This window comes from Dromiciops gliroides, chromosome 2, assembly GCF_019393635.1.
Source record: "Dromiciops gliroides isolate mDroGli1 chromosome 2, mDroGli1.pri, whole genome shotgun sequence".
NCBI classification, from domain to species: Eukaryota; Metazoa; Chordata; class Mammalia; order Microbiotheria; family Microbiotheriidae; genus Dromiciops; species Dromiciops gliroides.
The window spans coordinates 438,977,817-439,049,499 of NC_057862.1; the positions used below are offsets into that span (position 1 = coordinate 438,977,817).

Consider the following 71,683-nt stretch of genomic DNA (forward strand, 5'->3'; position numbering starts at 1 on the left):
TGCACCATCATCATGAGACTTAATGAGATGACTAATGAGTTGTTTGGGCTCCTTCCTGATGTGACCCTGGGGAGTCCCAGCATACTGTAGTGGAAAGAGCACTGGGTTTAGAGTAAAAAAGAACCAATGAACACCCCCAAGCCCCAACCTCAAACAACCAAAAAACCAAACACCTATTTGACCTTGTGCAAGCTTTTCAACTTCCCTGGACCTCAGTTTCCTCATTTGTAGAGAGTTAGTGAGCACGTGCTTAGATCATCTCCATGTGGGAGTCAGCAGGGCCCTACTTCTGGGAGAAGACATTCTGCATTTTCTTACCGAGTGGGTGGGAGCAGCTGCTTTCCTTTGCTTTCCATACAGCCAAATTGGGTTGTATCTTTACAACTGCCTTACAGGCACAGTCTCACCCTCTCTTTGCAGTGGCATGCAGGGGTAAAGATCTTGTTCACCCCAAGCACCATCATCAAACTACAAGCTGATTGTGGAGAAACACTACCTTCCCTTTCTCCTAACACCTTGGGGCCCCAAGAAATGGGTTTGAGGTTTTGATTTGCTTCATTTTCAGTTCTAGGTAGAAGCAGTAGAATCCACAGATTTAGGAGCTTGACCCATGATGACCTTGGAAACAGGATTCCAGGCTAGATGCTGCTGCCAGCCCAGCAGGGAAATTCTGAGAAGGGAGTGGGGGGGGTAAGGGGAGAACTAGAGCTAAACTAGACCAGACTGGAGCTCAGAGAGACTTTGGCCTTAGAACTTGGTGAGACTGTGCTGTATAGGGACTGAGTTCAACTGTGATCCTAATCCCACCTCAGAAATTTGAAGGGGTATAGGAGGGATTATGCCCTCCAGGTGGGGAGAGAATATTTGTATATTTGTTTTTTACTACAGGATATTTTTAAAGAAACTTCCTTTGTAAAAAAAAATCTCTTAAGAGGTTAAATGGGAACCAGGGTGCTGGGGACCCCTAAAATTTGGGAAACACAATAGGTGGTGACTTAAGTTACTGGAAGACCTCCTCAAAGATACTAGAAAACCCTGAGAGAGAGACAGAGAGAGAGAGAGAGAGAGACAGAGACAGAGACAGAGACAGAGACAGAGAGACAGAGAGACAGAGAGACAGAGAGAGAGACAGAGAGAGAGAGAGACAGAGAGACAGAGAGACAGAGAGACAGAGAGACAGGTGAAATTTAAGAAGAGGGGCCTTTAGGCAGTTCAGGTCAGAGCAGTCATTATTCCATTTTACATGAGGGGTTTAGACTAAAGGAAAGAATGCTAGATTTGGTGCCAGAGGATTTGTATTTGAATCCTAGTTCTATTATCTACTGCTGGTTTGACTGGAGGCAAATTAGCTTCTCCAAGATTCAATTTTCTCAATTATAATCTGAGAGGGGTTAAACGAGATCAGGAGACAGCAAACTATGGCCTGAAAACCAAATCCTTCCTGCCAGTTTTTTTTTTGTACAGCCCTAAAGCTAAAAAGACCTTTTATCTTTTAAAACACAATAAAACTTTATTTAAAAAATGTAAAGAAAACACCACCACCCATTCTTAGCTCACAGGCCATAACCAAAGAAGACAGTAGATCAGATTTGGCCTATAGGCTGTATTGCTGAGCCCTAGATTGGATGACACCTGAAGTCCTTAAATCCAAGGCTCTTGTTACTATTTATTAAGGAGAATGTTTAGACTCTAAGTATTGACTTGCAAGAAAGCAGTGTGTGTGTATACATGCTTTCAAACTGGGTTTTATAGCTATTATGGTTTAATGGAGGAATTTAGAGTCAGATTCAAGTGAATTATGAAGGCCCTGTGTGTCTCTTTTCTCTTTGGGATACTGAAAATTTTGCTACCTCAAACTGGGGCTGACTAGCTTGACTCTTCAGTAATTAATAAAACTGAGTCATATGTTTTCGACCAATGAGCATTTATTAAATGCTTACTATTTGCCATTTACTGTGCTAAGTGCTGAGGATACAAAGACAGAGTTGAAACAGTTTTTGTCTTTAATAAGCTTACATTTTAATGGGTGAGGTAACATACAAATTTATATGTAATATATACAAAATGAATACAAGGTAGTTTTGAGAGGGAGTGTGACTCTCACAAGTGAGAGGGAAAAGTTTCTTGTGGAAAACAGTACTTTTTTTTGTCAGTCAATCAGCAAGCATTTATTAAGCATTTACTATATACCTGGCACCAAACCAAAGGCTGTGGATAAAAAAAAAAAGGTAAAAAACCTCCAGTCTCTGACCTCAAAGGGCATACATTCCAGTGGGGGAGAAAACATGTAAATAACTAAGCACATACAAAGTACATACAAAGGAGAGTGTTGAAAGAAATCAGATATTCTAAGAGGAGGTAAGGAGAAAATGTATTCCATTCATGGTGGATGTGAAAAAGATTGTGGATGGGAGATTGAGTGCAATGTGATAGGCAGAATACTGAGTAGATCAATATGGATGGATTGAAGAGTCCTAGGAGGGAGAGATAGATATGTAAGAAGGCTAGAAAGGTAGGAAGAAGCCAGTTTAGAAATAGATTTTATTGACAAACAGAAGAATTTATATTGGATCCTAGAGGTATTATGGAATCACTGGAGTTTACTGAATGGCATATGAGGAGGGTGTGTGAGACATGATCATATCTGAGCTTTAGAAAAATCAAAGTGGTGATGTTTGGAGGATTGATGAGAGCAGGGAGAAGCAAGAGGTAAGGAGACCAAAGGGGGTCTATTGTAGAAGTCTATGTGAGAAGTAATGAGGATGGCATCTTTATGAGTGGAGAGGAGGGAACATCAATGAGAGATAGATGTGGAGATGACAATATTTAGCTGTTTGGATTGTGTCGTGAGTAAGAATGAGGAGTCAGTAACACTTAGGTTGTGAAATTAGATAACTAGATGGATGGTGGTGCTCTGGCCACATAAGAAGTTTGGTGGAGAGAAAGGTTTTGTGTCTACTGTGTGTTAGACACTAGGCTAGGCACTAGGAATACAAATGTGACTACCCTCATCCCTAATGAATTCCAGGAATGTTAAATTTCACTTTTCCTTTAGGATTCTGCAGGACTCTTAAGGGGATTTGGAGATTCTTGTCTTTGCCAATGATTCAAGCTACCACCAATTATCTGGCCCCAACCTGAGAGATCTTTGGGACCCTGGTTGCATCTAACCACTTAATAGATTGGCTTTTACAAAGGAATAATTATTTTGAAGGTATAATGAGAAGAAACAGAGCATTCCCTTAGCCCTTCTAACACCTGGAGGACATAATCCTTCAATTCCTTTGGAATCTGGGGAGGAGAGGGAGATTAGGTTCACATTTAACTCAGTCACGATATAGCATAGTCCCACCAAATTCTAAACCCAAAGCACCTCCAAGCTCTAATTTGGCACCTTGGATTCTCAGGGCTTCCATTCTTGACTGGCAGCAACATCTAGCCTGGGATCCTGGTTCCAAGTCATCATGGTTCAAGATCATGGGCCTATGCCTAGAACTGAAAAGCACAAATAAACCAAATCAAAACCTTCCATTTTTCGGGAATACAAGTATAAGGTGAAAGGGAAGGTAACCCTTCCCCCTACCCAGCTTAGTGCATGTTGCCCATACTGTAGGTGAATAAGATCTTCACCTATGGAAGCCATGGAAAGAGCGAGCAAGAGTGTGAGTCTGATAGTTTTAAAGATACAGCCCATTTTGTCTATGAAACCAATGGAAAGTAGCTGCTCCTTCCCGCAAGGTAGGGGAAAGCAGAATATCTTCTACCAGAAGCACTTCCATGCTAGGTGATTCTGCCATGTGCAGAGTTGGGTTACCCAAAGGCAAAAGTAAAATAGTCCTTACCCTTCACAGTTTCCCCCATAAATATAAACTGTTTTACACATATAAGGAAATATAGAATCATAGAATCTGATAGTTGGACAGGACCTCAGAGGCAATTTAATCCAACCCATTCACAAAAGGAACCCGCCATATAAAATACCAAACAAGTGGTCAATTAGCCTCTGCTTGAAGACCGCTAAGGAGAGGGAACTAAATACCTCTTTTAGCAAGCCATACTACTTTGGGTCAGTTCTTATTTTTAGGAAATCATTCCTGACCTCAAGTCTGTATTTACCTTTTTAAAACTTTTACCCATTGCTACCGGTTCTGTCCTCTGGGCCCAATCAAAACAAGTCTAATTTTTCTTTCACATCATAGTTCTTCCAATACCTGAACACAGCTATAGTGTTCCAAAATATTATTTTTTCTAGTTAGAAAGTATTTATTTCCTTAAACTTATCCTGATATATTATGAACTCAAGGCCCTTCATGATTCTGGTTGTCCTTGTCTGAACACTCTCTACCTTATCAAAGTCCTTTTTTAAATGATAGCACCCAGAATTGAACACAATACTCCAGATGAAATCAGACAAGGGAATAGTACATGAGATTATCATCTCCCTATTCTGGAAGTTATGTCTCTCTTAATACAGCCCAAGACTGCCTTAGTATTCTTTTTTGGTTGCCATTTCAAATTGTTGACTTATATTGAGTTTGTAATCCCCGAAAACTCTCAGATCCTTTTCAGAAAAAAGTCTCAAAACAAAATTCTCTCTTCAGGTCTCCTCCTTTTTACATTTGTAAAACGGATTTTTTTTTGTACTCAAGTGCAAGGCTTTACATCTTTCTCTTTTGAATTTCATCTTATTAGATTTAGCCAAGTGGTCCAGCCTGCCAAGACCTTTTGATCCCTAACTCTGTCATTAGTGGTGTTATGTTAGCTCTATGGTAGATATCTCTCCCATCTATGTGTCAGGTACAAATCTGATGAGCATAGCATCCATACCTTTACCCAAGCCATTAATTAAAAAATAATATACACTACAGGACAAGGCATAGATCCCTGGGGTCCTTCATCAGAGACATCCTGCCACAGTGATGCTGAACCATTAATAGCTACTCTGGGTCTTGCCATCCAACCAGTTCTGAGTCAACATCTTTCCATATTTTTTTGTTTTGTTTTGTTTTGTTTTTGTTTTGGTGGAGATTCCAGGGATCGAACCTGGAGTCACACACATTTTTCCATATTTTTACAGAGTTTAATAATCCTATCCAAAAATGAAACAAGGTTGGTCTGACATGATTTATTCTTTTTTTTTTGAGGCAATTGGGGTTAAGTGACTTGTCCAGGGTCACACAGCTAGTAAGTGTCAAGTGTCTGAGGCCGGATTTGAACTCAGGTACTCCTGAATCCAGGGCCGGTGCTCTATCCACTGCACCACCTAGCTGCCCCAATGACTTATTCTTGATACAGCTCTTTTTAATCACTACCACCATTTCTAGATATTAACTAACCATGTTCTTATCATTCTTTCTAGAATTTCCTTAGAATCAAAGTCAAGCTCATTGACCTATAGTTTACAGACCGTTGTCTTCTCTTTTTTTGGAAAATGAGGACCTCGGTCCTCCTTCAATCATATGGCACCTCTCATATTTCCCATGATATTTCAAATTTCACTAACAGTGGCTCTGTAATCAAGTTTACCATTTCTTTTAGGATCCAACGATGTAGTTCATCTGGCTCAGACCAAAAAAATGTATACCAAGTAAATATGAGATGATTTGGGGAAAGTGGAAGACAGCATTGGAGTCAGGGTAGAGAGACAGATTAGGAGAGGCTTCATGTAGGTCGTAGATGAATTTCAAAGGAAACTAGGGATTCCAAGAGGAAGAAGTAAGGAAGATGTGCATTCCAGGCATGGTGAATAGACTATCCCAGTCTGTCCAAAGGCATAGAGATGGGAGATGGAATCTCAGGTGTGAGTGACAAGTAGATGTGTTGCAGTTGCTTGGAATAAAGAGTGCATGAAGGGAATTAACACAGAATAAAGGTAGGCTGGAGCTAGATTGGGAAGGATTTGAAATGCCATAAATAAGAGTTTCTATTCAATCCTAGAGGCAATAAGAAACAGCTGATCATTTTTTATTAGGAGTGACTTGGTCAATATTTGCTTTAGGGATATGACTTTTGTAGTTGAGTGGATGATGAATTGGAGAAGGATGAGACTTGAGGGAAGGAGATGTATATGACCTATGACCCAAGCTGAGCTCTATCACAGAACAGGGGCTCTGTCTCTGAGTTTAAGATGACCTATATTCATTCTAGAGGCAACTTGGTGCCAAAGAGAGTTAGGCTTCTCTCACTCTCTCTGGATTGTTATGTTCTACCCTAGAATAGAACTACATGGAAAATCTCTATAGCAAAGCTTAAGTATGACTCATGGTTAGGGTCTACCCTAAAAGTGATTAAAGACTCTCTTCTAGAAAAGTACTTAATATACAAGCAAATATGAAAACAGCTTGAAGTACCAAGATTCAAAAGGATGTGTCCCATTGGTCAGTCAGTCAGTTGATAAACATTAAGTGCCTACTATGTGCCAGTTACTGTGCTAAGCATTGGGGATACTAAGGTAAAAGACAGTCCCTACTCTCAAGGAGCTTACATTCTAATGGGGATGTGGCATTTAAAAAGGTTGGAGAGACAAAATTTCTGGGTAATTTAAACATTTAATTAATAATGCCAGCATTTTAAGAAAAGGATGGTCATTTGACCTCTCTTTCTTAGACCAAAGACAATCATGGCTGCAGGCTCACAGTTTTTATGCCCTTTTGAAGAGTAGGTATTCCCCAGAGTGGCAATCAACTGTGATTGCTTAACAATTAATGAGAGAATGAATATTACAATGGAAGGCTGGACCTGCACTTTGATTATGTGGGCTACTTCTTAAATTAGCCCCAGCCTTGGGCAATATGTTCAAAGAATTTATCCTCATCCATGCCTGAGTGGAACACAATGGCCACTCTACTTGAGTGGGGTCTGGATGGGGGAGACTGAGGTCTTTAAATAAAGATAAAAGAAAAAGGGGGAAATTGGAATGTTCTCAAATCATTGATTATTAATAATAATTTCTTCTCAGGGAGACTGCATGCAAATAACTTTGTACAGACAAAGTACATACAGGATACTTTGGAAATGAGAGAGAGAGGGAGGGAGGGAGAGAGGGGGGAGGAAGAGAGAGAGAGAGAGGGGGGGGGGGATGGGATTAAGCCTTCTGTAGAAGGCAGCATTTTAACTGGGACTTGAACAAAGACAGGGAAGTAAGGGAACCTGGGAAGCAGAGATGAGAGAGAACATTCCAGGCATAGGGAACAGCCGGAGAAAATAACCAGTCTTATTCCAAGGATAGAAAGGAGGTTAGTGTCACTGGATCACAAAGTGCCTGTTGGGGTGTGAGGTGTAAGAAAACTGGAAAGGTAGGAAGGGACAAGGTTATGAAGAGCTTTGGCTGTCAGTAAAGCTGAAGGTTGGAAGGAACAAATGACAAAGGCAGAGGCCTTTCATGGGTAAAGGGAGGATTACAAATCGTAGAAAGAGCCCCAGTCTTGAATGTTCATCTGCTTAGACAAAGGCAAGGAAAAAAAAAAGATTGCCTCCAGGCACAAATGCCTTCCTATCTTTGTCTCAGCCAGTCATCTGCAGAAGACCCAACAGGAATCTAGGAAATATAACCGTGTGCTTATGGTGACCACATTATAGGCAAGGTGTATAGTTCTTTGATGAGGAAATCTTGATCTGAGTCTGAAGGATTGAATAGGAGAGGCTAGACCTTTCATAAATGACGTGGTCTTGGAATAAATCAGAAGAAGTTTCTCCTGTGAGAAGCGAAGCTAAAGATGACCAGATAACAAGACAGACATATTGAGGAATCAAGGGACTATTAAAATTTAGAATGACCAACTAGATATCAGGACAGACACACCTAACAAGTAAGTGGAGGTAAAACTCTATAGAAGGAAAGTCAATTAGGCATGGGTACTACCTGACTGGAGCTAGGAGACAGAGATAACCCCAAAGGTCAGGACCATCATTTAAAAAAAAATCCTCCTTGACTCTCAGAAATATGACAAGCATCCAAGCTTTCCCTACCCCACCCCAAAAGGGAGCTTTCCAGTTTTCAAGAGGACACCCCATATATCCTCTATAAAAGCTTTTGCCTTCCTTCTGTTGGAGGAGAATGTTTCTAAGCCCTCCTCCCCGGGGGTGGTCTTTGATTTCCCACTTGGTTACTTTCCCTAGTACCAAATAAAAGACCACTTTAATTCTAATTGGACTGTGTGTGAGAGTGTAATTCTTTATTGAGGAATACCTAAGGACAACCACAAAACCCCCATGTGACTAACCTCCTGCCTGGTCATTACAAAGCTCTGAGGTAGTCAAAGTAGAGATCCTTCTGCTCATAAGTATAGTAGTAAATGTTCAATAACAGACTCTCCAGGAAAAAAAAATGTATGACATACTTTCAAACTTAATTTTGATCATTAACACTTTCTCCATCACCTTTTTTTTTTTTTTGCAGGGCAATGAGGGTTAAATGACTTGCCCAGGGTCACACAGCTAGTAAGTGTCAAGTGTCTGAGGCCAGATTTGAACTCAGGTCCTCCTGGCTCCAGGGCCGGTGCTCTATCCACTGTGCCTCCTAGCTGCCCCTTCCATCACCTTCTTAAGTCTAGACAACCACCACCACCACCACCACCAAAAATCAAGCTTCTATTTGTAGCATCCACACTGAAAGGGCTAGCTCCTATATACCTCTACTTCTGCTGATCCTGGGCTAAGGATCATTGCCATTTCGGGAAAGAGCTCTATAACATGTAGCCAAGGTAAAGGCTGGAGTGTTACATCAAAGCTGTTCTTCAAAGATCAAGTACAAAGAGTCCAATTAATTGATCTGTTCAAGAGAGAGATGCTGTAGGACTGTGGAAAGCCCAGTGGCTGAGTGATCTGCCTGGTCCAGCTTAGAAAGCCTCTGATCTATGGTTAAGTGACCTATTCAGCTCAGTCTACTAACAGCTGCCCAATGGCAGAACAACCTACTCAGCCCAGCCCACCAACTTCTTTACTTGGCCTGCTGAGATGCTCTGCTTACTGAAAAGCAAGCCTATTCAAGTAACAGTCTCATTCTTCACTGTCACTGACACTTTGCCCTATACCTTCATAAAGATAGATGTGTGAGTTGCCTTGATCATACATGTATCCTACATGTAAGGCTTCACTTGTGCCTACATTATATATAATGGAGAAAAATTAGGGGTCTTTCCAATAGGATTAGGGATAAAGCAAATATCCTCATGATCGCCCTAATATTTAACATAGTCCTGGAAATGCTAGTTATAGCAGTAAGACAAGAAAGAGAAATTGAGGAATAAGCATGTGCAAAGAAGAAACAAAATTATTGATTTTTGGAGTATGATAATTTACTTTAAAAATTCTTAGTAAACTAGAAAACTATAAGTAGCCAACTAAAATTAAACGAAACAATAAATTTCACAGTTACAGGATATGAAATAAATCCATATAAATTATCAGCATTTCAGTATATTAGTAATAAAAGCAGACAGAAGACCTAGAATGAAAAATTCCACTCAAAATAATTCCAAAAGACACACAATATTTGAGAATCTATCTTCCAAGACATATTCAGAAGCTATAAAATTCCAACTTAAAAAAACTCTTTGGGGGTAGCTAGGTGGCACAGTGGATAAAGCACTGGCCCTGGATTCAGGAGGACCTGAGTTCAGATCCAGCCTCAGACACTTGATACTAGCTGTGTGACCCTTGGCAAGTCACTTAACCCCCATTGCCCCACAAAAAACCAACCAAACAAACAAACAAAAAACACAAAACAAAACAAAACCAAACCTTTTTGCAGAAATAGACAGATTTGAATTTAAGTAGAAAAATATTAATTACTTATTGATAGGTTCAGCCAATTTAGCAAAAATGACTACTGCCTAAATAAATTTACTTCTTCAGTGCTGTATCAATCCAACTTATCAGAGAATCATTTTGTAGCGATAGGAAAAAAAATGAAATTCAAATGGAGGAACAAAAAGTCAAGAATCTGAAGGGTGATAATGAAACAAAAATAGGAAGGAAGGAAGGGGGTCTATCAGTACCATACCATTAAAAATGATTGATAAGATCTAAAAAAAGACAGGCTAATAAGTGGAACAGATTAGGTATACAGCATAGAGAAGTAAATGAAGCTAGTAGCATCACATTCAATAAACTCAATGAGACAGTTACTGGTGTAATGACCTAATACTTGGCAAAAACTGCTCAGAAAACTTGAAAGTAGACCAGCCAAAATTAGGTATAGACTAACAACCAACCAACAACTGTAAACCAAGATAAACTGCAAATGGAGATTTGACAGACAAAAAGAATGACACTATATGCTAATTAGAAGAGCAAGGAAGAAATTTCCTTTCAGATTTTTGGATAAGGGAAGAATTCACAGGCAAACAAGTAATAGATAAATGAAAAATGAAAAATGTAATTATATAAAATAAAAATACTTTCATAAAACAAAATTAATACAGTTAAATTAGAAGGGAAATAGGGGGAAAAGTCTGCAGCAAGTTTCTATGATAAAAGTCTCACATCTGAGAAATGTTAAGAAACTGATCAATTTTATAAGAATAAGAGCCAATCTCCAATAGATAAGTTGCCAAAAATATTAATAGACAGTTTTATTTTTCTAATAATATTTTATTTTTTCCAATTACATGTAAAGATAGTTTTCAACATTCATTTTTGTAAGATTTTGAGTTCCAAATCTTTCTCTATCCCTTTCTTCCCTCCCCTCTCCCCAAGACAGCAAGCAATCTGATATAGGTTATATATGTACAATTATATTAAATATATTTCCATATTAATCATGTTGTGAAAGAAGAATCAGAACAAAAGGGAAAAACCACAAGAAAGAAAACAACGACAACGAATAAAGTGGAAATAGTATGCTTTGATCTGCATTCAGACTCCATGATTCCCTTTCTGGATGTGCAGAGCATTTTCCATCATGAATCTTTTGGAATTGTCTTGGATCATTGTATCGCTGAGAAGAGCTAAGTTTTCAAAGATGAAATTAAAGCTATCAGAAACCATAAGAAAAGAAGATCTAATTCACTAATAATTAGAGAAATTAAAATCAGAGCAATTCTAAACTTCCACCTCACATCTATTAGATTAAGCAAAGATGAGAAAATGGGACAATGGCAAATGTTGGAGAGTCTGTAGGAAAAACAGTAAGCCACAGTTGGTGGATCTGTGAATTGGTTCAACCATTCTAGAAAGGAATATGGAACTATGTCCCCAAAATCAATAGAGCAGCCAGGGAGAGCAGTGGATTGAACTCTGGACCTGGAGTTAGGAAGACTTAGTTTCCTGAATTACTTTCCTTAGTTTCCTTCTGAGCTAAGGGAGGGCCTGGAGATGCTCAGAGAACACAAATGGAAAGGTTTTCTAGGCTTGTAAAGGAGAGTAGATTCAGGTTAAATATGCAGTGGACTGGCCAAACTCTCTTCAATTCCCCAGGGACACTAAGGGATGAGAGAGCAAATGTGACAGGAGAAAGACACAGCAAACACTAACAAGCCTTGACAATGAGAAAGTCCTCAAACAGTCAACAGATAGGCTGCATCCAAGGGCAGCTTGGTGGTGCAGCACGAAGAGTGCTGGGCCTTGTCTTCCTGAGTTCAAATCTGGCCTCAGATGCTTACTTACAATGAACAGTTTCAAAGGAAGTTAGGGAGACTTCTCTGAAATGATGCTGAATGAAGCTTGCAAAACTAGAAGAATCCATACAATGATGACATTCTAACGAAAACCAGCTATGAAATACTTTAGAATTTTGTCAATGCAGTAGCAAGTCACAATTCCAGAGAACTGAAGATGAAATCTGATACTCACCTCCTTCCAAAGATGCATATTTGTTATGAAAGTGTCCCCTCATTTTGGGGGCAGCTAGGTAGGTCAGTGGATAAAGCACCGGCCCTGGATTCAGGAGAACCGGGGCTCAAATCTGGCCTCAGACACTTGACACTTACTAGCTGTGTGACCCTGGGCAAGTCACTCAACTCTCATTGCCCTGCCTCCCCCCCCCCCGCCCCCCACCAAAAAAAAGAAAAAGAAAGTGTCCTGTTTTTTGTTTTTTTCTTTTTGTTATTGAATTTAGGGGGCAGTGGGAGGAATAAATACTTGTAAAAATCAATCACTTTAAAAAATATATATCCAGACAGATTTTCTAGCTCACCAGGATGTAGGTTTTGATTTCTTGGTCTTTTTCAGCTGCCGCTGATGATGGTCATTTTCTCCTCTGAGAAGCAATGTGTTTGCAGGAACCACCTCCTTCTAAGGCATCTGATATTGACCCAGGTACCCAGAGATTCTTGAATTCATGAAGTAGATTGACAAAGTGGTTACTAAAGCTTGAAATGTTCACCTCTCAGGATCAATGTTCATTCACGTATTCAGGGTAAGAAATCAAAACAGAAGTGGCCAGCAGGGACTTGAGGTCCAGTCCAGTCTCAGGTTCTCCGAGACAAGTCCTAACTCTTGCTTCCCATACTCAAGTCCTAACCACCCTTGATATCAGGAGGCAGGGGTATGGAGAAAAACTCCCTTCCATCCTTGCTGAAAGTCCAAGGGAGAGATTTTCTGAGACCCAAGTGACACACTCAAAAGAAGAGCTTTTCTCCTCTATCCTTTCTATAATCCTGTAGGATGGGCAATTTTCTTGTCAGAATCATCAGTCATTTTTAATGCAACTTTAGGGTCACATGGAATGAAGGACTAACCAGGAGTCATTGCTTTACCCCCTTAGTAAGGGGTTGGGCCACATGTAGCCAGGAGTCAGAACACATATCCAGTTCTGCAGAAGGGTTCCAATTCAACCCTTCTACTGAGAAAACAATTAGGAGGCTGTTGCAATATATGACAAGGGCCTGAACTAGAACTAGAGTGGTGGCTAGGTAAATAGAAAGAAGGGGAAAGGGATAAGATTTTGTGGAAATTGAGTATCCTTAATAGGATAAGGCTTGGGGTGAGAGGGTGAGGAATCCAGAATCCCAAGGTTGGGAACCTGGTGACTGAGAGGATGGTAGTGCCTTTGACAAGAACAAAGAATTTCAGAAGAGGAATAGTTAAGGGTTAGGAGGAGAATAATGACTACTGTTTTGTGCATGGGGATTTTGAGTTAGTTTGAAATGTCTAATAGGCAACTGATGACATAGGACTAGATCTCAGGAGAGAGGCTAAGACTGGATCTAGAAATCCAGGAGTTATCTGTATAGAGTGGAATAATTTAATGCCTGGGAATTTATGAGATTACCAGAGAAAGAGTGTAGAGAGATAACAGAAGAGAATCCAGGGAGGCATACCTATAGTTAAGGACTATGATTGTGATGATGATTCAGTAAAGGAAACCGAGGAAGAGTGATCTGACAGGTAGGAGAAGAACTTAAGGACTTGGATGTAGCCAGTTGTCATTGTTCTTATTCAGTCATGTCTGACTCTTCATGACCTCATTTGGGGTTTTCTTTTTGTTTTGTTTTGTGGGGCAATGGGGTTTAAGTGACTTGCCCAGGGTCACACAGCTAGGAAGTGTTAAGTGTCTGAGGCCGGATTTGAACTCAGGTCCTCCTGAATCCAGGGCCAGTGCTTTATCCACTGTGCCACCTAGCTGCCCCTCATTTGTTTGTTGTTTTTTTTTTTGGCAAAGATACAGAGGCAAACTGAGGTACACAGGGTAAAGTAACTTGCCCAGGGTCACACAGCTAGAGGCCAGATTTGAACTCAGGAAGACAAGGCCCAGAACTCTTTGTGCTGCACTACCCAGTTGCCCCTGAATGCAGCCTGTTGGCTGTTTGAGGACTCTCATTGTCAGGGCTTGTCAGTGTTTGCTGTGTCTCTTTCCTGTCATGTTTGCTCTCTCATCCCTCAGTGTCCCTGGGGAATTGAAGAGGGTTTGGCCAGTCCACTGCATATTTAACCCAAATCCACTCTCCTTTACAGGCCTAGAAAACCTTTCCATTTGGGGAGCTTGTGTTCTCTGAGGATCTCCAGGCCCTCCTTAAGCTCACAAGGTGATAATTACACAGATGCTATTTTGCTCCTCTGAGGCAGAGAATCGAAAGCCCTATTTTTAGAGGCCGTGAAAACTCTTTCTCCCTGTTTCCTCAAGTGTCATGGTGCAGGTGAGCAGGCCTGGCTTTCAAGGGCCTGGGATCTCTGGAGTTGAGTTAGGAATGACAGTCACAGTGAGAAGCAGGAGGCTAGAATGCTGGGGTTTATGCTTCATGCCTCCCTGCCTCACCATGGCAACTGACTCTAGGCTTTCAGTGAAGTGAAGCTCTAGCTATGAGATTTTTCCTGAAGAAAGTTTTCTTGATTAGTGGGGAGGGTGCTTATGGAGGCTTTTAGCTATATTTGCCACTCAGGTGCTTGTCCATTACCACAGCTGAGATTTCCTTTTCTCTTTTTTTGTCTGGGCACCGAGCCTGCATCTACACAGGCCAATTGAAATAGAGGGTTGAGTATTATAGTTATAGAAAAGGACAAACCATAAAAATTTAGTTCTTCAAATCCACTGTTTTCTCCTGCAACCCTAAATTATTGTGGCTTTGAGGCAGCTAGGTGGTATAATGGAGAGTGCTAAACTTGGAATTTAAAATAAATTTGATTTTAAATTAAATGATTTTAAATGCTTCCTCAGATGCTACCTGTGTGACTATGGGCAAGTCACTTAACTTCAGCCTCAGATTCATCCTCTGTAATATGGGCTCAATAAAGCACTTTTCTCACAGGGTTGTTATGGGCAGCAAATGAGATAATATATGGAAAATGCTTTGTCAACCTTAAAATGATATACAAGGGGGCAGCTAGATAGCGCAGTGGTAAAGCGCCAGCCCTGGATTCAGGAGTACCTGAGTTCAAATCCGGCCTCAGACACTTGACACTTACTAGCTGTGTGACCCTGGGCAAGTCACTTAACCCTCATTGCCCTGCAAAAAAAATTATTTAAAAAATGATATACAAACATTAACTATTCTAATTTTCATAGTCCCTAATAATCCAAATATTTCCTATTTCAGTTAGATTCAGGACAGAAAGAAAATTGGAATACTTCCATTATAGGGAATTTACCTGGGCATAATTTGTTGATAACAAAACAAATGATACAGCAAAAAGTACCCATCTGTGCCATAGAAATTATGCAACCTTCTGTTCTGATTAAGCACATGCCATGGCACATGGGAAATATCCAACCAGGAATGGGCCAGCTCTGTTGGGATCACAGATTGACCCAAATGGTCATTGAACATTGGAATTTACATGGCTTTATACCCAGGAGTAAAGAAAGAGAATCAGCATCCTATAACAAGGTGTCAACCCAGGATAAACAGAAAGCTCCCAGGTAGCTTTGAATGGGCCAATCAGAAGGAAGCCAGACAAGGGTGCTCACATGAGTTGGCACAAGTCCTTTGATAGTTAGTAGTTACACCTGGGAATTGATCAGCTCCAGCTTTCTATCCTCTCCCTTCTCCCTTTGGGGCAAGGGGCCTAGTCTGAGCTATTGCATCACCCCTCATCTCTTTACTTCATTTCACATGAATAGTTATATTTCAAAACATTGGAAGAGACAGAAAAGAGGTTTTCCCCATCAACTACCCTGGCTTTTGACTGTTTGCAGATACCTAGATTTGAGGTCTAGTCATAGATCGAACACTGGACCTGGAGTCAGGAAGACCTGAATTCAAATCTGGTCTCAGACATTTACTTGCTGTGTGACCCTGGTCAAGCCACTTAACTTCTGTTTGTCTTAATCTACTGGAGAAGGAAATGGCAAACCAATCCATTATCCTTGCCAAGAAAATCCCATGGGCAGTGTTGGGGGATCAAGAAGAGTTGGACACGACTGAACAACAATATTAACAAAGAGAATGTAAGAGACAGCATGGAGTCTCAAAGTATGGTCTGCAGACCCTTGAGGATCCTTGAGACCTTTTCAGGAGGTCAAAACTATTTTTATAATAATACTAAGATATTATTTATTAATTAAAATATTTCTTCTTTTTCCAAGTACATATCTGAGGTCACATCTTCTTCATATACTTCAGCCAAAACATGTCCAAACAAATTGAATGCAAAATCAAATATAAGAATCTAAACTGTCTTCTATTAAAATATATATTAATTTACAAAAGTTTCAAACAATGCCACTCTTCTCACAAATTTTTTGTTCTATACAATGTAGTTATTTTTTAATGATTTCATATAATATATGAGGTTTATTCTTGTTATTTAAATGAATAAATCCATATTTTAAAAATTTATCAGTTTTTTAATGTGGTAAATAAAGATAATATAGCATAAATCTAACCCTCAATGTCTGTCTCAAAAGGCCTTTGGGGCTCTTAATAATTGTTAAAACTATAAGAGGGTCCTGAGATTTAAAAAAAATGAGAACCACTGGTGTAACACATAGAGAATCGACTTTGGAGTCAGGAAGACGTAGTTTCAAGTCTCATCTTGGCTGCATCCTGGCAGTGTGACCTTGGGCAAGTCATTTAACCTCCTACTGCTCAAGACTGTAAGTTTTAGTGACACTACCTTAATGCATTGCTAGAAGGAGCTCAGCTGAGGAAGCTTCCTTAACCAACCCCCTTGCATCCCCCCAAACCAAAAACAACAGGTCTAGTTAAAAAAGAGGAAGGAAATATAACAACAACTAGCATTTTACAGCATGTTATCTCATTTGATTTGCATTAGAACAGCAGTCTGTGATATATAACAAACTTCATTTTCCCTTGGAAGTCACTAAGTTCAGTCCTGTGTCAGACCGTGCTCTGGAGAGACAAAGAGGGGGTCAGATGCATTTCCAGTCTGTGAGGAGTTTGCGATCCAATTGGAGAGACAAGGCTTCACAGAGATACGTGGTGGGTGGGTGGGTAAGTGCTCTGTAGGCGAGAAAGAACTGCAGGGATTAGCAATCAGCTAGATCACCTATAATAAATTGATATATTTTAAGACATTTCCCAGACAGTAAATGATCCCACAGGCCTCCAGGGACTTGGAAATGTCCTTATCTGTGGGTTGATGTGCGAAGTGTGGAGAGGTCATCTTCCCAAAGATCTACTGAAGCTCTGTTGTCCTCCATGGCTTATCTGGGGCTTCCTCAGAACTCTCTCTGAATCCAGGCTCTGATATCTGTCTCAATCATCTTCAGCCCCTGGCAGCAGGTGAGTGACTGCCTTTGGGCCCCAGCTCCTCATCCTTTATCTTTAACTATCAGGTCAAGCAGCAGCTCCTGGGATAACCTGTCCCAGGTCACTGATAAGGAATGGGAGGCACAGGCTGATGGAAAGGTTGACAGTAATGCATTTTCTGGTTCTTACCAATACAGAGATGACATCACTGGCAACCAATGGGAGGCTGTGTTTATTTCCAGGCTTGGCAGATATTGCTTGATTACATTTAATTTTAGTTGGATCTTCCTACAGACCCAAGAACACCAGCCCAGATGAAGAAGGGAACTGTCTGAGCTTTTGTTTCTTCCCTCTGAGAAGCAAAGGTTGAGGTTCTAATTCTCCACAGCTGCCTGGGTTTAGGGAAAGAACATCTGGGAATCAAAGAACTCTCCTGTTTGCCAACCTAGGCTCCCAATGATTTGATGTGTCTGGAATGAGTCTGGCCAATAGAGCAGTGGGGCCTGGATAATACTGTAAATGGTAGGAAACTGAGATACTACCTGATTAATTCCTGGGGTCCGTCTAAAAAAAAATGGCTTCATTCATTCATTCATTCATTCATTCATTCATTCATTCATCCAGCAAACATTTATTAAGCAAATGCAAAGCCTTGTGCTAGGCATTAAGGGATAGAGAGATACCTCAATTTCATCTGTAAAATGAAAGGATTAGATTAGTCTGCCTCTCAGTTCCCTTTTAGTTCTAGTTCTATGATCTCAAGGGTGAGATAAGGAGAGATCCAGGCAAAGTGCTCTGGGAAAATTTTCGGAGGTAGAGACCAAGGAAGGCTTCTTGGAAGAGGTAGTTCCTGAACTAGTCCTGGAAGGAAGAGAAGGATTTCAATGGGTGCACGTAAAAAGGAAGTACATTACAAATCAGTGTGAATGTACAATATGATCAGGAAATAGCTGGCAATACAGTTTGGCTGGAATATAGCATACAAAAAGGCCAATTGAGTGAAACAAGGCTAGAAAGATAGATTGGGGTCTGATCATATGAGGTCTTGAATGCTAGGCTGTCTGTCCTTTAGGCAATAGGGAGTTACTGAAGATATGGTGGGGGGGGGGGTGGGGGGGCGTGGGGGAAGGGGAATAACATTCAGTTCAATTCAACAAGCATTTATAAAGTACCTACTATGTGTTAGGAATTGTGTTAATTGCTGGGGTACAAAGACCAATACTAAATATTTCCTGATCCCAAGGAGCTTACATTTTATTTAGGGGTAGGGAAGAGGAACAGCATGTAACAATATAATAAATATTGTACCATGTAAATACAGGGCAGTTAGGTGGCACAGTAAATAGAATGCTGGGGCTAGAGTCAGGAAGCCTCATCTTCCTCAGTTCAAATCCAGCCTCAGACTCTTACTAGCTTTGTGATCCTGGGCAAGTCTCTTAACCCTGTTTGTCTCAGTTTCTCCATCTATAAAATGAGCTGGAGAAGAAAAGAGCAAACCACTCCAGCACCTCTACCAAGAGAACCACAAATAGGGTCACAAAGAGTGAGAAAACTGAAAAATGACTGAACTTGAAGTAAGTACAAGTAATCTGGGCAGAGGTGGAGGGGAAGAAGACTAATAATTAGGGGATAAGGAAAGGCTTTCTGTCTGTAGCAAGTGGCATTTGAAGGGATATTTGAATGAAACTAGGGATTCCAAGAGGCAGAGGTGATGAAGGAAAGCTGTCTAGGTATGGTAGGTATGTCACTTCTGTAAAGTCAGAATACAGCGTGCAAAGGGCAGAGCCAGAGATGGACTATTGGGTACAGTGAATATTAAGGGGGCTAGTGGGAGAAGGGAGGGAATAAGCATTTATGAAGAGCTTACTACATGTCAGCCACTTCATAAATATTATCTCATTTTATCCTCACAACTATCTTGGGAGGCAGGCACTATTATTACTTTCATTTTACAGATGGGGAAAGTGGGACAGACAGAGGTTAAGTGACTTGCCCAGGGTCACACAGCTATTATGTGTCAGGATTTGAACTCAGGTCTTCCTGGCTCCAGGCCTAGCACTCTATCCATTGTGCCACTTAGCAACCAGTTTGACTAGAATATATGTGTAGAATATGGGGTGTGTGTGTGTGTGTGTGTGTGTGTGTGTGTGTATGTGTGTATATGAAATCAGTCTAGAAACCCAGGTTAGTGTCAGATTGTCAAGGACTTCACATGTAAAGCAGAGGAATTTGTATTTTTCCTAGAGGAAAAAAGGAACCACTGGTATTTCTTGAGCAGGAAAATGACAGACCTGAAAATACCTGAAAGATGACTTAGGTAGTCTTATGAAAAATTGATTGGGTTGGGGTAGGGGTAGTAGGGGTAGGAAAACTACAGAGAGTGAGACTAGGTAGAAGGCTTTTTACAGTGATTCATACAAAAGGTGATAAAGACTTTCACTGGCTGGAGCAGAGAGAAGAAGGCAGATGGGAGAAATGCTGTTGAGGTAGACTTGGCAAACACATGGATGTGGGGGAGGAGTGAATGAGAATCAAGAGTCAGCCAGGGAGGTTGGGAGGATGACAGTTCCCATCAGTAGAAATGAGAACATTGGGAAGTGGGGCAGGTTTCAGTTATTTGCTTTGAATTGCCCGCAGGAAGGAATGTCAGGGATGTCCAGGGAAGGTTCACGGTGCAATCAGAATGCTATACATCTGCCTACAGATTATGTCCATAAGAGCACTGGACAGGTCACCTGCTGCCAAGTAGACTTCCCATTGGCCAGTCAGGGTGCCCTGAAATTCTACCAACAGCGATGGACTCTTTCTTAAAGCTGTATCCCTACAGAATACGAATCTACCTGGAAGAAGTGAACTATTTAACCCTTAGTGTGCTGCAATGGATCAGATCTAGTTTTTTGGTCACAGCTGGCTGCTGGATTAGATGTTTTGACTAGGGGAGAACAAGGCTTTGTCTGAGGAGTCAAGCCTAGCTAGGTGGGAGGGAGGCTTTTGGACAAAGAGGAGAATGGAATGAGTTCCCTGGGTGCTCAGGGAGGAGATTAGAAGTCAGTTAGGAAAGGGGGGTCGAAGGGCACTTGGACAAAACGAGCTGATTTATTGTGCACAGAGCCAGCCCTGCCCAAATCTCTTCTGTCCCAGCCCGTTTCCAGTAACAGCTTCCATAGCTCTATGAAAATCCAGCCTAATTGTAAGGGGAGTAGGGATATTAAATTTCAAGCTCAGCCAGCTGCCTGGTGGGGAATTTTTTGGAAGTTGTTTTCACACAAGGCATTTATTTTTAATCCCTGGCTGCAGTGTGATCCTATCAACAGTGCTCTGTGATTTCAGCTACCCCCTGTCTTCCCTTGGTACCGCCTTCTTTCTCCAGTGATTATTTTCATCCCTTAGCTGGTATACTAGCTTTGAAGATCTGATTTTAGGTGTTCAAATCAGGGAGATTATAGGACTCTCAGATGCTATGGAGGAGGCCACTGAACTTGACAGCATAGAGGGAGATGCAGGGGACTTGGGGGTTCCACAGAGCACACTATCCTTGGGCTGTACTCATCTCCACAGAAACTTCCTTGCCACCCACTATCCATCAGAGAAGGCCTTTGCTACAGAAGGCTTTACCCTTCAGCCTATACTAGAGCAATGCCCTCAGTGTGCACCCTTCCCTTCACCTTGCAAACAGCCTGGAGGAGCTGCTTGGCAGTAGCTATATCCATAATCTCTCCCTGAGATGCTCAATCCTCTGATCTCTCTAGAATATAGCCAAGGGCTAGATCAGTGTTAACTAGTAAACAAAGTCCTTTGGGCTGGGGGCATCTAGTGGAAAGATTGTGGTGCATGAAATTAAGAAACCTAAATTCAAATCTTGCCTCTGATATGCTCTTGTACTTCACTTTTCTAAGTCTCGGTTTTATTTTCTGTAAAATGGGGATAATGTTAGTAATGGAATTTTATAGGTAAAAGGGACCTACCTTAGAGAGCATCTACTTGATTCTATTCATTTTACAGATGGAGAAAGTGAAATGACTTGCTCAGGATGATAATGGAAAATGAGATAGTTGGGATTTGAACTCAGGTCCTTTGACTACAAATCTAGTGTGTTACAACCACCCTCTAGAGAAGATAGAAGTATTATTGCGGTGAAGTGGGAAAATACACTTTACCACAATAGTACTTCTATCTTCTCTAGAGGGTGGTTGTAATAGCCAAATTAAAATGTGTGTGAAGCACTGTATAAATGTCAGCAATTATTTATTTCTAGTTCCTTGAATATGGTCAGTGCTGAATAAATCCTTGTTAAATTGATTTGGAGGCTGCTGCCCACTCCCTTTTTTTGTCTTCCTTGAAGCTTTTTCTCTGGAGTTATCCCTAAAATGTATCTCATAGGAAAAGGGTCTTGAAACACATACAGAGCAGTTTTACCAAAGGAGTCTAAAGGGATCTTGATATATGGGGTAGCTGTGTCTTTGGGCAAGTCACTTAACTACTCGGTTCTTCACTTTCCTTATCTTTAAAATGAGGGGCTGAATTCAATGACTTCCCACATCTCTTGAAGCTTGAAATCTCTAATTTTATGAATCCTCCTGCTTTGGATGACTCTAAATAAGTTTTCACCTTATTTTACCTTGAACCACATCTCCAAGCCATTTTCCAACCATCTCCACATCACACCGTTGAACTGGTATCATCTGCCCCCTTTTCTTGCTCTCCTTTATACATTGTTTCTCCCATTAGAATGTAAGCTCCTTGAGGGCAGGAACTGCCTTTTTGTTCTTAGTACAGTGCTTGACTCATAGGAGTAACTTAATAAATGCTGTATGTATGACTGTATCTGTCGATCTCTCTCTGTCTCTGTCTCTGTCTCTCTCTCTCACAGATGCTATAATTCCTGACTGTTTCTATATCTGCCTCTGCTTTTTCTTTCTGACAGTATTTGTCTCCATATTGCCTACTCATGCATATCCTCTTCTTCAGTTTTAATGGTCCTTGCAAACATTACCTTGACAAGAATGTGTGGGGCTTGGCATTGTTTTCATATTGCAGCCTAAGACCAGTGTGTCAATGTACAAGTATGTGAAAACCAGGGCAAACATCACAAAACATGCCTTTCAGTGGTCAGCTGAGTACATGACATCGGGGAAATAGTGTTAGAATTGGTGTCAGAAGACGTGGGTTCAAATTCTTATCCTGCTACTTGGTACCTATGTGACTATGAGAAATTCCCTGCTTTCATCTGGAAAATGGACAGATTGAACTAGATACTTTCTGAGATTCCTTCCAGCTTGAACATACTGTGATTAATCGGTTTGTATCATGTGTTGGCAGAGTGGGGAAGGGAAAGCCGATGAATACAGTAGAAGGATAAGGGAAAGATTCTGAGGACAAGGGTGGAGATTTGAAGCTCAATCTTGAGCTTTGGGTAGCTCTGGAGAGTCATCTTGTCTTCTGCGCCTCCTTCCAACATGCCCATACACCTAAACACACTGGCCCTGGGCAGGTGAGGCATGTCTCTCACAACATCAAATTGTCTTAAGTGAAGGCATTCATTCTCATACATAGCCCAGGAAGGGAGGTCATTAAAGGGCTGCTTTCTTTTCTTTTCCCTCATCAATTGGGGTGTCAGTCAGTTAATTAATATTCATCATGTTCACTATGTGTCAGGCACTGTGCTAAGCACTGGAGATAAAAAAAGAGACAAAAAACAGTCCTCAAGGAGCTTACAATCTAATGGGGGAGACTAGCAAACAAGTATATACAAACAAGCTATCTCCAGGATGAGTGCAAATAGAGAATATACAAATATAGGACAAATATACCACATAAGTTGGAAAAAGAGAGGGAAGACACTAGAGTTAAGAGAGGTTGGTGGGGCAGCTAGGTGGCACAGTAGATAAAGCCCCGGCCCTGGAGTCAGGAGGACCTGAGTTCAAATCTGGCCTCAGACACTTGACACTTACTAGCTGTGTGATCCTGGGCAAGTCACTTAACTTATTGCCGAGAGATCCTGTAGAAGATGGGGTTTCAGTTGGGACTTAAAGGTAGCTAGGAGGCAGAAACAAGGAGGGAGAGGATTCCAGGCATGAGACACAGCTAGAAAAAATGTCCAGAGTAGAGAGAGCGGGAGTATTTTGTTGATGGAACAGCTAGGAAGACAGTGTCACCAGATCAAAGAGTATGTGGTGGAGAGTAAGGGATAAGAAAACTGGGAAGGTAGGAGGGGGGTGAGGTTATGAAGGGCTTTGAATACCAAGCAGAGGATTTTGTATTTGACCCCGGAGGCAATAGGAAGCCATGGGTAGACCACAGGGTGTCTGGCAAGTCAGCAAGGCCAAAGACTTGACTTATGGAATTTTCATTCCTGAGATCATAGGAGCATGTTCGAGCTCACATATGTGTGGGGTCATCTGAAACCTTCATGATCTCTGACTCCATGAAGTTCTGAGGAAGTTAATGACAGCAAGCAAAGGAATTCTATCAGAGGAAGGTGATCTGTACAGCTCAATTTGGAAGAGCAGAATGATTTGGGGCTCCCAAAGAGGGTGGGGCTTAAGAGAAGCATCAATTACACCCTGAGATGAAACTGCCTGGCTCCCCCACGCTCCACCAGGATGGAACACTTGGAGAACAACGATGTCCCAGCTGTCCTGCATGAACGATGGGGCAGGACAGGATACAGAATCATTCCAAACATCCGTGGTGTTTTTCAAGCCAGGATACTGAAGCTGGAGGAGAAGTGCAGGGAAGCCTGGCAGGAGCTGTGTGGTTCTCTTGTGTTGAGGTCTAGTGGGACAAGCTCTGGCTGCCTCTGATGCTCCCTGGTCACATGTATGACTTTGGATAAATTACTTAACTTCCTGAGGCCTCAATTTCCTCATCTGTAAAAGGAGGGAGTTATACTAGATGGCTTCTGGGATTCATTTTTCCAGCACTAAATCTACAATAATTACTCCCTCTCTTAAATAAAGTTATCTGCTCTTGATGGAGATAATCTGGAGGGACGAAGGGCCTATGATAATAGCTAGTATTTATATAGCACTTTATGATGTGCAAAGTGCTTTGCATGGATCATCTCATCTTATTATTATCTCAACTTTATAGATGAGAAAGCTGAGGCAGACAGGAAATGACTTGCCCAGGGTCACACAGCTAGTAAGTGTCTGAGGCAGGATTATGAACTCGGGCCTTCCTTAGAAGTTTCAGTGCTCATCTAGTGGCCTCCCCCTCCCCAAACCTTTGTCCCATTTTCCCCCTCCAGTATTCAAAATCTCAGAGCCTTCCATTAGCTCAGAAGACTGCCATGGCTGTAATGCAGCTGTCTTCTTTCTCAGGTATACCCTCAGATGCAGTTTGGCTGGACTTGGAGTCAAGAAGATTCTCTCATTTGACATTTACTAGCTGGATAAACATGGGCAAGTCACCTTACCTCTCTGAGTATCAGTTTTGTCATCTGTAAAATGGGGACATTCAGTATCTATTTCACAGGGTTGTTGTGAGCCTCCTATCAGATAATGTAAGTAAAGCAATTTGCCAGGCTTGAATATCCTGTGAGATGTGACTGGATTAATGCCTTCAAGTTGGGGTTGGGGGTTTTGAGAGGTTTTGGGGAAGTTCTCCCTTAGAGGCTTGGGTGACTGAAGAGGACCAGATCTGGCTCAGGAACACCAGCTTTCCATTAGCCTAATTTTAGGGTCCCAACCTCTAATGTGTTTTTGAATGAAGCTTCATTTCTTTTGAGAGACAGAGAATGGTGTTCCAAGGATTTTAACTCTCCTCTGACCTTATGAATACAAATGAGACAATGGTAACAGCTCACATTTACATGGAGCCTTAAGATGTGAAAAGCATTTTATATCTCTTATCTCATTTGATCTTCACAACACCTCCGGAAAGTTTGCAGGGTAGTCATTATTATTGCCATTTGATAGATGGGGAAACGGAGTCTCAAGTCTTAGATTGTCATAAAGCAGCATGTTTTAGGGCTAGAACTTGTCGCTACAGGATAACAGGATTTTGAAGTTATAGGTGACCTTGTTGTTGGTCAGTTGTTTCAGTGTCTAGCCCCATTTAGGTTTTCTTGGCAAAGATACTGGAGTGGTTTGCCAATTCTTTCTTCAGCTCATTTTACAGATGAGGAAACTGAGGCAAACAGGGTTAAATAACTTGCCTAGGACCACATAGCCAGTAAGTGTCTGAGGCCTGATTTGAACATACTTTTTCCCCAATTCCAGGCCTGACACTGTATCCACTGCACTATCTAACTGCTCACAAATGACCACAGAGATGATCTAATTCTTATTTTACTGGAAAGGAAACTAAGGCAGAGGGAAGGGAAGTGACTTACCCAATGTGAGACAGGGAGTAAGTGACAAAGACAGAATTTGAACCTAGGTCTCTCAATTTCAAATTCATCACTCTTTTCACCATGCCATGTCACGTTCAGAAGAAGATGATTTAGTAACTAATGTGGGGAACCAGTGAGCATGGTCCACCATTTTGAATCATTTATTTTTCTTGGAATGGCTATCGAAATGATTATTGAACTTAAGAGTCCGGAGACTTGCCTTTGGATCCTACTTTGGCTCTTTATTAGTTAGGTAAATCATTTAGTCTCTCTCTCAGAGCCTGTTTCTCATTTGCAAAATGAGAGTAATACCTACCTATAGGGCTGTGATGAGAAAATCACTTTGCAAATTGTAAGCTACAAAAATGTGAATAAAGCAAATGCTACTGCGCCTCCTTCCCACCCTATCAGGCCATTTATGGCAATCACTTTGTTTATTAAGTGATGCTGAGCCCAGAGGAGCCCAGAGCCCAGCCCATAGGGCTCATCACCTAGAGCCCAATACATTCTCCAATTGTCTTTCTCAACTCTGAGCCAAGTTCCCAGAAAAATAGTCTGACTCAGAACAACTTCCAGAAGCTAAGAGTCTAGAGCAGCCCAGCTCTGTCCTAAGTCCAGGGCCTTTTGTCCAGAGACCAGACTGCAGCCTGATTCAGAGCCCTGACCCCTGAGTCCAAAGCCCAGCCCCTAGACAAAAAACTCCAAAAGATCCTGGACTGAATCCAGCCTCCTACAACCCAGAGCCCAATCAAGCCTGGAACCTGAAGCTTAGCTCCAGCTCTCCCTTTGCATTCTAGAATTTGCCTTCCTTCTACACAGTTAAACTTGTCACAGGGTAATTCTCTTTTGGCCCAGCAATGGCTGCTGACTGTACAGACCAAAATGAGTTTAACCTGCTCTCATTTCTCTTGCCAGAGAATGCACTTATAAAGGAGCCAGTGGGCCTTCACTATTGCTGATGTTAGCTGGGTGCTATCCATCTCATCCAACTCCAGAGATAGCATGTTCCTCATTTAGCCTGACTGACTGCATTTGTGAGGAGTGTTTTAGATTGCCAACACCCAGCTTCAGTGTGTTGCCTGAAGGAAGCAGTGGACTCAGGGGTCCCCATCCTGTTCATTAAATTGTCCCATTTTAGTGCCAGAAGGAAGACTTTCCCTGAGATTTTCAAGGTCTCTCCAAGGGTCTGAAGAGAAGCTTCAGCCACGATAAAGTTCCTTTGAAGGCTCTGATGCCAAAGATGGTTAGTGCTTCATTTCTAACTTTTGTTTTGGAGCCAAGCCACTTTAATTAAATCCCACATCCTTTGCTTCCTCTCTGAGCCTTACCTCCCATTGTGGTGACATAGCATGTCATAGAGAACCAGACTCTATAAGAGGTGAAGTCACCCTTCTGTTAGATGGAAGCTGGCCAGCCATTAAAACCCCACTCCCCCCACAAAACAACAATTGGGCAGTCTGATCTCAAACTAAATGGTTCTTGGATGGGAGGCATTAAAATACCAATTATTCCAATAGTAATGGTTCCTATTTTGCTTATTTGAAGAATAATAGAAAATTTTCCTCACCATATTCCTGAGGATATGACACAATCAATCAGCAATAACTTATTAAGTACCACCTGTGTGCCAAATACTGTGCCAGGCACTGAGTATCTGAACATAATGAACTGAACCCTACTCACAAGGAGTACTATTACCTTCACTTACAGGTTAAAAAACTGGGATTAAGAGAAGTGAAGAGACATATTGGTTTATAGGGTTTGAAATTGGAATGGAACTCACAGATCAGACTGTCTAATCCCTTCATTTACAAATGAGGGTACTGAGGACCAGAGAGCACCAGTGGTTTGGTTGTATTCGATATAGCTATTTAGCAGAGTCAAGATTCAAAACCCAGCGAGTGTTCTGATACCATACCTATTGCTGTTGCTATGTTGGTCCATGGCTGCACAGGTATTATATATGTGGTAGGTGCCTAGATCTGACCTTTGGCTTCTTGACTCCAAGGACCAGACTCTTCCCATCATGCTTCCTTGGCTCTAGTGACCTGGGTTATAATAGTTTCCCTTTTTTGGATTTTCTGATCTCAGAGCTCTGGAAGGGCCCTTGAGAAGACATTTGGTCCATCCTACTTCCCTTGGATATGATTTTTTTCCCAATCATCACAGAAACACAGCTGATACTCCTTTACCTAAAAGTCATCATATACAAGGTCTCCCAGAATGGAGAATAAACTGAGAGGCTGCACATGCACATTCTTTGACCTGTTGAACTCTTGTTAAATACAATTCCTTCCTGTACATTGTAAAGTTTTTTTTCCTGCAGTATTTTTCACTTATGTATTGTTGGGGCCAAATTTGATATAGGGAGAGTTGAGTGGCTCGCCGTAGTATTGGGGTCCTCTAGGCTCAAAGGTCCCTCCCCTCTGAACTGCCTTTTTAGATATTTCTCCCAGGCCAATAAGAAAGGAGCCTAACAGCCTCTTTCCCACAAACAAATCAGGTTTTATTAATGGGAATAAAATAAACAGAAAAGGTGAAATTAATAAAATCAAAGACAAGGGAATAGGGAAAAAGAAAAATGGATAATCCCCCTAACTCTAACCTAAGTCTATACAATCCCCAAACTCGCTTCCAGTTCAGTTAATTCAAAAGAGCAGGGATCATATGTTAACTCACCACCTGGGGTCCATAGCTTCAATAGGAAACAGCTTTGCAGTCAGGGCCCAAAGGACAAACTGCCAGGAAAAAACCTCTTTCTGCCCACTCCTGCAGCTCACACCACCAGAAAGAGACTGAGCTCCTCTCAGTGAGCATTTACTCTCCCTCCCCCAAAAGGGGAGGTCCTTCAAACTGCCTGTGGAGAGCGGTTTCTCCTGCTGATATCAGCAGCATATGGCACTCAGGACAGGCCAGGTGTGGCCCATCCCAATCAATCTGCCAAATTCCATTATTTACTACATTATGTTCCTTATCTTTCCAGCAAGAGTATGAGCTCTTTGAGCTCAGGGACTAGGTCTTATTCATGTTAGATATGCATCTTATCCATTAGCGTACACATAGTAGGTATCCAATAAAGACTGGTTTAAAAAAATGAACAAATGAAGGGCCTGAGTGCTGAAGTGGATAAAGCCTTAAACATAGTACTATTCTTCATGGCTAGAAGGCTTCAGGATTATAAATTCTGGTATTTGAACAAAAATGTATTAATGGGGGCAGCTGGGTGATGATGCAGTGGATAGAGCACTGGCCTTGGAGTCAGGAGTTCAAATCTGGCCTCAGAAACTTACTAGCTGAGTGACCCTGTGTAAGTCATTTAACCCTGCAAAATGCCTCCCCTGGTAAAATGTATTAATACTTGCAAATGCAAGTTGTAACAGAAAAACCATTGAATTTGGAGTCAGAGAACCTGGGTTCAAATCCCAACTTCGTAACCTACTACCTGTGTGTATTGGTCAAGCTGCTTCACCAATCTAGACCTTAATTTCCTTATCTATACAACAAGAGGGGTAGACTAGGTCATCTGTGATGTTCTTTTCACTTCTTAATCTAGGGTCCTATTCTGCTTTTAAAGCAACACTCATTGATTTGCCTCTTCAAACATACCTTTTTTCCTCTCCTCCTTTTCTATATATGATAAATGTGCTGGTACGTTTTTGGGGATGTACATTCAACTCTCAAGAAATGGAAGTAATAGAGGGGTCTCTAATGTGGATAACCCAAAGATCATTTCCCCCTGTCTTTAGAAACCATCCTTTTTTTTTCCTGTCAGCATTAGCAGGCTTTCTTTTCTTCATTATACTTTACTGGGGCTTATAATGTAAGGAGTCTGCCTTCTTTGAGCTCACATTGACTGATGGGGGGAAGCAGGCATAAGTTGTTGCTATGTTGGAGGGCAGAAGAAGGCAGACTGGGATAAAAATGCAGCCTCAGAGAACCACCAAGTGGCCTGAGGATGTTCACACAGACAATACCAAGTTAACTGAGTTCACAAGATGGAACCTCACTCAAGGCCTTGCACAAAGTAGGGGCTCAGTAAATATTTATTAAATGAGTGAATGAAGGATTCCAGTAGGGGAATCTTTCCCTGCAGCAGCGATCGACACCCATGGAACACCTTGGCCCCATCCCTGAAGGCTGGCTTTACTCAACCTCAATTCTAAGGCTTGGAATATTGTACGTTAAGTCGGCCCGGTCCGCAGTTCGTCAGCCTGAATCTCCCTTGGGCTCTCTTTCTGCCCTTGTTTGGGTTTCTTCCTTTCCCTTCATCAATATCCTCCTCCTGTGCCTCACTGTCTTCTAGCCTAGCATTGTGTCATCATCCTTGTCCTCAGGGTCCTTTTGGCCTCTTTCTTTAACTTGTCAATTCCGCCCCCCCACCCCCAGTCCTCCCCTGCATCTTCTCTCGCCTCCTCTCCTCCTTGCTTCCTCTTCTCTACTAACCTTCTGCTGTCTCTGTCTCTATCTGTCTCTAACTGTCCCTGTCTCTGTCGTTTTAAGGGAGTTTAATTTCATTTTCTCCATCATCTCTGTTTTCCTGTCTCTGTTTCTCTCGGGCCCTCTCCTTGTTTTTCTTTCTGCTTTCTCGGTTTCTCTCTGTCCTTCCATTCCTGTCTTTCTGTCTCTCCATCCAGCCTGTATCTCCTCCCTCCTTCTTCACCCCCCACCCCCCGCCCCCGGCCGCCGCCTCCGCCTCCTCCTCCTCCTCCTCCTCCTCCTCCTCCTATCTCTCCAGCCCTGTACCGCATTGCTGTAGTACAGGGGGTCACTGCATTGCGCCGTCACCGTCAATAGGTGGACCCCCTCCTAGGGAGATAAAACCGCCAGAGCCGGCGCCGCCAGTCCCTCTGGCTGAGACCTCAGCTCCGGGTAAGATGGCTTGCGCCCCCTTCCCTTCCCCTCGGGAGGCCTCCTCGTAATGAGGGCAGCCCCTCTGCTCTGCTCCAGGTCCCCGGGGACTGGGAGGGGCAGGAGCCCAGGATGGGAGAAAGCGGGGATGGAACAGAGAGAAGGCGAAGGCGCAGAAGTAGATTATTTTGGGAATGGGGGGTGCTAGGGTTCCCCACATCTAGTGCCCTGTCCCAGTGATTGCGGAGAGGGGAGAGGGCTGTGGGCGTTGGGAAAGGACACCTGCAAGATGTGAGAGCTCGGGGCAGCAGCCGCAGCTCGGGATGGGTCGTGCTGCGTCGTAGCTTGTTTATCTCGTTCTTAAAGCGAGGTGCGTCTTTGCGGGGTCTCCGGGGAGCCGGAACCCGGGCGAGCGCAGAGAACACAAGCAGAGGCAGTCTTGACCTTGCGGCTCTCAGAGCGTGGTCCCTTTGGCTTCCCCGAGGAGGGGTCTGGGACCAGGGCCTCCCCAGGGTCATCTCTGCTTTCCCGGTAAGACAATTGCTTGTCAGCCGCGGGGGATTCTCAGAATGGCAGGCTGACGAGATCGAGAGTGGGGTGAGGAGGTGGCGGAGATGGGTGGTGGGTGAGGGAATGGGAATGGGTCAGGCTGACCTGATCTGGGAACTTAAAAATACCCCTCCCAATCTCCCCTTCACCAATCTTTCAGGGTGCCTACTCTCTCCCCAACGAATATCTTAGGCTTCTCTGAGTCCTAGATATCTGAGATGTGTGCGTTCGTTTGTCTGAATTTTTATGCGTAGGTCTCTCTGTGTCTCTGTCTCGGTGTCTGTCTCTCTGTTTCTGTCTAGGTGTCTCAGTCTCTGTCTGTCTGTCTCTGTCTCTCCCCTCCTCCCCACCCCAGCTAGAGTGCGGGAATCTGAAAAGATGGATATCTCTACCATTAGAAAAGTGTCTGTGGGGGAGACAAGTGGGAGGAGGTTTTGACAGGACCCTAGGGAACTGTCATCCTTTGGCGTCTTGGATTTGGGAACAAACTCTGTCTTCCCAGATCCTTGGCACCATTTGGATCTCAGTAAACCTCAACTCTGCATGGCTAGGATAGGAGCTGACCCTAATTCCTGCCAAGAGGTCACTGTGGAGCATACCTAGACTTCCTCTCTTCCCAACCAGGAGCTGCTAGGGCCAAGCAGGCTTGTGTGGTTGGATTTTTTGGCTCCTCTGGCTAGCCCTGACCCTTCAGCTCAGACCCAAGGAGAAAGGGCCAGAGCTGAAGCTATTTTGAGTTGTGTCCTTATCTGGACAACATATTGTCACTCAGGTCATGAGCTCCCAATATTGCTTTGGGGAGGGGGAGTGTTGGAGAAGAAAAAAAAATGGCTCCCTTTCCAGTGTGTGTGTGTGTGTGTGTGTGTGTTTAGGTTTGGTGGGAAGAGAGGACAGCAACCCTGAATATCTCATCAGGGAAAATGTGTGCATATCAGAAGGAGGTAAAGTCTATTTTAGCTGTATAGGAGGAAGGCAGAACTTAATCCTGTTCTGAGCCCCATCTCTCCTGATCCATGTGGTGTATGTGTGTGGGGAGTGGGGGTGGGGGACAGATGGAAGGTTGTAGGGCAGGTAAAGGTTCCTGGAGCTGGAGTCCAGGGGTATCAGTTGTTACCATGATGAGACAGGAAAGCTGCCCTCATTCCCAGAAATGACTTGGCCCAGGAAGACTGAGAGGCTCACTCTTGGGGTGGGGATGGGGGGTTTGTAACTCTCATTTTTTTTCCAAGTGGGTTTAAGCACAGTCACAATGAGGTCAGGTCTCAATGGGCCCCATTGCCCAATATTCTTGGACCCCAGTTAAGTGAGTCAATTAGGACTGATTAGAGGTGGCTGATTTCCTGGTTTGGGTTCCTAAATTATTCACCTGGATAATTTTGAACAGGAATAACTCAATTGCCCACAGGGCTCTATAACACTCCCTTGCTGCCTTGAGGGGGCGGAGGGGGGGGAAGAGGAGAGAGACACAGGAGAGAGACATAGAGAGTGGAGAGAGACAGACAGAGAGACAGACAGAGACACAGGAGAGACAAGACATACAGAGAGACAGAGACAGACAAAGAGAGACAGAGATTGAGAGAGGGAGACAGAGAAAGGGGTGGAGGAGAGACAAAGAGAAGAGGTAGATACACAGAGGAGCAGCAAAGAGAAATAGAGACAGAGATAAAGGGAGATAGAGCAGAGATACAGAGAGACAAGATGGGGGAGGGGAAAAGAGGGAGGGAGGGAAGAAGGGAGAGAGAGAGAGAGAGAGAGAGAGAGAGAGAGAGAGACAGAGAGACAGAGAGACAGAGAGACAGAGACAGAGAGAGAATGAGAATATTCCTAGGCTGTGCCAGCACTAGAACTGCTGGCAAGGTCTTCCTGCCCTGGCTGGAGCTTTTGTTGGGGACTCTTTTGAGCCTCTTTGTTGCCTATTTTCTCTTCCAGCCTACACAGAAACTCGGCTTAGTTTCCACTGTCTGAAGAGCCTCTGCCCCACCCAGTATCCTAACCTTTTAGGTTAAGTTGGCCCCCTACCCTGCCCCCAACACACACCCTTCAAGATGGGTAAGGAGAAGACCCACATCAACATTGTCGTAATTGGCCATGTAGATTCAGGCAAGTCCACTACCACGGGGCACCTCATATACAAGTGTGGGGGCATTGACAAGAGGACCATTGAAAAATTTGAGAAGGAGGCTGCAGAGGTAAGCAAAACTACAGTGATTGGTTGACTGCCTCTATTACCTATCCTCTCTTCTTCTCCTTTCTCTCTTATCCCCATGCCCTTCTCTTCTCTTTTCCTTCTATCTCCTTCCCCTTCTCCCTCTTTACCCCATCCCCTTCTAGTCACCACTCTTCTTCCTTTCCCTCTTCTTATCTCTATTCCCTTCCTTCTCTTTCCCTTGTTCTCTTTCCTTTCCACCTCCCCAGTTCTATATTTTTCTCTTTCTTCCCGTCTTTCTCTCCCTTCCCATTCTCTTCTCTCCTCTTTCCCTCTACCCACACCTATACCCTCTCTTCTTTCTTCCCTTTCCCTCCCCTTTCCTTTTTCTTTTTCATGTCTTCTCTCCTTCCCACTCCTACATTTTTCTCCCCTGCTCTCCCTATTATCTTCCCTTATTTCCTCTCTTCTCTCCTCTTTTCCTTTCCTACTCCTATACATTCTCTTTCTTTTCTCTTTCCCTCCTCCCTTTAACTTGTCTTTTCCATGTCCTCTCCCCTCTCCCTTTCCCTTCCCCCATTCCTCTACTTTCTTCTCTCTTCTTCCCTTTTCCTTGCTCTCCTTCCATCCCCTCCCTCCTTTTCCTCTACCCACTTCTATATTCTTTTCTTCTGCCTCTCCTTCCCTTCATTTTACCTCCTCTCCTCTCCTTTCCTCTCCTCGTCCCTCCCCCTTTCTTTTTCTTCTCACCTTCCCATTTCCCCTCTCCTCTCCTTTTCGCTTCCTTTCCTTATCCTCTCCTCCTCCCTCCCCTGCCCTCACAGGACTGGTTTTCTCATAGACAGAGCAGATCAGTGGGCTTGACCCCACTCCATTCTAGGGCTCATTTTACCTCTTTTGAAGGTAGGACAAATGTGTGGCTTTGTATGTTAAGTACACAATGCATGAAACCTGGCATCTATGAGTCTATGATATCTCCTGAGTTCTGGCTGGAGGAAAAATGCAGCAGTAGGAGAGCAGGGCCCCAAAGCTCTGAGTCCCCAACCTGCACCAAGGGACAAGGTTTAAGATTAGGGAACTCACTGCCCTACTGTGCCCCTAGGAGCCAGACCTGGCTGTTTATCACTTTGCAGCTGAGTTTTTCAGGCTGTAAGTGGAGCTGGGAGCCTTCGGCCATCAATGCTATTGGGTTTGCTCTGCAGAGGAACCCAAATAGCCTTCCACAATAATTACATCTGACTTGATTGCTAATTGACTCAGTAAACAGAATGGTTAGTGGTGTTCAGAAGGAGCCTTGTAAGCCATAGGTACTTGATAAATATTTGTTGATTTTATTCAATTCAGATCAGAATCATCTTTATCATGCTGGTAAAAACAAAATCCCTGAGGTTTCCTCCATCTTCCCTAGACAACCATTCCTATCTGGCAAATGAAGGCAGAGGCTGATGTACCCAAAATGCTGATGGGTTGGGCAGTTCCTCACCTCTCCCAGGGACCAGGCAGAATATGCAGGACTCAGAGTTACTATTAATAGCTGATTGACTGAGTTTCCTGACTCCATTTTCTGATGCTGAGCTGGGAAAGGTTTTTCTTTCACAAGGTTGCATTACTAGGAAATGGAGGCCCAAGTGCATCTAAAAAGCCAGACTGCAACTTTGCCCTTTGCCAAGACTGGGGAAGCTGCCCGGATGAGGGAGCCCTGAAGCAGCTGCTGGGTAGGGGTGGGGTGATGGAGGAAGACTGGGAGTTTGTCAAAAGTGGTGGCTCTGAGTCTTGCTGCCCACAGCTCACCTTAGCTAAGCTGAAAAGCCCTGTGTCCTTCTGGGCAGAAGACAGTGGTATCCTTGTATGCAACAGTCCAGGAGTGGATTAGTTTAAGACTGTTTGAGAACTTGGAACCTGGCTTAAGTTTGGCATGGCTAACTTCAGAGTGCTCAGATGGAGGGGGCTCCTTTCTTGAGCAGAGATGGGGACTCACTGGGTCATGGAGGTGAGGCCAGGGGGTCTGTAAGTGTCGCCAGGGGTCTCTGTGGCTAGCAATGGGTGTGGCAGAGTTGGTCAGATGGACCCAAGGGAAGAACTTTTCGAGGTGCCAGGTTGCGTTTAATAACATAGTTGGGTCTCTCAGGACCTGTGTGCTGAGGGAGATGATGGTCACATGCTTGTAACAAACTGCCTCATAAGCTTTTTGGTCAATTCCCTATGGAAAACCTGGCACCCAGATGTTCTCAGCTGTTTGTCAGTAACTAGAGCATTAGAAGTGGCACTATCTCTTCCTTTGAAGCTACTGCTTTAGGAAAACTCAATGGCATTTGCACTGGTCTTTTGGCTGAAGGCCTCAAAACTGCCTAATCTTGGGTTATAAACCCTTTAATCCTGCCATGTCATCCGAACTGTGTAGTTCCCCTTTCCCCTCCCTATGTTTCCTGCATATGCCGAAGAAGGAAGAAAGTCACAGCATGCATGAGAAGGCATGTAGCTCACTCCAAAAGCTGAGCCTTGCTTCTTTGGAAGGAAGGCTTTGCACTCTGAGGAGAGCAAATCCCATCTTGGGGCCCTAACCCCAACCACCTGTGCCCTGAAGCATATGCTCACTCAGCTCAGCTCTGGCCCGTAGCAGCTACCGGATGCTCTAGAAAAGTTGATTATGGACTGCTGATCCCTCTCTCCATCCATTTGAGGCTCCGCCTTCCTCTGGTACTCCAGGATTCATTGCTAACCTGATGCTGGGTTCTACTCAGAAAGGGGAAGCATCTCACCCCACCCCTACTCCCACCCCCCTTGGTTCTGCTTTTGGGCCGAGCAGCTGAGGCTAGTGAAGGAATCATGATTACTACTTTGTGAAACAGACTGGACCTGGAAAAGGGACAGAAAAAGGAAGCCACAGATCTAAGTGAAGATCTTTGTCAGGAGAGTGGTGGCAGCAGATTGTAGTGGAACGAGTGATGGACCTGCTGGCATCAGGAGAATTGGGGTCACGTACTGATTTTGCCGGTCACTGTGTGATCTTGGGCAAGTTATTTTTCCTCTCTGGCCCTCAGTTTCCTCCTCTTCAAGTGCCTGGGGTTGGATCTTTAAGAATTCTTCAAGATATAGCATACTAGGACTTTAGAAGAAACTGGAAAATTGGTCAATGTTGCATTAATTTATAAGATTTTAACAGATGTTTAATAGGTGGAAATACCTAGATACATTATCATTCTTGGATTGATGCAGTATAACCCCTGACCTCTGAAGAAAGCAGGCTGCCTGGTAACATCCATGAATTTGTTTATCTATCTTTGTTTTAATTCTTGTGTGCTCCAGTTTGCTCCCCCTACTGGGGTATTTTTGAATGAGCTCTAGTTTCAGAAATGCTTCTGACTTGGCAGTTGTATGAGGGAGGGGAAGGAGGAGGGGGAGGAGGAGGGGGAGGAGGAGGAGGAGGAGGAGAACACTATATTTCATGTTTTTCTAGATCTGGAGCTAAAAGGCACCTCAGAGGCCATGGTCTAAGACCCTCCATTTACATATGAAGAAACTGAGGCCCAAGCTAGGTTTAGTGATATGTTCCTTGCCTTGCCTAAGGCCATGAAGGGAGGAAGCCTCAGACCATGGGATTTGAACCTAAAACCTCCGACTCCAGAGCCATTCTCTCCAAGTTGCCTTCGTAGAGGAAGGGAGTCGAGCCTTAAATATCATGTAGTACAGTCCCCTCACTTGACAAAGGAGAGAGGTCAAGAGAAGGAAAGCAAATTGCACAAAATCACACAGCTAATTCCATAACTGAGACTAGAATTTAGGTTTCCTGACTTGTAGTCTAGTGTTTTTTTTTTCCTTGAAAACAAACTGCTTTCATTTCCCAAGATGCAATTTTTTTGTCGTTAGCATTTATTATCAATCACATGAGAGACCATGCAGGATCCAGTGCCTCCTAATGTACCATGTTGTTGTTTCTTTCCAAGGCTAACTTATCTCTATTATTTCTTCCTGTCTTGACCAATGTTTAGATGGGCAAAGGCTCCTTTAAGTATGCCTGGGTCCTGGACAAGCTCAAAGCTGAGCGTGAACGGGGGATCACCATTGATATTTCTCTCTGGAAGTTTGAGACGACCAAATACTACATCACTATCATTGATGCTCCAGGACACAGAGATTTTATCAAGAACATGATCACAGGAACTTCCCAGGTGGGCAGTTACTCTGGCAGGTGAGGGGCAGGTGGGGAAAATTAGAGGGGGAACTTGAGGAGCAGGGAATGGACTGGAGAAAGTAGATGCTGGAACCTTTTGCTGTAATGGTGCAAGCTCCATGAATAGTGATAATCATAATAAGTAATAATGATGATAATAAGTGGCATTTATATGTTACCTACTGTATACCAGGAACTATGCCAAGAACTTTATAAATATTATCACATTTAATCCTCCTAACAACCCTGTGAGGTAGATTATTATTTCCATTTTACAGATGAGAAAACTGAGACAAAGGTTAATTGACTTGTCCAAGGTCATAGAGTGAGTCTGTGTCTGGATTTGGATCCAGGTCTTCCTGACTCTAGGTCCAACACTCTATCCACTGTATTACCTAGGTGGCCTTAAAAGTTAAGGAAATGAATCCATGAGAGCTTTGGGTATCACACTCTTCAGTTTTTGAGGGGTTATTCCTGCCATGAGTGAGCAGTCTTCTTCTCCTCTTCCTTCTTCTTCTGATATGGGGTCTCACATTGTTTGACAGTGAGAGCCTGTGCTTATCACTGCCACTAGCACCACCATCTTTTAAAGGAACACATAGTGCTAGTAGTGAGCAAATCTAGAGCACTTCAGATCCTATGATTCAGGGGTTTATAATCAAAGACAAGTTAACACTGACACACACAGAGAAGGATTAAAACACTGGTGAGGATGTTTCCACATACATTATCTCTCTGTGAGAGAGGCAGGGTAATGCTTAGCAGCTCTATCTAATAGATGAGGAAACTGAGATTCATAGAGGCAGCATGGTGCCATAAAGAAGATACTGTACTTGGGATCAGAGGACCTGGGTTTGAATCCTTGCTTGGCCACTTAATGTGTGTGTGGTGCTGGGCCTAGAGCCAGGAAGACCTGAGTTCAAGTTTGACCTCAGACATTTTCTGTGTGACCTTGGGCAAGTCACTTAACCCTGCTTGCCTCAGTTTCCTCATCTGTCAAATGACCTGGAGAAGGTACACTGAAGTGTCTTTGCAAAGAAAACCCCAAATGAGGTCATGAAGAGTTGGAAGTGACTGAAATGACTGAACAACAATATAATGGAGGTGAGTGGACTAGAGGGGTGCTGAAGCCCCTTCCAGGTCTAAATCAATGATCCTTTGACCCTTGCAACCACCCCAAAGAATGGCCTGAGTTAGCCACAAACCTAATTAGTGGATAAGCTAAGTCTAGGGCGTGGTTCTTCAGTACCTCAGGATACCACTGTCTGCATTATGTCACCCTACTTCCCAGTCCCAGATGGATGCTAATAAATTCATTTTGTTGGGGTAGAGGGTCAGGACATTTGGGAGTGAGAACTAGCTGTGGGACTTCTGTGTCTAGGTAGGGAGGATCTAAGGTGAGCTGTCCCTTCTTTTCTGACTATTCCAGATGAGCTTTTTGGAGGATGTGAGAATTTGGGAACTATTTGAAAGGAGGGGAGCTTCCTGCTCAGAAGGAAGCACAGAAATGGGAAAAGAGGTTGACTCTGAGGTATCATGCAGGCTTTCAATGTGGATCTTGGCTGAGCCAATAGTATTTTTTGGGGGGCCTTTGGACAGTTTCCCAACTCTGTCTGGCCAGTCCCCCTTTGCACTAACCGTCGATGAGCGTGGGAACTTTGGTTAGGCCCCAGGGACACCTACCCAGGGTTGAGTTACAAGGTGGCCAATGAGAGGCCTGCAGGCACTTCAGCACACATACACCACTGTGTTTCAGTCTAGAGCTGCTGTTGAGAAGTCATCTGCTCAGAGAAAGTGCTGATGTTCCAGGTCGTTTCGAGACAGTGGCAGAGCAGGTGCTGAATTGCTCTCAGGGAAGGCGGCTGCTGAGACCAATTGGAGAAAAATTTTTGTTTGCTGCCTCTCCTGTTTTTCAGTGAGGGGTCTTTGGAAATGGGTACTAGTCGATTAGGGAAGTCTGGTGGGTGCCTGGCCCAGCCATGGCCCCTTCAATGAGCAGCACAAGGGAGAAGGATCATGAATGGGAGGTCATGCCCATTTGTTGGTCTTTTAATAGCTCTAAATCTGTTGCCCACAGACTTCAGATGGCTCCCTCAGACTCCTTGCCCCTCCCTTCCCATGATCCTCTCCTGTCTCCAGGTGCAAAGTCTACAAACCTATCCCTATTCAACTCTCTCTCCACCTTGTCTTCTGCAGTAGTAAAAAACTTGAGGTAGTCTCTGGCTGAACATCTGGCTTCCCCATGAAGAAGTGAGAGCAGATGTGACAGGAAGGGCATTAGATTGGAGCTAGTGGGGCAGTGACCTTGAGCTTCCCTATAGTGACCTGACTATCAATTCTGGTCTCGGTCATCAGTAGGGCAGTGTAAATTAGCTTTCTCCTTTTCTGAATAGGGGATACACAAGAGAAGTATCCTTTGGTAGTCTTGATCTAAAGATAAGAAGAAAAAATGGGGTATTTTGGAGGGCAGGGTAGGAAGGAAGAGGATAATTGTGAGGAAGAAGGGTAGTATAAGGTACAATGGATACAGCACTGCTTCCAGAGAAGCCCCAAGTTCCAATCCAATCCAGTGGGGATTAAGTGACTTGGCTATTGAACTCATGCCTTTTTTTGTGTGAGGTGATTGGGGTTAAGTGACTTGCCTAGGGTCACACAGCTAGTAATTGTTAAGTGTCTGAGGCCGGATTTGAATTTAGGTCCTCCTGACTCCAGGGCCAGTGCTCTATCCACTGCGCTACGTAGCTGCTCCACTCATGTCTTTTTGACACCACATCTGGTGTTCTATCTACTTTGCCATCTCTCTGTGCCTCAGTTTACTTCTTTGTCAAATGAAAGGGTTGGATAAGATGGCCTCTGAGGTTTTTTCAGTTTTAAATCTGTTATCCTATGAATGAGAGTGAGATCAAATCAATTTATTTCTGCCTTCTACAGGTGGCTAAGTGGTGCAGTATATAGAACACTGGGTCTTGAGTCAGGAAGACTTGAGTTCTTATTTATCTGTATGACCTTGGGCAAGTTACTCACCTTCAGTTTCCTCAACAGTAAATGCCTATGATAATGATAGCATTGCCCTCCCAGGGTTGATGTGAAGATCAAATCCAATAATACTTGTAAAGTGCCTGGCACATCGTGGGAGCTTAATCAATGCTTGTTTTCTCCCTTTGTTTTCCTCCTTGCCTCTCTCTGCTAGGCTGATTGTGCGGTGCTGATTGTAGCTGCTGGTGTGGGAGAGTTTGAAGCCGGCATCTCCAAAAATGGGCAGACCCGAGAGCATGCCTTGCTGGCTTACACTCTGGGTGTGAAACAGCTCATTGTAGGCATCAACAAGATGGACTCCACAGAGCCCCCCTACAGTGAAAAGCGCTATGATGAAATCGTCAAGGAGGTCAGCGCCTACATCAAGAAGATTGGCTACAACCCTGCCACGGTCCCTTTTGTGCCCATCTCAGGCTGGCACGGTGACAACATGTTGGAACCATCCCCAAATGTAAGTGGCTTCCCCAGGAACCCTCCAGGTGGCTTAGGGGGCTTTTCTTGACTTGGATGGTTGGGCTTCTGAAGCCTGTGTGGGAAAGGAGAAATGTTTACAACCAGAGGTGACCCTGAAGCTGGGATAGGGCTCATACCCCACAGTGAGGAAGGACCATGCTGATTTCAGAGCAGATAGAGCGGTCCCTGACCAGGGCTTGGTCTGCTCTGTCTACCATGAGCTAGCTTGAGAGTATGTGAGACTTAGCCAGAGAAGCCTTGGTCCAGAGGCATGCAGATGAGAAGCCAGTCCATTAGGGAGCACATGGGCTAGAGGGGACAAGTCATGATATGGACCAGAGATCCTCAACCTCTTTGATCTATCCATGAGGTCTTAGTGGTACACAGTGGCTAAGAAGGGTAGAGAGAAGAGAGTAAGTCAGGGGTCCTGTGAATCTGGGGACAAGTCTCTCTGTCTACTGGCTGGATATCACCCTGAGGGAGTCATGGATAGAGACCCCAGAATGGGCTGTGTGATTTCTGTGATTTCATTGGTGTGGATGCTTCCTCCATCAACTCACATTGTGAATCCCCCATGCCATTCATGGGTGGACCTTCTGTGATTTTCTGTGGCCAAAAATATTCATCAGCTGCTGGCCTACCTTCTGGTATGAGTCTTTCTGAGCTTAGCTAGACTGGGCCTCAGATACATCACTGGGACTGTGCTTGAAGCTTTTCCAGCTAGACAGGACCCTCTAGAGCTTGTTAACTGAGGTCTTAAGATGGTAGGTAGATCTGGGAGAAAGCTTAGAGGCCAACCAGACCACCCTCTTTGTTTTACAGATATGGGAGCTGGGGCTCAGAGAAAGTAGGCAACTTGTACCAGGTCATACAGGTAGTAAAGCATGGGGGGGAGGGATTTCATTTGAATTGAGGTCCTCTGGCTCTGATGATCTCTTCACTCTTCATTCTCTCTCTTGGATTCTATCAACAAAGCCACTGAAAACCCAGGGTCACCTCCCCTTCACCTTCCCCACCCCAGTAACTGTAACAAGGAGAATCATGCCTTGTATTTATGCCGCATTAGCCATTTTTCAAAGCACTTTCATATCTCTTCTTTATTTAATCTTCAAAGCGGTCCTGTGAGGAAGCCGATTTTACAGATGAAGAAACTGGGACAAGTTAAATGAGCCGTCTAAGGCTAGATAGCATAGTTCTGGCTTGGAACTCAGGGCTTCCAGTTCCTTCCTGTTAATGCAGAGCTCTGTCCATTGTACCCTACTGCCTTGGACTACTTGGGCCACTTTTTCATCTTATGCTTCCCTTGCCCTCTGCTTGACTGGGTCTGGGCAGTAATGGTATAGGTTGCTTATTCCTTTCCCTCTGCCACTGACTGGTCTTTGTCTATTCAGCCTCTTGCATTACACCAGGGTGTGAGTACCTCCCCAGAGCAGCCCGTGCTTTGGTGCTTGGTATACAGGGACTCAGGGCTCTGCTGTTCAGTTTCTTCTAGGAGGTTGGATTAGATGGTTGCTTATCTGCCTCTGTGCTCCTTCCTCCCCAGGAAAGGGCCAACAGGGCAGGATCCCTCCCAGGACACATGCCCCATGTCCTGAGGTAGCAGCAGCAGCAGTAGCAGCTCCTCCCTCTGCTTTGCTCCAGGAAGGTGGCCTGCCAAAGGTCTCTGGTTGCTGGACTGGAAGATGATCCTGAACATTCCTTCCGAGAATAGCTCATGGGTGGAAACAATACCTGAGCCTGGGGACTGATTTGAATTTTGTTCTCCAGGAAGGCCCTGGCCAGGGGTCTGGGACTTTTATTCCTTTTCCTTTCCATTTCATAGGATTATATATAGATCTAGGGATGGAAGGGACATCTCATCCAAATGCATCATTTTACAGATGAAGAAACTGAGGCCCAGAGGGGTTTAGGTGACATGCCCAAAGCCATAAAGGCAGTAAGTGGCAGATCCAAGGTCTGACCTCAGCACCCCTGACTCTAAACCCACTGGCAGGTAGGAGGAGGGTTCCTTAAAGCAGGTTCATTACTCCTTTCCACCGGTGTAGGTACTGAAGATAATAAGATTACGAATTAGAAATGAGGGGTCATTCTCTATTGTGGGTGTCTAGGGAAGTTAAGTAATGCAGTAGATAGAGCGCTGGGCCTGAACTCAGGAAAACTCATCTTCCTGAGTTCAAATCCAGCTTCAGACTCTTTCTAGCTGTGTGACCCTGGGCAAGTCACTTTACCTTGTTTGCCTCAGTTTCCCCATTTGTAAAATGAGTTGGAGAAGGAAATGGCAAACCACCCCAGTATCTTTTCCAAGAAAACCCCAAATGGGATCACAAAGAGTTGAATGACAGAAACAATTAAACCATAACAAAATCTAGGGAAAGCAAGTGGACTTGCGATTCCATTAATATAGGGAATTCTAGGCTGAGGAAACTCCATCTGTTAATTCAGGTCGGGACTTTACAACTTATAGTTTTAGAACACTTCCTGCAAGATAAGTGACTTGCCAAAGGTCACATAACCAATGTGTATCAGAGTAAGAACTTGAAGCCAAGTCTTCCTGGATGTGAGGTTGTGTATCTACTATATCACACTGTCTTATCAGCACTAATATACAGACACATATGTATATTTAACAATACATACATGTACATATGCATACATACATGAGTATGGGCATGCATACACACATGCCCCTAATCTCAACAGGGCAGGATCCTTCTCTGTCCTCTCCTTTCTCCTTGTTGGAACCCAAATTCAGGTCATTACTAGCCATCTCTTCCTTTTGTCCTGTCTCCCTAAGACTAGGCTCCTTAGATAATGTTGGTGCTGAGCCTTGCTTCTCTCTTCCTTGTGCTGGGAGCCTTCTCTGGGCATCTGGGGGCGCTGCTCAGCTTGTCCTCTTTCAGAATCCAGGACAGGACAGTAGAAGAATCCAGCAAAGGGAGCCTGCTTTGTTGGAGTGGCTATAGCTCTTGCTGGTCACCAGGCTAAGGGTCTTACAATGAGAAGCAGCTTTGGAATCTGTCATTTCCTCGTGACTAGCAGCTGGGAAGGCCAGCCTTCAGTGTCTCTTGGTTAGACAATGAGAGAGGAAGCATGAAAGGCAGTTTTTAGGAAAGCAGGGAGGCATGTGGTTTTTCCAGCCTCTTGGATCTAGGACAAGTATAGGGCTATAGATGAGGGGCTGTAATTCCATTTCTGAATGTAAGAGGCCTTCACAGGGGTAGTGGAGGCCCATGAGAGCACAGTGTGGACTAGATAGTGGGGTGCTATTGAGGTCTGGTCCTTTGGCCAAACCCATCTTCTGGGATAGAATTGGGTATGCTTTGATTTAGAAATCCTGCCTGAATACCTGATGAATAATTTGATTGGATGCATTACATAATATGGTAGCATCTTTTTTTTTTTTTTAGTGAGGCAGTTGGGGTTAAGTGACTTGCCCAGGGTCACACAGCTAGTAAGTGTTAAGTGTCTGAGACCGGATTTGAACTCAGGTACTCCTGATTCCAGGGCTGGTGCAGCCCCCTAATGCCTTCATTTTAAAAACAAGGAAACTAAAGGTGAAGTAATAATTTGGGTCAAAAGGTTCCAGAATAGGGGGCAGGTAGGTGGTGCAGTGGATAAAACACTGGCCCTGGATTCAGAAAGACCTGGTCTAGTCTCAGACACTTGACACTTACTAGCTGTGTGACCTTGGGCAAGTCACTTAACCCTCATTGCCCCGCCCCCCCCCCAAAAAAAAGAAAAGGTACCAGAATAGTTTTCACGTGAAGGGCTTCTTGGAGACAAAATGATGGTTGGTGCTTAGCCTCCTGTGCCCCTCCTGCCTGATACCCAGTTTATTTATTTATTTTTTACCATACTCCCCATATTGAAGTTCTTTTGCCTGTGTCTTCTCTCAAGATGTAGACTAATGGGAGAGGCTCCCAGATATCATGTAGTGTGTTACAATAGAAAGAGAAATGACTTGAAAGTCAGGTAACCTGGGTTTAAACCCTGCCTTTATCATGCACAATTTGTATGACCTTGGGCAAATCACAACTTGCCTACCCCTCACTTTCCTCACCTGTAAAATGAGGGAGTTGGAATAGATGGCCCCTAAAGCATCTTCTAGCTGTAAACTTATGATTCCATGATGTGCACATTTTGTTCAGCTGGGGCCTTTGGGAGACAAGGCACCTGACTGTTGTCTGACTTCTAAGGATTTCAGGTCAGGAATCAAAGGAGTATTGATGTCAAGTCATTTCAGGTCAATGGGGGAGATATTCAAGGTAGTTCAGGGCTTTTTACTTGTTCTCCAAATCACATCACTTAGCCTCCAACCTGGGGCACGTAGAGGGACATTATTTAATTCATTAATTCACCCATTTGACCCAAGGAAGTCAAATTGCTCCTGGGTTCTCCCTCAGCCTCATGTTTTCACCCTGTTCTCTTGCTAGAACTCTTTGGGGGAGTTCTGGGCTTCTAAACCTCTAATTCAGTGGAGATGCATATTTGTTTCTTCTGCCCCTTCATTGCCAGACCTGATTCCTTTGGAAGGAGGCTTCCCTTTTAGCCTATCATCTTGTAGATGGGTAGATGGGGTCAATGGGTAGGAGGTGCTGCCACTACCTGTCACTTAAGTATACTTAATTTATCATTCTCCCTCCTCCAAGCTGGCCTTCACCAATGTCCTCTTCTCACTTGGAGGAGGCCTGAACTACATCTCTTCTCAGAGAAGCCTGATGGGACCTTTCATTTTAGCCATTCTGAGCCATCCCTCTGGCTTTTTACTGCAGTGCATCCTGGGGGTGGGGGAAAGTGTTTCTGAATAGATAGCTGGAGGGAGCTGAGAGGCCAAATCCAGATCACATCCTGCAAGTAAAATTGGCTCAGCAACTCCTGCCAATCAATAAGAATTCCAGAAGCACAGACTTCTGAGGCCATCTAATCAAATTTGTACCTGAGAAAGCACCCCTTTTATGCCACATTTGACAAGTAGCCATCTAGCCACAAATTGAAGACCTGAAAGGCAAAATCTATTCCTGAAGGAGCCTGTTCCACTTTTGGACAGTGCTGATATTTAAAAAGTTCTTCCTTCACACTAAACCCAAATTTGCTTCTGTGTGATCACCAGTAATTGATTCTGGTTCTCCTTCTCTGGCTGAACAGACCAAGTTTAATCCCCCCCTTTTTTGGGGGGGTGGGGCAATGGGGGTTAAGTGACTTGCCCAGGGTCACACAGCTAGTAAGCATCAAGTGTCTGAGGCTGGATTTGAACTCAGGTACTCCTGAATCCAGGGCCGGTGCTTTAGCCACTGTGCCACCTAGCTGCCCCTTAATCCCTTTTTCAATGACAGCCCTTCAGCCATTTTCAGACAGAAATCGTGTCTGTCTGGGTTTGCTGGAAAATGATCAGCTCACGTGGGAGTAGGAGAGGGTAGAGCTGGAGTCAGAAAAATCTGGAAGAGTCTTGAAATTTCCTCATGCTTTACACTAGAATCCTCAGGATGCTGTGGACCTAACAGTGAATTTAAGATTCTTCTTCTCCTTCTCCTTCTCTTTCTTCTCCTTCCCCTTCCCCTTCTTCTCCTTCCCCTCTTCCTCCTCCTCCTTCTCCTTTACCTCCTTTTCCTCCTCTTCTTTCCCCTCCTCCATCTTCTTCTCTTTCTCCTCCTCCCCTTCTACTTTTGTTGATATTTTTGGTTTTGCTGCAACCATATTTCCCAATGTATCTCTCTTCCCTTCCCCTCCCAGTGAGCCATTCCTCATATCAAAGAATTTTAAAAAGGAAAAAAAAAACTTCAGCAAAACTAAGCAACACATTGAAAGACTGGGATGTTATCTGTAGGGTTCCACCCCTGTAGTCCCCTACTTCTGTCAAGAAGAGAGAGATACCTTCTTATATCTCTTCTGGGATCTTATGGAATTGTGTAGGTCCTGTCCTAGCCTTAGCCTTTCCTTTTAGTGATTCTTCTCTCTGTCCTTCCATATGGCCTCCGCTGAGCATCTCTCTGCTCATGGGGCTGGAGGCCTTTTCCTGGAGGAGTCTTTACCGTCCCACTCAGAGCCTCAGAACAGTGCTCAGGCTGTCTGTCAGCAAAGGAGCAGCTCTTCCTCATCAAGGTTTCAATTTAGGTTTTGGGAAGCTTTCTTTCCCTCCCTTTGGGAACACACTTCTGATTTCCTAATGGAAGGCCGTGGGTCTCACTTTACAGAAAATCATTTTAGCTGGCTTTGTTGGAACTGGTCCATACTGTGAAACCAGGGATCCTTGTGAATCAGGTTCTGCTTGCTTGGGTATTACTTTGTATGTATCCATTAATCCTCATCCCGTGTCTGTGCTGCCTCTTCCTTCAGATAAGGGGCTCCCCAAGGGCCAGGGCCATATCCCCTCCTTCTCCTGTACCTGGCTGTCCTTGCTGTGTTCTGAGCTGTGACCCCCAGGCCATGGAGGGATGGACTCCCAGCTCCCACTACTGGCCTTCCATCCACCCAGGGGAAGGGAATCATTTCAGTGGGGGCCCTTCCTGCCCCAAGTGCCTATGATTAGCTGTTGAAGGAAGGGAGATGTGACTCTGAGTCATCCTGAGGGAGAGAAAGAGGACACCTCCTTCATGGTGCAGTTTGATTTATCTTGGGAAGAAGTGACGTTGGAGGCATTTTGGGAACATTTTCCTCATCCGACTCTCCACCCTTCCTCATCTGTGTTGCAATTCCATTCTCTAACACAGTTCTGATGGGGAGGGAAAGCAAATGAACCTGGAATTAAAGACAATCTGGATCCAAGGAACCCAGAGAGGTCATCTCATTTACATCTTCATGACCCCTTTATTTCCAACCCCCCTTCTCCCCACTAGATGAGGAATGATCCAGCTTTTGTGGTGATTACAGAGAGCTTTCTTTTCCTGCTTTTTGTGAGCCAGGCAGCCTCTCCATCCCTGTTCTGCCCCCTGCCCAACTGAGCCATCTGTCCTTAGGAGGGGGAGGCTTTCCATAGGAGAGGGAAGACATAGGGCAGTCAAGGTGAAGGGCATCTCAGGGATCTACTCCAGCTCATCCCTGGCTGAGATCCCAGGAGCAGCCCGAAGAACACTAGGATAGGGGAGGAGACATCTGAGCCATGGCTTGGGGGTGGGAGGAGGAGAGCCTGGCAGAAGTCCAGCTCACTGCAGTGAGAAGGGCATGTGAAGTGAATGTGAGGAGCTCCTGAGTACAGCTGCTGCCCAGGGCCCTGGAAACTGCTGGACTCATCAGGAGAGACAGGCAGAGGAATCACTGTGGTGTATATATATGTCTGTATGGGAGTATATGTATATGCATGTGTGTGTGTGTGTGTGTGTGTGTGTGTGTGTGTGTGGGAAGGATTTGTTCCCAAGATCACAAGAACATGCACCTGTACCTACATGGCTGCTTCTAGGTCAGGTCTTGCCTTTTCCATCAGAGCCTCACTTTTTCAAGGTTTTCAGAGACATTCAGAGAATGTATCTTGGGGCTAATGTTGAAAGGATGGATGAATGATAACCAGAATGAAGGAATGTTAGAGATAGGAGAGACAAAACTTAGAGATCATATGCTCCAGCCTCCTCAATTTGTGAAGGAAACAAAGGCCAGAGAAGTTAACTTGTCCATGTTACCCAGAAAATTTTATACACACACACATACATACATATATACATACACATAAACACACATATGTATATATAAATATATATATTTCTTCTCTCTTCTTCCTCTCTCCCTCCTTCCCTCTTTTACTCTTTCCCTCCTTCCCTTCCTCTCCCTCATTCCCTTTCTTCCTTTCTCTCCCTTCCTCTCTCACTTCCTGTCTCTCCTTCCCTTTCTCCTCCCTTCCTTTCTCTTTTTCTCTCTCCCTCCATTCTTCCCTCCCTTTCTTTCCCTTCATCTCTCACTCCTCCTCTCCCTCTCACCTCTTCTCTCTTTGTGTCTCTCTCCTTTTTTTCCTCCCTCCCTCTCTCTTTCTCTCCTCCCTACCCTCCTTCCTCCTTTTTAAAAATTTTAAAAAAAATTTTTTGGTGGGGCAGTGAGGGTTAAGTGACTTGCCCAGGGTCACACAGCTAGAAAGTGTCAAGGGTCTGAGGCTGGATTTGAACTCGGGTCCTCCTCCATCCAGGACCGGTGCTTTATCCACTGTGCCATCCAGCTGCCCCCCCTTCTTCCTTTTTTGTCTCTGCCCCTCTCCTCCTCTCTTCCCCCCTCTCTCTCTTCCTTCCTTCCTCTTTCTTCTTCCCTCTCTTCCTCCTTCCCTTTCTTCCTTTCTCTTTTCTTCTTTCTCCCTCCTTCCTTCTCCCTCTGTTCTTTCCTTTTATCTTGTCTTCTCTCTCTTTCTCTCCTCCTCACTCCCACCCCATTTCTCTTTTTCTTTGTCTCTCTGCTTCTCTTTCTGTTTCCTTTTTCTCATCAAATCTCATCTATCTCTAAACTGTGATGTGACTCCCAAGGTAAGATACTGGAATTAGCCCTGATGGGACTTGCAGGTGATGTTTATTTTCCTTTTCTTGTGCAAAGAGCACTGTACCAAAGGGATTTTTTAAAAGAGAAATTTCAAGAGAATGGAAATATAATAATATCAATAATATTAATATTACACAGTAATGTGTTATATTAGTAGAGTATTAAAATACGTTAGCAGATGTAACATAACCATACTATAATAATAAAAATAATAATATCTGCCATTTATATAGCACCTGCTATATACCAGGCACTGTAGTAAGGGATTTACAAATATTATCTCATTTGATCTCTACAACAACTCTGCAAGATAGTTGCTACTATTATCCTTACTTTGCAGGTAAGGAAACTGAAGCAAACAAGAGACTTGTCCAATGTCACACAGTCAGTATCTGAGGGACAGTTAAGGAAGGGGAGGACACATTGAGGATTCGGTCATTTTTAGATCAGCTCTTTAGGTGATGACTTGTCCTTTCTTTCCTGGCCCTAGTTTAAAGGGTTTGTATTCGTCAGTTGGGCCTAGTAGGAACCTGGGATGAGCGGGGAGGGGTCGGGGCTCAGTGTGGCTCTGGGCATGGATGATTCTGTACCTGGCTCCCAGGTTGTATTGTGAACCTGCACAGTGAGTTTCTTGGAATGGGGCTGAATCTGCAGATAGTCATGTAGCAAAGGATGTGAGAGTAACATAATAGATGTTAGGAGAGAAGGGGAAAGAAGGGAGAGAAAGAAACAAGGAAGGTGAAAGAGAGGGATAGGAAGAAAAGAGAAGATTAGTAGATAATAGGCCTAGAGGGATGGGGAAGAGGGAAGAGAGAATGATGAACAGAGAAAGGAGAGAGGGAAAGGAAGGAAGGAAGGATGAGAGAGAAGAGAGGGCAATTAGACCAGAAGAAGGACGGGAGAAGGGGACAGGGTGGTTAAGGCTGCCACAATAAATCATATTTAAATGATGCAAAATTTTTGAGCATTCCATGTCTTCAAGAAATGGAAATGAAGCAGATTAAAACAAGTATTTCAGCAATTAGCCCTCTGCCTTTGGGCCCGGCCTAAGAGGAAAGAAAAGAGATGAAGGAGAAAAAGGTGGAAAAGCAGGAAGTCGAGGGTCCGATGATCACTGGTGTTTGCTGGCTTCTGAGTGTGGAGGGCCTAGGATGTTCAGGCTGAATTTCTCACTCTAGTCACTTTCTTGGTCTAGACTTCTCATTTCTTTTGCCTCACGTACTCTTCTTTCTGTGAGCACATTATACATATGGAAAGAGTGCTGGATGTGGTCAGATGGTCAGGGTTCAAATGCCAACCAAGTATGGGAAGCAATGGATGAATGAGTGTGTGACCATGGAGAAGTTACTTCACATCTCTGGGGCCTCAGTTTCTTCATCTGAAAAATATGGTGATATGGACTCATTCACTTCTTCTTTTTTGTTTGTTTTGTGGGGCAATGAGGGTTAAGTGACTTGCCCACGGTCACACAGCTACTAAGTGTCAAGTGTCTGAAGCCAGATTTGAATTCAGGTCCCCTTGAGTCCAGGGTTGGTGCTTTATCTACTGCGCCACCTAGCTGCCCCTGATTCATTCACTTCTAAGGTCCCTTTCAACTCTAAGCTATGATGAGCCTATGATTTTTGCTTCTATTCTGTCTCGGCTGTATTTGAGTTCTAACTTTTCTGTTTTCTAGTAATGAAGTAGTCTTGGGCAAATTACTTCACCTTTAGTTTCCTTGTTTTTAAAATGAAGGCATTAGGGGGCAGCTAGGTGGCGCAGTGGATACAGCATCAGCCCTGGAGTCAGGAGTACCTGAGTTCAAATCCGGCCTCAGACACTTAACACTTACTAGCTGTGTGACCCTGGGCAAGTCACTTAACCCCAATTGCCTCACTAAAAAAAAAAAAAATGAAGGCATTGGACTAGCTGGTCTCTAAGTTCCTTCAGGATCTAAAGCTTATAAAATGTGTATCTATATGTCTCCTTTAGTGGGAGGCCAGAGCTAGAATGTCTCTTGAGATTAGAGAACTCTCTATTTTTGAGGAGTAAGAAGAGCTGTCTGGTGAAGGAACCATTAGGAGCTCTCCATGACATCCTTGACTCAAGAGTAGACTTTCCCAGGGCAGCTAGATGGCACAGTGGATAGAGCACCAGCCCTGGAGTCAGGAGGACCTGAGTTCAAATCCGGCCTCAGACACTTAACACTTACTGGCTTTGTGACCCTGGGCAAGTCACTTAACCCCAATTGCCTCACCAAAAAAAAAAAAAAAAAAGAGTAGACTTTCCCAAGGATCCCTAGTGAACATATTCTGGCTGATTGGTCCACCCTGTACTTAGCAATTACTAGCTCAGCTTTTTTCTTGTTTTAGCTCAATTGGGCTCTTGCCCTGGCTCTCACTGCTGTCTTTTCTGTTTTCCAGATGCCTTGGTTTAAGGGTTGGAAGGTAGAGCGGAAGGAAGGAAATGCCAGTGGTGTATCCCTGCTGGAAGCCTTGGATACCATCCTGCCCCCCACCCGTCCAACAGACAAACCCTTGCGCCTCCCACTTCAGGATGTCTACAAGATTGGAGGTGAGAATTCCAATCTCTTCTTTGCTGTTCTTTGTCTCTGCTTAAACCTCATAGAGTACATTGTAAACTACATGAGACAGGGAATGGGTTTGTTCAACATGCTCTCCCCCTCAGTGTACCTACCATAGGAGTCTTATACACAATAGGCACTCATTAAAATCATTGACTAATGAATGGATGACATAGACCTAAGGAAAGCCTAGAAAGGGCTAGAAGTGTATGGATGAAAGAGCTCTGGACTTGGAGTTCTAGTCTTATCTTGGCCACAATGAATGTATGAATCTCAGTCTGTCTGTTTCCATCTGCCTGGTTATTTATTTTTCTCTTTCTTGCTCAGTTTCTGCTTTCTTTTGCTACTTCTTTTTATATTGTAGCCATTTCAGTTCATTATCACCACCAGCAGCATCATATAATGTATGGGGTATTGGACTTGGAATTAGGAAGATCTGAGTTTAAATACTGCCTCAGACACTTCTTAGATGTATGATCCTGGGCAAATCACTTAATTTTTCTGTGCTTCAGTTTCCTCATCTGAAAAATGAGAGGGTTGGACTTGACCTTTAAGGTCCCTTCCTACTCTAAATCTATGATCCTATGATTCAGAAGCCCTGTGAGGAAAGGAGCAAAAAAATGAAACTCAAATGAATTCTTTGGCAATTTTGATAAGAAGTTTGGCAGAGGAGGTGGGAGCTTTTGGTTGAAATGAATCTTTGGATTATTGATGGAATTCAATTATCCATGCCCCCACTTTTGTCTTTGACCCTGGGATCTCCCTTCATAATCATCAGGATTTTCAGGAGCCTCTCTTTTTCTAGATTATTTGTGTCTCTTTGATTTTCCCCACCTTCACCGTTTACTGTCTCCTTTCAGGTATTGGAACAGTGCCTGTGGGCCGAGTGGAGACAGGGATCCTTCGGCCAGGAATGGTGGTGACCTTTGCTCCTGTAAACATCACTACTGAGGTGAAGTCAGTGGAGATGCACCATGAGGCCCTGAGTGAGGCCCTTCCTGGAGACAATGTAGGATTCAACGTGAAGAATGTGTCTGTCAAGGACATCCGCCGTGGCAATGTCTGTGGTGACAGCAAGTCAGACCCTCCCCAGGAGGCTGCTCAATTCACCTCCCAGGTAAGTACAGCATCCTGCTCTGCCTTATGGTAAGAGGAGAATAAGGGTTAGGTGGGAGAAGAAAGGAGGGTGATAGAACATGTTGATGAGAGATGAAGAGGGCAATTGGTGGGAGGAATGGAATGTAGAGGACTTGACTTAGGCCCTGTGGAAATGCAGGATGGTGGCCTCTCACCAATGACAAATTGATTTCCTGTTCCCCTTTCCTCATTGAGAGAATTTGTGACATACCTTGGCCTTAGTGATTTCCCACTGAAGTCTAACTTACTGGTTTGGTTGATGTTTCATTAATGAAGTGACCCAGCTTGGGAGTAAGGGTGGGATACTGGAGAGTGGGGTGTAGACTGATGACTCAAGAAGGAGAGGTAAACTAGTCTTCTGGTAGAACTATGGACCAGGAAGCTGGAGACCTGGAACCCTTTCCCCTTTATGACTGTTGCCTCTGTTTTACTGCATGAGCTTCTTAAAGTCATGTTTCAGATCTAGAGGAAGAAGGGCTGCCAGAAGTCATCCAGGTCTTTTCATTTTTACTAGAGGCATGAACTTGTAATAGCATTTTTTTTGGGAGAAGGGTATTCTCCAACCAGTCAAGGTAATGAATGATATTACAGCTCTTCTGGGTGCACCCATGGGCCATTCTCCTACACAAATTATCTGAGTGACTGGGCAAATAATTCTCTCTCCCTTGCCTTGCTTTTATCTATCTCTCTGCGTCTCTTTCATTTTTTTCATCTGTTTCTGTAAAATGAGGAAGTTGGACCAGATAACCTCTAAAGATCCTTTCTGGGCCCCAGTTTTCTCATTTCTGTTTTTGTTTGTTTGTTTTTTGGTGAGGCAATTGAGGTTAAGCGCCTTGCCCAGGGTCACACAGCTAGTAAGTGTTAAGTGTCTTTGAACTCAGGTCCTCCCGAATCCAGGGCCGGTGCTCTATCCACTGAACCACCTAGCTGCCCCAGGTTTCTCATTTCTAAAATGAGGATATTGGATTCGATGATTTCTGAGGTCCCTAGTAGTTTTAACATTCTCTGATTCTCAAGTTAATTTAACTCAACAAATATTTATTAAGCAACTACTATGTACAATGCGTAGTACCTGATGCTGGAGATACACAAATATAAAATAACACAGTCCTTACCCTCTGGGAACTTACATTCTCTTAGGGGATATATGGTGTATATCCAGATAAGTAGGGTGTGGTCCCATGAAGAAAGCTCTTCTCAGTGCTCCTGGTAAAATTCAAAGCAGGAGAACACTTTTAGTTAGAGAGATCAAGGAAGTGTAAAGAATTAATGGCTTCACAGAGGAAGTGCCTCTTGAGCTGAGCCTTGGCAGAAGGCAAGGATTCTGAAAGGTAAAAATGAGGAGGGAATGCACTCCAGGCACTAGGGATCACACAACTTAATTCACAGAGGCAGGAGATGGCATATGGAAATCAGATAGAGACAGTCGTCCAGCTTGACTGTTGCCCAGAGTATATAAAGGAGTGTAATGTGAACAAGTCTGGGAAGGTAGGTTGGCATCAGTTTATGGAGAGCTTTAAATACCAGACCGAGGAATTTATATTTTATATTGCTGAGGCAATAGGGAGCCACTAATTGTAGATGATAGATAGATAGATAGATAGATGGATTCATAGATGGGTGGATAGATAGACAATAGAACGTTTAAGCCTTTACTATATGTGAGACACTGTGATATATGCTGGGGATACAAATATAAAGAAGCAAGATAGTCTTTGCCTTCAAGGAGCTTACATTCTAACTGGGGAAGAGAACACAATGAAGAGCTGAGGAGCTGTAAAGGGGAGGGGGTAGGGAAGTGTGGTGAAGGCTCATAATAAGCAAGAAAAGGTAGAAACTGGCCTATCAATCCTGGGGTTCCTCTAGGGTGAGGGTTCCATTCTCAGATGGGAAGGGAGTAGAGATGATGGACCAAGCAGAAGGCAAACAGAATGAATGGCTGAAAGGGAAGAGGGGCAGGGGATAAGCACTACTATCATGCCTACTGTGTGTCAGGCATTGTGCTAAGCACTTTTTACAAAAATTGTCTTGTTTGATCCTTACAACAACTTTCTGAGGCAGTTGCTATTATTATCCTCATTTTACAGTTGGGGAAATTGAGGCAAACAGAGGTTTTTATGACTAGTCTAGGGTCCCAGAGATGAGTGGAAGATGAGATGTCTTGCAAGTGAGACAGAGACCTGGAATTGTGCAAGGTAAGGCCAAAGCTGGCCTATGGAGGTTCTTGAATAAGTTGTTTCTTTAGGTAAAGTTTTAGCGCTGACCCAGAGGAGACCTCAGGAACATCTTGGGGTCACAGAAGAGGAACATTCAGTCAGCACTCTATACCCCCTTCAAAATAACCAATACCAAGGCTATGTATTTGTGGTGCCAAGGCCTGTTTTCCTTTGTAGAAGCAGATACACGACAATCACTAGGCTACATACAATTGTAAATTGTCTCTTTAAATTTCCCGAGGGGAATTTGAATGATCACAATAACTTAATGTGCCACTCATTGTGTCTAACTTAGAGACAGGCAGGGCTTCCATGTTCCTGTAGACTATCCCTGTGGCTCATAGTGGGACTCACTCATGAGTGGCTTGGCCAATCATTCTTGGATGCAGGCCCCTGACCCTTGCTCTTCTCCTCTTCCCTCTTGCTTAGTTAGTCAGAGGCCTCTTTCTCCAAACATTCAAGTCATCTGGGGCCTCATGCGGTCTGGCAATGGAGGGAGACAGCTGCTGCTGGCTCTACCTGGGGAGGGGACTAGATGTAGTTGGTTTAAGAAATGAAAGGTCAAAGCACCCTGAGTTTGCCCACCTGGTTGTCTTGTCAGTGGTGGAGTCCTTGTTGTGAATGAGATCAAGTGATGGTGTGGTCCCTTCCTCAAGCCTAACAGGAGTGTGTGTGAAGTAGGGTTGTGATCAGTACAGAAACTGGTGATGTTGTGAGGAAATGTATGTCCTCTTAGAGATGAATACAGCCAAGTTCTTCCAGAAGGCAATTGAGAAGCATGCTTGGGGGCTGGGACTTTGCTATCATACACAAGACTCTTTGAGGGCAGGTCTAGGTCTCCCTCATGAGATTTAGGGCTTCCTGAGGATTGGATTATGTTTCCCCTTAGACCAGGGATTCTCTGATATTGGTGCTATGTTATCAACATTTCAATTAATCAATCTACAAACATTTGTTAAGTACCTCTGATATGCTAGGTACTTGGGATACAAGTGAAACAATTTCTAATTAATGGAGACATATCACTACAAATCACATCACATTTGGGGCAGCACAGTAGATAGAGTGCTGGACCTGGAGTCAGGAAGACAAGGTCAAATTCAGTTTCAGATGTTTACTAGCTCTGTGACCCTGGTCAAATCTATTAATCTTTGTCTGCTTCAGTTTTCCTACTTTAAAAATGTGGATAGTGGGGGCAGCTAGGTGGCGCAGTGGATAAAGCACCAGCCCTGGATTTAGGAGTACCTGAGTTCAAATCTGGCCTCAGACACTTGACACATACTAGTTGTGTGACCCTGGGCAAGTCACTTAACCCCCATTGCCCCGCAAAAAAAAAAAATGTGAATAGCACCTATATCCCAGGGATATTGCAAGGATCAAATGAGATAATGTGTATAGAGCAATTTGCAAGCTTTAAAGCACTATATACAATTATTCTAATGGAGGAGACGACAAGTACATAAGTACATACAGAAAAAATTTAAAGACAACAAATACGAAACAGTTAAATCCAAGGTAACTTGAGAAAAAGGGGCACTAGCAACTGGGGGGCGCAGGAAACACTTCCTGTAGAATGTGGTACTTGATGTATGTGCCTGTTGAAGGAAGAGAGGGCCCCTATGAGGTAGACTTGGGGGATACTTGGTCAGAGGCTGACCTCAACCACCTCTTGTGTTCCCTAGGTTATCATCCTGAACCACCCAGGGCAGATCAGTGCTGGTTACTCGCCTGTCATTGACTGCCACACTGCCCACATTGCCTGCAAGTTTGCTGAGCTGAAAGAGAAGATTGATCGTCGCTCCGGCAAGAAGCTGGAAGATAATCCCAAATCCCTGAAATCTGGAGATGCTGCTATTGTGGAAATGATCCCTGGGAAACCCATGTGTGTGGAGAGTTTCTCCCAGTATCCTCCCCTTGGTGAGAGACTGCTTGGCTTCTCTCTTCCATCCAGCAAACATCATACAGACATCTTACCAGGAGTGACAGAAACAGGGAGACTGCTTTTATAAACCACCAGTGAGAGAACAGTGTTATAGATAATTGTAAACAACAGATCAATCCAAACAACAGATTCCCCCAAAGTCAATTATAGTGGTTCAGGAGCAAGCTGCAAGCTTTTCTTGTGGTATATTGGTTTTTTCTAACTAGGTTGGGCTCAAAGTGCTGTTAGGTTCAGTAGCTCTTCTCTTAGAGCACATCAAATGGAATGTAGGGGCCTGAAAGGACCTGGGGCATACTAGATGCTTAGGGAAATTGACCAAAAAGTAAAAATTTGCTGTGGCTAGGCCACAAAGTCACCAATTCATACACTGAGAAATGCCTATAATTGGTGAGAGCCTTCCTTTGCCCATAGTCGACCCAGACCATTTAAATGGTAATCAGGACAAAGGATGTCTCTGTGTGATGGGGGTCAGTACTCCAAGGAGTTTCAAATTGTGTACACCGAGTTCTCTGATCTACCAGTTGAAAGCATTTTAGAATACCCTTGGGCTTGAGAATGGAGGGCCTATCCCTTGGGGGTGAATGGAGTTCTTTTAGAAATCACATTCCTTCCTGAATTCATGGCCTCTTGGCTGGACCCAAGAGTCTAACAATGACTTTGGGAAGGGAGGAAGATCAGTGGCCAAAGTGAGCAGAAATGAGGCTAGTTTCCACACAGAAAAGGTGGTTCTTTAGCCCAATTTGTCCTTCTCTTGACCCCTGGTTCCTAGCTCTCTAGCCATTTTAAAACTACTAACAGAGTCAGACCTATCCCTGCTGCAGACCTATAGATGATTGGGGGTTGAAAAGGAGTCATGTCCAACTCAAGGGTAGGCCTCCCTGAAAAGGCAACAAGACATATTCTTTAGGGAAATAAACCTGGGGTGGAACCTGAAGGAGATTCTGGCCTGGAGGCCCATGATATTCATTGAACAGAGAGGCAGCTTGGCTTAGTGGATAGAGGGCTGCTTTTAGAGGTAGGAAAACTCAGGGTTGAGCCTTGCCTTTGTCACATGCTGTGGCCATATGCAAATCACTTAACCTCTCTGCTCCAGGGAGCTCTGGGAGACTATAAATTAACAGATGAGTTGTCAATCTGTGTTAGTGAGTTTCCACAAGAGGTATCCTGTACACTGTTGAAATAACAGGTGGGAAAAAAAAAAACCTTTTTTGAGGAAAACAAATATTTATGAAGCACCAACTATGTACAAGGTACTGGGTTCAGTGCTGGGTGTCCAATGTCCTTTCCTAAAACGAAAAAGATGAAACAAAATAATCTTTTACTTCAAGAAGCTTATATTCTACCAGGGGAATACAATGTGTATGGTAGAGCATACTGAGCTTATATTGGTCTGATCAGCCACAGTTAGACACACTATACTTGACTCCAATAGTGATGTCATTTTGGTCCTCTTGGAGAATGGAAGACATCAACCAGAAGTTATTAAAACCACAACATGTATATGGGGAAAAATAAGGGAGCAATAGGGCTAGATAGAGATCAGCCAAATCTCTCTATCAAACTTGAGATGGGAGAGCATCTTGACAACAAGGGGATCAGGAAAAGATGACAGAGGAGATAGCATCTGAGCTGAGCCCTGAAGGTCTAAAGGGAGGCAGCATGGTACAGTGGAAGGGGCACTGATCCTAGAGTCAAGAGGACCTGGGTTCAAATTCCATCTTTGATGTTTATAACCTGGATGACTTTAGGCAGGTCTCTTATCCTTCTTGGGCCTCAGTTTTCTCATCTGTAAAATGAAGGGTTGGGCTAGCTGACTTTAGCTCTAAATCTATAATCTAAATAAACTTTAAGGCTCCTTTCAGCTCTAGATCAATGATCCTATGATAAGATTCTGAGAGGTGGAGGTGAGGGAAGAGTACATTCTAGACAAGGGGGTGACTAGTGCAACCTTATGGAGGTAGGACATGGCATGTCAAGCTTGAGAAACAGCTAATGGACCTGCTTGGCTGGAATGTTCAGTGCTTAAAATATACTAATTTGAAATCAGCCAGGAAACTTAGAGATTGTGAAAGGCCTTCAGTGCCCATCTGAGGACTCTATAAAGGAAACAGGAATCCACTAATTTTTTTTAAAACAAAGAAGTGGCATAATCAGATCTGTGCCTTAAGAAGTTTTTTTTTAAGCAGCTACATGGATTGGAAAGTGCAGAGACTGGAAACAGGGAGGCCACTTAGGAGAATGTTACGTAAAGAGATAGGAACTGGACCTGTGATTTTATTGATATAGGGGAATTTCCAGATGAGGAAATTGCCTCTCCCAGTGCAGGTCAATGCCTTGCAACTTAGTCTTAGAGAATCACCTAGAGCATGGAGAAAATAGATGACTTGCCCAAGGTCACACAGCCAGCAAGTGGTAGAATTGAGACTTGAACCCAGGTCTTCCTGCTTTCAAGATCAGTTCTCTATTTCCACACTGCCCCTCAGGAGGCAATTACCATCTATAAAATCGGCTCTGTAACAGTTAGGGCAAGAAGTAGGAGATGAAAGCAGGAGATTGGCCTCTTATGGATCGGCCTGTGGCTGCTCTGTGGAAGTAGGTGAGTGTGAGGCCTGTTCTGCACTCTTTTTCTCTCTCTCTCTCTCTCTCACTCTCCTCCTCTCCCCCTGCTGCTTAGGTCGCTTTGCTGTGCGGGATATGAGGCAGACTGTGGCTGTAGGTGTCATCAAGAATGTTGAGAAGAAGAGCGGAGGGGCAGGCAAGGTGACCAAGTCTGCACAGAAAGCCCAGAAAGCTGGGAAATGAATCGTGGGCTCCCTGTGCATGGTGCAGAAGCCCTCCCCAGCTCCCAGACGCTGCCACCTTCTCCCCCCTGAGGCGCATGTGTGCACATCCGCTTGTAAGAGTTTATATGTCAACGACTGGATGCTCATTATCAAGGTCCAGTGGAAATTCTTTAAAAGGAAAAGCACATCCCAGCGTTCGCAAAGCTTTACTGTCCCAGCGTTTGTGAAGCTTAATGTTCATTTTACCAATAAATTGGTCTGACATCCACAAAAGGTGGCAGGCATGAGTGTGTGTATGTGTGTATAGATGCATTCGTGTTTGTCTGTGGTGGTCTGGGAGTAAGGGTGGAGATAACCCCACTGACTCAGTGCTGGGCTACAGGCATTGGGAAGGGGGTGAGGATGACTCTCTTTCCAGTTAGTACAACCTATCGATAGAGGCCAAGTCTTGGCATTTTTCTTTCTCCCAGGTTCTTCCCTGGTACCTTCTAGGGATGGAGAATTCTACCCTAGTTGTGAGGTTAAATTACAAAATAGAACTCATTTGTAGTTCTATTGCAAAACTGAAAAGCTGAGAGTGGCATAGTGGATAGCGGGATGGTCTGGGAGTCAACAAGACCAGGGTTCATATCCTGCCCCTGGCACATACCAGCTGTATAACTTTACCTCTCAGTGCCTAAGCAGCTCTCTAGGAGGTACAGAAGTTACTGATCTGTGCCAATGGAGGAATTTTCCATACTGGGAGATCCATACATCTACAAAACCATAAGTTCATACCAATACCCATCCCCCTCCCCATACCTCTAGAGAAGTCAATACTTCCTTGGTGTGAAAGCAAGTCCAATAAGATAGTTTATATTCCTGAAGTCACCCCTACTAGGAGTGTGGAGTCAGCTCACAACTTCATTGTTCACACCCAAGGTGGAACTCCAAGGGTGGGAACAAGGACTAATAATAACATCACACATTTACCCAAACCTTTTTACTTTTCCAAAGCATTTTCTCATCCATTTTCTCAGCAGTTCCTTATAGCATCTCATTGAAGTAGGCTCAGTAGGGTTTTTTTGTCCCTATTTTGAAGATGAGGAAATCAGAATCAAGACAAGTAAACTGTGTAACATCATGTAGCCAGGCAGGGGCAGATCTAGGTTTGGATTCAAGAGTCCCATCTTCTAGCCTAGTTACCCTATAAACAGCCCTGTGTCAACTCTTCCTTTTACATGGTCAGAATTTCAGAGATGTGCTGGGCAGTCATGTCTATTATGTTCACAGAAATCTAGTTCCCCAGATGTCTTACCTGGATGTGATCTACCTTCCAAAAGTTGTAAAGATTTTTATCTTGAAGGAATGGGAAGTTCTTGTTGCCAATATCTGGACATCTAGAGTTTTTCTTGGGCCTACAGACAGAGAATACACATGTTCCATTCTCAGGGCTGAGGCTAAGAGATTAATTATCCCAGGAGGAACATCTGAGTTTCAATAGGGCACCAAAAATCATTGGGCTAATAGGAAACTCCACCATTCAGAGAGGAACTGGATCATAGCAATGATATACCTGGAGTATGTGGGGATGGGTCAGAAGCCTAGAGCTAGCTATTCTACCTCTAGCTTTCCATTCAACTTGTTCCTCTTCACATTATAGGTCCCATGTCTACCAACATCTAGGTATGTGGTTTTTAGTAATGAGGATGTCTCTGACCTTCTGGGTTATCTTCAACATCAGGGAAAGGGGGCTGTCATGTTGACTTCCAAACCATTATTCCTGTTGGATTCAGAATCCAGGATTGGAGGGACTCTGGAGATGACCTTGGCCTCTCCTCAAGGAAGTCTCTGCATTTATGACAATGGATCTCATTTGACAATATGGCCCCTTTCTTTAAGCTGTATGCCCCAATTGCATATAGGTGTTTATGTTCACTGCAAAAACTCAGGATCAAGAGCCTTAATGGGACCTGTTGGGGTCAGTATTCTCTGTGGTCCTGTGGTCCAGTCCAAGGACTGTGGTCCTGACTAGCTGAATCCTTTCAGGGCTGGGAAAATGATCAGCTCATATTAATGGAACTTGTCCAAAGCAGCTGGTTGACTCAGAAATGTACTTAATTATCTTGGAGCAGGATTCAGCTTAAAGAGGATAGGTGAGCTGGAAGAGAGCAGGGCAGGACCAGGGAGTTCCACAGCTCAGTGGCTATGGAATAAGTGAGGGAAGAAGGGTTGGGGGTGGGTCAGAGTTGGAGGAGGAAATGTGCTGGGGCAAAGGGAGTTTTCACAGGGGAGCTGGGTGTAGAATCAGCTAACCATGAAACAGCCCTATTCTTTTAGTCCAAATAGTCACCTGTTGAACTCCCACCTTCCACTGCCACCTTTCCCACTGCGGTTTCTTCTCTGGAAGCTATTTCTAGGATCAGCTTTTTCTAACTTCTCTTGTAGAGTATAGCTATGGAGAAAGTGCTAAATTAAGAATAAGCACACTTGGGATTTTTTATTTGTTTCTAGTTTAGTCCCACTGAAAGGATTCAGCTAAAGTGACTGGTCATCCTTTTAATTTTTCCATCTTTGAAATGGGTGACCTGGTGATGTTGTAGCAAGGTGGTAGCAAAATGAGACTTAAAGGAGCTGATTGAGATTTCCCATAAATATACCAGGAAAGCTCTAAAAATGCCCCAGAAGGAACAAAAATAAAGAAAACCGACAAGAAATGTCTCTAAGCTCCTCTGTGCAGTTCAGAACTATACCAGAAAGTTTCTAGAAACCTGTAGAAGCTGAGTGAAGACACACCAGGGTAGGTGGAAGACACAGCTCACAAGCAGACATGAGCCATAGTAGGAGACAGAGGTAGACCGGCTCCCAAGCACTGTAAGGCCCAGATAGTCCACACCCAAGCCACAATAGAAAACAGGGGCAGTCCTGTGCTGGGTAGCCTAGCAGTCAGTCAGCCTGCGTCTCAGCCACAGCAGGAGTCAGGAAAAGATAAGCATGCAGGCAGCCCACACCTGAGCTATAGAAAGAGAAAGATCCAGGGCAGCATCTGGGAAGCAAGGCACCTGAGGTCTTGCAGAAAGCCCATTGACAGCACAATGAACAAATTTTGGTTGGGGTCTGTCAGGATCACATCAAGGGATGGAGTCAATTCTGGGTCTAAGATTGTACAAAATGGACATAGAGAAAAGACTGAGCACAAAATCTAGGTTGAGCCACCAGGAGACTAAGCTAAACCAGGAAATCCTGCAGAGGGTGGAGTCTATTTTCAGTCACCACATCCATGACTAATCATGGTTTTCCCAAACCGTTTAAGAATATAAGAGGGAGGGGGGCGGCTAGGTGGCGCACTGGATAAAGCACCGGCTCTGGATTCAGGAGTACCTGAGTTCAAATCTGACCTCAGACACTTGACACTTACTAGCTGTGTGACCCTGGGCAAGTCACTTAACCCCCATTGCCCCACCAAAAAAAAAAAAAAAAAGGAAGAATATAAGAGGGAGCAGAATCTTTCCAAACCACATAGTCCCAATGCAGAAACTGAGGCTTGAGATATAAGCAAACAGAAGAAAACACAAGTAAGAAATATTATGAACTGAGAGAAACTCAAGAGTCAAACACAGAAGGGAGTAATTCCATAACAAGTCCAAATAGACCCTCAGGAGAAAGAATGGCTTGGGTACAGATCACAAGAGTACTTGGATAAAACAAAGCAAGAGATACATAATAAAATTTTAAGTGAAATGAGAGCTATGGAAAGAAGAATGAGGAGAATCAATAGCTCAGAAGAGGTGATAAATTCATACAAGAAAAGGACTCCCTGAAAATTAGAATGTGCCAAACAGAAAGTAATAATTCAAAGAGACAAGAAGAAGTATTAAAACAAAATCACAAGGTTGTGAAAAAACTGAAATAGATGTTTTAATACTTGTCCCTTGATAAAGAGGATATGAAGACCAATGAGAAAACCAAATCCTTGGTCAGTCTTGAAGTTTTGTAAGGCACATACTGATTACTTATAGAGTCTGCTGCAAGGTTTGAATTAAAATTCTTAGTAGCAACAGGATGTTGAATTTCTTAGCTCCTCTGGACCTGCTTTTGGGGCTACAGATTGTAAGAAGTTGGGGTCAGCCATCTTTTTCACAAAGACACAAGAAATTAACCCTTGGAAAGCAAAGTATGACTCAGCATAGTATAGCACTGATCGGAGCAAGAGGACCTGGGTTCAAATCCTGATTCTACCTCTCACTCCTTTTGTGATCTTGGGCAAGTCTCTGTATCCCTTTAGACTTAGGTTTCCTCAATCAACACATGATGGGGTCTAAGTACATGACCTCTAAGGTCTCTTCTGTCTCTAAATCTATGAGTCTAGAATAGTCATTGACATTTCTTAGACCCTACTTTTCAGATGATAGATCAGGAATTCTTAACCCTTTTGTGACCTTCATCTTCTGGGTAAGCCTATATATCCCCTCTTAGAATCATGTTTTTAAATACATAAGACAAAATACATAATAAGATTACAATATTGAAATTTTTGTTGTTTAGTTGTTGTGTCTGACCCTTTGTGATCCCATTTGGAGTTTTCTTGGTAAAGATATTGGAGTAGTTTGCCATTTCCTCCTCCAGCTCATTTTACAGATGAGAAAACTGAGGCAAATAGTATTAAGTGACTTGCCCAGGGTCACACAAGCACTAAGTATTTGAGGACAGATTTGAACTTGGGAAGATCAGTTTCCCTGACTCTAGGCCTGGCACTCTATCCACTGTGTCACCCAGCTAACCCATAAAGATGCCTAGAATCAGGAGATAAAGTATTCATGTGGGAGGAACCACAAGGAGGGAGATTTCATTAGATCACAAGGGTGGTATGATATGTGGGGTAAATATAAGAAGACTGGAAATATGGGGAGGTCAGGTTATGAAGAGCTTTGAATGCCAAACTGAGGATTTTATATTTGACCCTTGTTGTTCAGTCATTCCAGTTGTGTCCAACTTTTCGTGATCCCATTTGGGGTTTTCTGGCAAAGACATTGGCGTGCTTTGCCATTTCCTTCTCCAACTCATTTTATGGATGAAGAACTTAAATACAGTTGAAATAAAGCTATAAAAATCTATTGAAAAAAAATTCATGGACTCCAGGTTAAGAACCCCTGCTTTAGGTGGTAATAATAGTCACTAGTCTTTCCACAAAGATACAGGGAAAAAGCTTTCAGAATGCCAAATTCAACTCAACATGGTACAATGGAAAAACACTAGATTTTGAGTCAGAGGGTTGGGGTTCAAATCCTTTAGTCCAAGGTTTCATTCTCAGACCTATTCTTTTGTTGAGTCACTTCATATCTCTGGGCCTTGGTTTTATAATCTATATGAGAGACTTAGACTAAATGATCTCTAAAGTCCTTTCTGGACATAAGTTTATGATCTTACCACCTGTAGGCCCTGGACCTTGTGTCTGACCTTGGTAAATTAATGTCCTTGCTTTTACTGAGGATTGCTATGGAACTGGCTCTATTTGAAACAAAATCTGTTTATCTGATTTATTTTAGCCTTCTGAAATTTGAGAACAGTCATTCTGCTCCATGAAAGCAGAATTCTCCTTGCTGAACAAACATGTTGGATAGAGTGGAAATCCAGAGAATTGTGTAAATTCCAGTTCCTAAAGTGACTTCTCCAAGAGTCCACTAGGGGGTAGCAGATCCCCAAGGACCATCTTGGTGGCTAGGTTGTTGCTAAACAAAACCAAAATATGTGTTCCATCAACTCCTGAATTCACCATCATGATAAATGAAATAGCCTCCTCAAAATGATTGTTCAGGCTGTGTGGCCTCTTGTGCAGGGAGTGTGACCTCATTCCCTAAAGAGGTGATGCAGTTTAAAAAAAATCCAAGCAAGTTCCTATTTTAAGCCAAACATAAGAGAGAAGACACCTTTTCTTTCTTTTTTTTTGGTGGGGGGGAGGTGGGGCTTGGAGAAGAGGAGTCACCTTGAAGACTCCTTGCCTCAGACAGTATACACTAGAGACATCATCTCTCTTCTCTCTTCCTTTCCCCCCACCATTTTCATCTGCAGCTCTAGCTCAGCTGGTGCTTGTTCATTAGTCTGAATCAGGTTGAGGAAAAGCTAGCTTTCTCTTTTCTCCAGCTATGTCAAGGCAGCTTCATAGTTTACAAAGTTTCTTGGAATAGAGAGACATTTATGGGAACTTTAGGTCAAACATACAATCACATGTATATTGAAGCTTTTCATGTTCCCCTTTAAAGAGATATTTAGCAGATAATTTCCTTAATAGGGATGAGGGAGATGGGTGGATGGGGCTAGGACAGAACTTTATAACTAAAGGGCTCCATTCACACCTCCAAGTTCCACCAGAAACATTGGTGAAGCATCTCACAAGTGATCATGTGTTACCAGGGAAAATATGACATGACATGAAATGATATATGATACGATATGATACAATAGAATCAAATAGAATATAAATAATAGAAAATAAATAGAAAATAGACTTAAATATACACTCAACAGTTTGGGGAAGCATCTGGAGAGTCAGCAAATCACTGCTCTTTATCAGTTAGAGCCAGCAGTGGGAAGGGTTGGCTGGGCTTCTCTCCTGGATGTGGCAGCCAAATATAGTAAAAAAAAAAACATAACATGATGTATTCTGAAGCTACATCACACAATGGGGAGAGTATCCCCCTAAGCCCACTTCATTCTGATAACTGAGAATTGGTGATAATAACATTGAAACTTTTCAACTAATCAGATTGAATGCCAATCAGATCAAAGGCCATGAAAGAAATGAAAGCAAATTGAATGCCTTTTACTTTCTTTTCTAAAAAAAGTTAATTTTTAATTTTTTAAAAATTAATTTTTAATTTTATTTTTTTATTTAATGCCTTTTAAAAGGCAAGAAAGGAGTCCATTGGACTGCCAGGTTGTCTTGAAGAGCAGTTCAGTGAAAACAACAGACAATCAGGAAGCCTGAACCCTAGAAGGGTTTTACCACTAGTTCTCCCACTAGCTGGCTGTGTGACAATAGGTAAGTCACTCTCATTCTCTGAGATTTAGTTTCCTCCCTAGTAAAGTTAGGAGTTTAGACCAGCTGGTCTCTATGGTCTTTTCCAGTTCTAAGATGTGAATTCTAGAAGCCAAGGAAACTATGTTATATTTAGTTGGATGGTTGGATGTCCTGTCCACTTGCACTGGGATACTTAGGATATTTGTATGAGTTACAAACCTGTCAGGCTCTCATTTCCTGTAAGTGGTTTGAAGGCTGCCACCTTGTGGAATTGATAAGGTGCTGCTGCTGGTTGGCAAATCTAGTTGATAAATCCCAGCATTGGCTAGATTGAACTTGCTGGAAAGGTAGCTGCAGCTTTTCCTCTCATTTTGTGGCTATCCTTGGCCACTCTTATGCTCATGCCACAATTTTTGAAGCCTTAGGGTGAGGTAGGGTCTCCTAGGGCTCTGACCCTGCAATGAAAAAGAGGCTGGGAAACCTAGGGATTGCTGCAACCTGGAGTGACATGGCTAACTCTTTATGTAGGGGCAATAGTTAATGTCATACAAAGTGAAATGGGCAGGGCTTCATGTCCCCCAAGTAACCTCTGGCACCTGCCTGGCATTTGAAATGCCAACATTCTCTTTCATTCCTTTGGGTCTTGAAAGCTTTACTGGTCCTGAAAGTAATTTTGAATTCATTAGAATGTAAATTCTTCTTTGAGGGGTAAGGCCATTGTAAGTTACAAATAACCTTTAGTTACCAGCTATTTGAGAGCAAAGACAAGCAGAAGAGAGTTGGGAGTGTGGTGGGTCATTGGGGAAGAGTAATTAGGTCTTCATTTCCTTTGTCCTCTTCCACAGGGCTTTCTAAAGCCAATTTTTATCAAGTAGAAAATCCTCCACACCCAACTTATTAATATCTAAGCAAGTAGGGCTTGGCTATATGTTATGCACATAGAGTGATTACCTGAACCACCATGACAAATTCCACTTTTCATGGTTACACTTTTATTACCTTGGTAAGTCTCTCTTTAGGTTCAAAAGATAATCTAGGGCATAAATAACCTCTAGGATATTACTAAAATTGAAAGAAACTCTCTTTAATTGGCTTCTTACCTCCCACTTCAAACTGAGCTGGGGGAAAATGAAAATCTCTTCTCCTTTTTGTACTAGCTTCTCTTTTCTCAATCTTAAACTACACACTTATATACAGAATAAAATGATCATAAATGACCATAAACTTTAATAGGAAATTTAAAATAGTATAGAAATAGAAACTGCCATTAAGACAAGGTATAGTTGTCTAATAGAGGATATGCAACTGGAGAGAGTTCAATAAATTAATCAATAAACATTTATTAAGCATCTACTATGTGCCTGACAGTACACTAAGCTCTGGGGATACTAAAGAAGCAAAAGACAGTGCTTGCCCTCAGGAAGTTTATAATCTAATGGAGGAAACAACATCCAAACAAATATGTACAAAACAAGCTATATAGAAGATAAATAAGGGGCAGCTAGGTGGCACAGTGGATAGAACACCGGCCCTGGATTCAGAAGGTCCTGAGTTCAAGTCTGGCCTCAGACGCTTGACACTAGATGTATGACCCTAGGCAAGTCACTTAACCCCAATTGCCTCACAAAAAAGAAGATAAATAGTTAAAGGCAAATGATTAATAATCTAAATAACAATAAAATAAGTAACAAATAATAATTTATAAGATAAATAATGAACAGAGGTGAAGCTCTAGGATTCTTTTCTTTTCTTTCTTTCTTTTTTTTGTGGGGCAATGAAGGTTAAGTGACTTGCCCAGGGAAGTGTGTGAGGCCAGATTTGAACTCAGGTCCTCCTGAATCCAGGGCAGGTGCTTTATCCACTGTGCCACCTAGCTGCCCCCTTTTTTTCTTTTTCTTTTCTTTTTTTCTTTTTTGAGGTTCTAGGATTAAGAGGGATTAGGGAAAACTTCCAGGAACAACTGAGGTTTTAATTGGGACTTAAAGGAAGTCAGGGAAGTAAGTAAGTAAAGATGAGAAGGAAGAGCATTCTAGGAATGGAGGACAACCAGAGAAAATATCTGGAATCTAGAGGTAGAGGGTCTTCTTTGTGAAACAATAAGATCCAAGTGTTAGTAGATGGAAGGGTATACACATCAGAAAGCAAGGAGTAAGAAGATTGGAAAGGTAGGAGGGGGGTGGATTATGAAGGGCTTTTAATGCAAGATAGAGGGTTTTGGATTTGATCCTGTAGGCAACAAAGAGCCAGTGGCGAATATTGAATGTGTGTGTGTGTGTGTGTGTGTGATATGATTGGACCTATGCTTTGGAAAGTCACTCTAGTAGTTAAATGGAGGATGGGTTGGAGTGGGGAGAGACTTGAGGCAGGTTGATTCACTACCAGGTTATTACAATAACTGGGGTATGAAGTGATGAGGGCCTGGACTAGAGTAGGGGCAGTGTCTAAAGAGAGAAGGGGGTATTTTTGAGAGATGTTGCAAAACTGAAATTGACAGACTTTGGCAACAGCTTGGACATTGAGGGGTGAGTGATAATGAGGAATGCACTATGACTCCTAGGTTTTAAATCTGAGGGACTAGGAAGATAGTGCTGCCCTCTATAGTAATAGGGAAGATGTGTGTGTGTGTGTGTGTGTGTGTGTGTGTGTGTGTGTAGGGTCTGGGGGAAAGAGAATGATGTGAGATTGGAGGTCAGCAGAGAATTTGGGGCAGGATAGGTAGATTAGAGAATCATCAGTAGAGAGCTGATAGTCAAATCCATAGGAGCTGATAAGAGCACCAAATAAATCAATATAGAGGGAGAAGAAAAGAAAGTCCAAGACAGAATCCTAAGGGATACCTATAATTAGAGCTAATGATCTGGAAGAGGATTCAGCGAAGGAGATTGAAAAGGATTGGTCAGAGAGGTAGGAGGAGAACTAGGAGAGAGTGGTGTCTCAAAAACCTAGAGAGAAGAGAATATTAAGGAGGAAACTCATTATCAGTGTCAGGCTACAGAGAGGTCAAAGAGAATGAGTATTGAGAAAAGGTCATTGGATTTGGCAACTCAAAGATCATTAGTAACTCTGGAGAGAGCAGTTTTGGTGGAATGATAAGGTCAGAAGCCAGATTGTAAGGGGTTAAGAAGAGAGGGAGAGGAGAGAAAGCCTATTGTAGATGGCCTTTTTGAGGGGTACAGGACAATAGTTATAGTGGGGATGGAAGGATCATGTGAAGGTTTTTTTCAGGATGGGGGATTGTGTGGGGCTGAAGTGCGGTGGAGGAGTAGCTCTTGGGAAGAGAGTAGGTTGAGGAACTATGCAGTTAGGATATTTGAAGGAGAGTCAATATATATCTTGAAGTCCCCTAGTATGAGGGTAGGAGTTGGAGAGGAGAGAATAACTTTGAGCCAGGTATTTAACTAATTGAGAAAGTGAGGGGAATGACCTGAAGGTCTGTGGACAACAACTACTAGTTTTTATTGAGTGGTAGATATGAATAACATGAAGTTTAAAGAAAGAGAGGTTATTGAGTTATGGGAGTGGGAGGAAAACCTGGAAATGGCAATGGGGAATAAAGAATATTCCAACTCCCCTGCCTTGAGCACTGAGCATAGGAGAATGAGTAAAGGTGCAGCCAGTATTGGAAAGGGTGGCCAAGGAGGCTGTATCATCAGAGGAAGCTAAGTTTTAGTAACAGCTCATAGATGGAAGAAGTGAGAAAGAAGAAAAGATTTAAGATGAAGGAATTTTGTTGTATATAGAATGGGCATTCCATTGGGCATAATGGAAGCACTAAGTGGTGTTTGATTGAAACTTTGGGGAAGAGGATTGAGGGGGATAGGAATGAGGAATTGGGTGGTGGTGGGTAAGAGACACTGGGATGTGAAGGGTATGACCAAGTGTGAGAATGTTCATCACTGGATGGAGGGTGCCACTCCTCTTCACAACAGAGGTTGGAGATTGGCCTGGAGGCAAGTACAATGTGAAATAGGAGGCACAAAGTCAAATGGTCAGTTGCGAGGCTGCTTTACAACTCCTTTTCTTTCCAAAGACTGGAAATTAAGCAGGAAAAGGGCACAGCTGGAGATGGAAGTCAAATCTGCACAGAAGCAAAAAGAAATCCCATACCCCATCAACTTTCCTCTGCCTCTTCCCTGAAAGGACAAATTGAATTTCTTCCCTCTTCTATCCCTATTCCTTTCCAATGGGAGAGGAAGAATGTGTCAGACAGATAAAGGAGGAGGTAATTTTGCCCAGATAATGTTTCAGGGAATCATTGGAAGATAGGTGGTCTCACCAACTCCAGCCTGCTGATTTGGTCCAAGCTTTACATTCCAGTCTTCTCTCACCAGCCTGAACTATTATATTTATTTTCATATGATCAGAACTTACATCTGATCATGCACTCTCTCCTGTTTTCTTTTTTATATGCAATACTATGTATCAAATATTACCATTATGCTTAATGCTTTAAAATAAAAACTAAGCAATTTATGAAATCACTTCAAAACCAATTAAAATCAACAAATACTTTTATGTGTACAAAGTACTATATTAGAGTAGATGCTCTAAGGCATACAGAATTTAGGAAAAGCTCCACATCTTCACTAGAGTTTCCCTTGTTTTCCATCACTGGGGGTAGGCCATAAACTCTCTGTTCCTTGTCAGCTGAGAGGACAGGAGGAGGAGCCAGAGCCAAGGAACCTTACTTTGCCTTCTCTCTGTCTAGTTCCCACATCTCTTTCAGAAGTCTTTTATTTTTTTCCGGGGTAATGAGTGTTAAGTGACTTGCCCAGGGTCACACAGCTAGTAAGTGTCAAGTGCCTGAGGCCAGATTTGAACTCAGATTCTCCTGAATCCAGGGCTGGTGCTTTATTCACTGAACCACCTAGCTGCCCCCTCTTCTTCTTGCTTGTGACATTGGAGAATTCAAGAAACATTTACTGAGGCTCTACCATGTACAAGGAAATGTTCGATGGCCTTGAGAACA

General features: G+C 43.4%; 1 protein-coding gene across 2 annotated transcripts; it reads left to right on the forward strand.

Moving 5' to 3' along the window:
* The first annotated feature begins 30,136 nt into the window (after nucleotides 1-30,136).
* EEF1A2 (eukaryotic translation elongation factor 1 alpha 2) lies at nucleotides 30,137-59,999 on the forward strand. Of its 2 annotated transcripts, none has more exons than XM_043987695.1 (8): nucleotides 30,137-30,294; nucleotides 32,752-33,011; nucleotides 36,958-37,137; nucleotides 40,330-40,626; nucleotides 51,479-51,629; nucleotides 52,500-52,756; nucleotides 56,675-56,909; nucleotides 59,609-59,999. In XM_043987695.1, exons 2-8 carry the CDS (start codon nucleotides 32,868-32,870, stop codon nucleotides 59,734-59,736), a joined length of 1,392 nt encoding a protein of 463 aa, XP_043843630.1. In that variant the 5' UTR covers nucleotides 30,137-30,294; nucleotides 32,752-32,867; the 3' UTR covers nucleotides 59,737-59,999. The 2 variants fall into 2 exon arrangements, with proteins under 2 accessions (XP_043843630.1, XP_043843632.1); XM_043987697.1 differs by lacking the exon at nucleotides 30,137-30,294 and adding an exon at nucleotides 30,666-30,804.
* Nucleotides 60,000-71,683: the final 11,684 nt, after the last annotated feature.

What these genes read in the sequence shown, in the direction of transcription:
- EEF1A2 (XM_043987695.1), top strand. Translation starts at nt 32,868, where the DNA reads ATGGGTAAGGAGAAGACCCACATCAACATTGTCGTAATTGGCCATGTA. An exon ending in TGTTGGAACCATCCCCAAAT is followed by an intron (nt 40,627 to 51,478) that starts GTAAGTGGCTTC and finishes TCTGTTTTCCAG; the next exon opens with ATGCCTTGGTTTAAGGGTTG. An exon ending in CTCCCAGTATCCTCCCCTTG is followed by an intron (nt 56,910 to 59,608) that starts GTGAGAGACTGC and finishes CCTGCTGCTTAG; the next exon opens with GTCGCTTTGCTGTGCGGGAT.